The following is a 60948-nucleotide window of genomic DNA, read 5'->3' as shown; positions in this document are numbered from 1 at the left end:
AAAATTAAATGAAATAAACATTTGAATGCATCAGTCTGTGTGCAATGAATAAATATAATGTACAAGTTACACCTTTTGAATGCAATTACTGAAATAAATCAAGTTTTTCAAAATATTCTAATTTACTGGCTTTTACCTGTATAAACACAACTGACTGTAGCAAACTCATAAGCCATGAAAGTTCTGTGTGTATACATTTTTTCCATTTCATCATTTCAGTAGGTAAGAACTCTTGCTGCATGCTTTGAATGGGAAAATCAGTCTAAATTCAAATCAATAATTAAAAATGCTTTGTGTAAAGATAAATGTGAACAGAAATGTGGGGGGACATTTTTGCTGGGGAGGAACCAAAATGCCGCTATTTGTGTAGCTTTGTCATTTTGAAAATGTTTCTTCTAGCAGACTGCACCTGATATTACTGCAATACCCAAAGAGTCAATATTGAATTTGTGTCTCTTTTAATCAGCAATATTTCTATCATCAATCGTCATCTGAGCTGCTGTCATCTTCTCCCTCTGAAAAGTCGGCGATAGGGAAGCGCAAGATGGCTGCCACACCGCTCAGCTGAGTCAGTTCTAATGAAAGGGGCAACAAAAAATGGTATGTTTTAGTATTAGGACAGTATTATATATGTATATATATATATAGCCTCTACATACGTGTACATAGTCTTGATATAATGGATATATAATTGGATTCTAAGAGTATGTGAAAGTTCGACTTCTACCTTGTTTACTTCCGTGACAACCTTCTTAATGTTTTGTAATCATTCAGAAATAGCAAGCAGCTAAAATGTTCCAAACATGGATAAGTGTGGAGAGTGTTTTGCATTTTCCCCATCATGATTTGTAATTGATTTTAATAGGTGTCATTTTGATTTTTTTTATGGTGAGTGGACGTTTTTTTATTATAATTTCCACAAAGTTCAGTGAGCAGGTTGTGTCATGTGTGACCATGTCTGTTGACATTTTCTGTTGGTTGGATATACACTATATTGCCAAAAGTATTTGGCCACCTGCCTTGACTCACATATGAACTTGAAGTACCATCCCATTCCTAACCCATAGGGTTCAATATGATGTCAGTCCACCTTTTGCAGCTATTACAGCTTCAACTCTTCTGGGAAGGCTGTCCACAAGGTTGCAGAGTGTGTTTATAGGAATTTTCAACCATTCTTCCAAAAGCGCATTGGTGAGGTCACACACTGATGTTGGTCGAGAAGGTCTGGCTCTCAGTCTCCGTTCTAATTCATCCCAAAGGTGTTCTATCGGGTTAAGGTCAGGACTCTGTGCAGGCCAGTCAAGTTCATCCACGCCAGACTGTCATCCATGTCTTTATGGACCTTGCTTTGTGCACTGGTGCATAGTCATGTTGGAAGAGGAAGGGGCCCGCTCCAAACTGTTCCCACAAGGTTGGGAGCATGGAATTGTCCAAAATGTTTTGGTATCCTGAAGCATTCAAAGTTCCTTTCACTGGAACTAAGGGGCCAAGCCCAACTCCTGAAAAACAACCCCACACCATAATTCCTCCTCCACCAAATTTCACACTTGGCACAACGTAGTCCGAAATGTACCGTTCTCCTGGCAACCTCCAAACCCAGACTTGTCCATCAGATTGCCAGATGGAAAAGCGTGATTCGTCGCTCCAGAGAACGCGTCTCCACTCTAGATTCCAGTGGAGACGTGCCTTACACCATTTTGCTTTGGACTTGGTGATGTATGGCTTAGACACAGCTGCTCGGCCATGGAAACCCATTCCATGAAGCTCTCTGCGTACTGTACGTGGGCTAATTGGAAGGTCACATGACGTTTGGAGCTCTGTAGCAACTGACTGCAAAAGTCGGTGACCTCTTTGCACTTTGCGCTTCAGCATCCGCTGACCTCTCTGTCAGATTACGTGGCCTACCACTTGGTTGCTGTTGTTCCCAAACTCTTCCATTTTCTTATAATAAAGCCAACAGTTGACTTTGAAATATTTAGGAGCGAGGAAATTTTACGACTGGATTTGTTGCACAGGTGGCATCCTATGACAGTTCCACGCTGGAAATCACTGAGCTCCTGAGAGCGGACCATTCTTGAACAAATGTTTGTAGAGAGTCTCCATGCCTAAGTGTTTGATTGTATACACCTGTGGCCGGGCCAAGTGATTAGGACACCTGATTCTGATCATTTGGAAGGGTGGCCAAATACTTTGGGCAATATAGTGTATATATATATTTTTTTTAGCATCATGACTAAATAAGATTGTTTACATTGGGTCATAGAGGTATATGCTGCGCACATGGCTCAGTTAAAGATCATTGACCTGAACTACACACATTGTTTACAAGATGGCAACACTATATCAGCATCAAAATAAATGCAATCTCCCTTATTAAAGCCATGATGTCTCACAGGCCAAATGAAAGATGTCAGCGGGCCGTATTTTGGACAACTTTAATCTAAAGCCCCAAGGAAGTTAGCATTCAATTTTGTGCTTTTATCTTGCAAAAAATGCAAATGAGTTATTTGAAAGTAGGCTTGTTGTTCTGTGCGACTTACGTTCACCCGAGACGTGAAGGCTGGAGAATATTCTGCGTGAAGATGAAACAAAAACATTTGCGCCAATCTCATCTTTTATGCTCAGGACAAAATAGACAGTTCTTACCTGACATTGCCGCCGCTGTCTCTTACTTTGTCTACCAAGCGGACATAGCGAGCCCTGGTAGGGACTTCCTGATGCCTACGCAGACCAGACAAATAGTAGCTTGCAGGCGTCCTAGCATGTGAAGACTTCTTCTGCGTGTTCCCTACCTGAACAGCTTATCGCTGATCATTAAAGTGTCGACGGCGAGGGCGTCTGCAGCCTTCTCCACATGAGCCACCCTGTGAGGAAGCAGACAATAGTTGATTATTTGTGTCAGCCTGCATGATCGTGACTTGCCTAACCCATAAAAAGCTCTGTCAGGCTCATGCTGGAGCATCTTGTAGAAGTCTTCCAGGGCTTTCACTTCTCCAGCAGCCTTGGTGTCAGACAGCCTGTTTGTTACTGTGGGGTCCGAGAGGATTTCTGAGGGGGAATTTAAAAAAAAAGTTGTGCTGCAGTTGCTTGGGAAATACATAAAAACAGAATTCAAAGAAATATACAAACAAAAAAGACTTGCATGTAATAATCATATTTCAAGGCCATAATAAATGCATGTCCTAAAAGTTTTATTTGTATCAATAAAACAATATTTTGTATTTATACATTTGTTTTTACATATTTTGTATTCAATCCCCCTAAAGTATTATTTTACATTTGAAAAAAACCCTATGTGTGTGTTTTAAACATACTTAGTTTTATTTTTGCTTTTCTTTTTATCCTAAAAAATCCTACTACACTATTTTAATTGTTTTTTTGTTTTTTTTTAACATTTTTATCATTGGGGGAAAAAAATTAAATATAAATAAACATTTGACACATTTTTCAATGACAAAATAATTTCTTAAGATATGTATACATGTAAAATACTAGATGTGCTGAAAAAAAAATCAATTCACATCCCAGTCGTGATACTTATTTATTCAGATGCTAACTATTTTTTCAAAATCTATTCATAATTTTCAAAAATTGATAAGAAATTATTCAATTAAAACATATGTATTTTTTAGGCCATCTCGATGCTTACTCTCCGCACATATACGTCATAAGCCAAGAAGAAGGTTTTTTAACCCATTTTGAAAAGTTTTATTTAGAGGTGTCCGATAATGGCTTTTTTGCCGATTTCCGATATTGTCCAACTCTTAATTACCGATTCCGATATCAACCAATACTGATGTATACAGTCGTGGATCTAACACATTATTATGCCTAATTTTGTTGTGATGCCCCGCTGGATGCATTAAACAATGTAACAAGGTTTGTGTTGAATCGAGAATTGATTCTGATTCATATTGTTACCCCTAGAATCGGAATCGAATTGAAATGTGAGATCAGTTCAGGTCAGTTTATTTCAATCATGCAGTTGTATGATTCGTCTTTCTATGAAATATGGTCACGTACATTTGAAAAAAATGTTTTATTACAACACTTAATCCGCTGGAAGATTTTCCGATGCATTACTGGCATCTTTAAAAACTGACAATGGTAGATTTGTTTGAATATGTTGGATTAGAGCAGGGGTCCCCAAACTACGGCCCGCGGACCGGGTCCGGCCCCCCAGTATCCAAAATCCGGCCCATAGGAAGTTCCAAGTTAAAAAAAAAGTTTTTTTTTCTTCTTTTTTTTTTTATCTTTCCTTTCTAATCCATTTTCTACTGCTTGTTACTCTTGGTTACTCCTAGCCGCTCAGGCAAATCATATTGTCTAGAAATGAATTTTCCCATCGATAACGTGACAATGTTAAATGTTGATGAACATCAATGTTAACTGATGTTAAATGACAAAACGGATTATAAAGACAATGCATATATACATATATATATATATATATATATATATATATATATATATATATATATATATATATAGAGCCTGGTCCCCGGACACATTTTTTTAACCTAATGCGGCCCCCGAGTTAAAAAGTTTGGGGACCCCTGGATTAGAGCATTTGAACTTGGTTCTATTAAGCACACGAGACTGGCTAATGTAAAGTAATATAATGTACAATGACAACCTTTGAGCGAGTACTTGTGACCGGATGATGCGTGGACCAGCATGAATTTGGGTCGATTCTCCAGCAGCAGCTTGTTGTCTTGTCGCACGGCCTCTTTAAACAGGTACGTCATGAACTGGTCCTTCACAAAGCCAGGACTGGCCACCAGGATGCACTTGACCACTGAGGAAGAAGGCGTTAAATAATAAAGATGACAAGGCGGCAGTCGTATATAAAAAGCGTCTTACCATCAAAATTAATGTGGCGCAGTATAGCCTGCATTACTGCGTCGTAGAACCTCTCCAGAGCCTGCAAAGACACAAGTCACTCTCAAAAATGTAACCATCTCCTAAATGGAAGTCCTATCTAGCTACCTTCTCATGCTGGGTGCAGCTGCCCCTTCTCTTGCGAGGAATGGTGAGCTCCACCTTGGCACGCAGCAGCGTCATGGCGGGCGTCACCAGCACCAGGTTGGCAAGACCCTCCTGCATCACCACCGCCGCCACGTCTGCCTTCTGCGTGGCATCGCACGCTTCGTCTGCGGCAGGACAACGGTCAACTCGCTTTGTGCTGTGACAATTCAAAGTTGATCTTACCCCCCCATTTGGAATTGTGAAGTGAATTCATCCTTCATTAAACGTACAAGCGCTCTTTTAATATAAGTGTAAAAGAAAGTTAGGAATTGTACAAAAAAAACTGAACTACTCAGCTGTTTTCAGTGCTTTAGTCATTAGCCATTCTGCTTTCAGCTACAAGTTGATTATGTTTCCGTCTGCTTCATAAAATTAATTTGTGTACACAATATTATCTAAGGCCCCGTTTACACTGCACACCAAATCTAATTATTCTTCCCTCAAGTGATACAGATCTGATTTTTTTGCTTTAAAGGGGAACATTATCACAATTTCAGAAGGGTTAAAACCATTAAAAATCAGTTCCCAGTGGCTTATTTTATTTTTCGAAGTTTTTTTCTAAATTTTACCCATCACGCAATATCCCTAAAAAAAGCTTTAAAGTGCCTGATTTTAACCATCGTTATATACACCCGTCCATTTACCTGTGACGTCACATAGTGATGCCAACACAAACAAACATGGCGCATAGAACAGCAAGATATAGCGACATTAGCTCGGATTCAGACTCGGATTTCAGCGGCTTAAGCGATTCAACAGATTACGCATGTATTGAAACAGATGGTTGTAGTGTGGAGGCAGGTAGCGAAAACCAAATTGAAGAAGAAACTGAAGCTATTGAGCCATATCGGTTTGAACCGTATGCAAGCGAAAACGACGAAAACGACACGACAGCCAGCGACACGGGAGAAAGCGAGGACGAATTCGGCGATCGCCTTCTAACCAACGATTGGTATGTGTTTGTTTGGCATTAAAGGAAACTAACAACTATGAACTAGGTTTACAGAATATGAAATACATTTGGCAACAACATGCACTTTGAGAGTGCAGACAGCCCAATTTTCATCAATTAATATATTCTGTAGACATACCCTCATCCGCTCTCTTTTCCTGAAAGCTAATCTGTCCAGTTTTGGAGTTGATGTCAGCAGGCCAGGGAAGCGAGGGTCGATATTCTTCTCTTGATCATCTTCGGTGGCATAAGGGACGGTGTGAGCCAAGACATCCATGGGGTTTAGCTCGCTCGTCTGCGGGAACAAACTGCCGCCATTGCTTGCCGTGCTACCGAGGTCCTTTGTCCCTGAATTGCTCACACACTCCGGCAGATTCAATGGGGGTCTGGCGGCAGATTTCTTTGACTTTATCGTTGGAAATGCATCTGCTTTGAGTGTCGCAGGATATCCACACATTCTTGCCATCTCTGTCGTAGCATAGCTTTCGTCGGTAAAGTGTGCGGAACAAACGTCCAATTTCTTGCCACTTTCGCATCTTTGGGCCACTGGTGCAACTTGAATCCGTCCCTGTTGGTGTTGTTACACCCTCCGACAACACACCGACGAGGCATGATGTCTCCAAGGTACGGAAAACAGTCGAAAAACGGAAAATAACAGAGCTGATTTGACTCAGTGTTTGTAATGTGTTTGAGAAAATGGCGGATTGCTTCCCGATGTGACGTCACGAGAGCGAAAAATAGAAAGGCGTTTAATTCGCCAAAATTCATCCATTTAGAGTTCGGAAATCGGTTAAAAATATGGTCTTTTTTCTGCAACATCAAGGTATATATTGACGCTTACATAGGTCTGGTGATAATGTTCCCCTTTAAAGTGCTTCAAATCTTATATTTTCACACCAGATTCAGGCCACATTAAGTTAAAGTTAAACTTAACTTAATGTGGACTTAATGTAACTTAATCAGGAAGTAGTCCAATTCCGATTGGAATCTGATCTTTTTAAACTTCAGTCGAAACAGCAATGCGACCTGAATGTGACTTTTTCGTCAGCTTTCGGCGAGCTTCCTCATTCGTGAGCGCGGGGAAAGACGCAGTCGCCAGCAGAAGTGGACACATCATCACAACATCCGGTTTTGGTGAGCAGGGTATTTTATCAGAGGCCAAATTTTCGGTGCATCACTAAGTAGAGGAGGCACGGACGGACATCAGCATGGATCAACGCTAGCTTTATTTTTCAACTCGCCACAGCGTCAATTCCGGTCCTTCAACAATCGCTATTTCTTCGGAATCAAAATATGTATCCGTATATTGCATATTTTGATTCCAAAGAAATGTGACGTATTTGCTTACATGTAAGTTGAAAAAGGAAGCTGAGGTTGATCCACGCTGATGTATGTGTCTCCTCTACTTAGCAGCCATAAAAAGATTAGAACCCTCCCAAACATATTACACTGTATATATCCATTTATACATTATATTACTTACATTTATTTTCACGTAAAAAACCCCAAAAAAGTTTAATGTGTAAAAATGTACGAGCCAGTCTGCCCCACAAGAGGTTCAAGATAAAGAAAGAACTGACTTCAACTGAATAAAAATGGCGGACTTGCTCGCGCAAAGCTCTTCCGGTAAACCTCTACTATAACTGGTAACTTAGACAAAATACATCACAATTGTCTCAAACTCCTATCGGCTCCTGAATGTTTTATAAATATCTCCACCATATTGTTTGATTTCCCATTTTCACTATTTATGGGGATCCCAACTACATACAAAAGTACCAACAGACAGGAAAAGTGGTTTGCGTGCTTTTGCATAATAGAACTCCTTTAAACGGGAACTGGACTATCTTTGGAATTTTGCCTATCGTTCACAATCATTCTGAAAGACGTGACAATGGACGGATTTTTTTTTGTATGCATTCCAAATATTAAATAAACATAAATAAAAGTCTGCTTAGAGCGGAGTCGATAGCAGCTTAATTATTCCGCACATTAAATGGATAAATAACCATTCAAAAAGCGCCAAAAAACTCCATTTACATTTCTTGGTTTAAATATTAACCAAGTATTAGTGATATTGTTATTATACGCTCTAACGCAGACAAACTATTTATAGCGGCATCGTGATCACTACCGTGTGTCCCAGTGACGTGCAGTCACTAGAGGCAGGTGAGGCCCTGCCATCATGGAAAGAAAAAAAACGTAAAAAGAAAAAAAATGAATTAAATTGTTCAATGTATCCAGTGATTATACTATAAAGTTATTTTCCATTTAACTTCACCAGTTTTAGATTATTTTTATTCAAAATCGCTGAATTTTCACATTTGCCGTTCAAATACTGAGAAGAGACGGTGCGGTGATCAGCAGCCAGTTGAGGCACGTCACTCAGTTGTGCCTCACCATGGATTGCGGACTCGGCTAACTGCTGGCCTGCTGTGCAGTGAGACCGTATTGCTATATGAATTATATTATACATTTCCATAGTTTAGTTAGCTGAGTTATATAATGTAGAGTGTATTTTGTCAACAACTGTATGTGTGTAACGTATTTCTTGTGCTGAGCGATCATAAAACTGCTGCGAAAACGCACTGTGTGAGGCTGGCAGTAATCCCGCCTCCTGGTGGTAGAGAATGCACTCCCACCGTAGAATGCACCCCCTGACGGGAGTGCAACATTGAATCTATTTATATTTCATTCATTCACAACTCCTCCAACACGAACATTATTGTTTTCGCACTTTTTGGCTTCTTATTGAGCTGCTGCATTTTTTGGTTGGGTTGTTTATTTCTATTGAGTAACTTCTACATTTCTAAAAGGGGAGGAATGTAATAGAGTGATCTATGTTTGTCTGTTGCCATCTCCTGGTTAATGTTGGCTATAGCGTACTGTGGTTACTTTTTGGTTGGCCAACGATTTACGTGGTGTTGCCCACCTGACGTCAAGTGTGTTGAGTCTGTTCTGAAGTCTACAGTAAAGAGACGTACTTCATCACCTCGCCTGGTTATTGCCTCCAACCCAATATATTACATAAAGGTAAGACCATAATAAAGTTTTTTTTTTTTTTATTAAATGTGCTTTTTTGTGTGCTACAGTTTGTGTGTGTAAAGTTAAAGTTAAGTTAAAGTACCAATGATTGTCACACACACGAGGTGTGGTGAAATTTGTCCTCTGCATTTGACCCATCCCTTGATCACCCCCTGGGATGTGAGGGGAGCAGTGAGCAGCAGCGGCGCCGCGCCCGGGAATAATTCTTGGTGATTTAACCCCCAATTCCAACCCTTGATGCTGAGTTCCAAGCAGGGAAGAATGCTGGTATGAGTTTTTAAACATAACCCGTTAACGGCTGCCAATCAAATGGTGAATAAGAAAGTCTTTAGGGTTCATATGTTTGTAAATCTGACTGTGATGAAGTCAGTGCCTCACCAGCCATGAACCTCACCGCACGTCACTGGTGTGTCCCTATGTTTACATCATTGAGTGGTCTGCTTCTTTAAATATTAACCTAGTATTAGTGATATTGTTATTATACGCTCTAACGCAGACAAACTATTTATAGCGGCATCGTGATCACTACCGTGTGTCCCTATGTTTACATCATCGAGTGGTCTGCTTCTTTCTCGCTTCCTTAAGCTCCCTATAAGTTTATTGTAGATCATAAATCGTGCTTCTCACCAGAAAAGTAGATGGCTGAGAATATAATCTGACAAGTTGGGACACTTTGACCGCCATTTCAGGACCTGGAACTGCCAAGGGCGACACAAAAAGCGCTTGTCTCCCCGCCCCCCTTGTACAGTAAGTGATGTTTTATTATGTTTGTTGGCTCTCATAAAGTCTGCAGTGAGCAGAAATCAGTGATGAAGAAAAAAAGAAAAAGTTGTGATGCATTTTTTAAATTAATGCTTAAAATGATCAAAATAAGTTAATATTAAATGTTATTATACATGTGCCTGTTGATACATTACATATATACTTACATCATGTATATAAAACCCTAATGGATGTGTTTGGATGTTTTTTTAGGGGCTCTACAGGCAGAATTGAACGGCTCCAATATGCTCCATTGTAATTTGACTTTTGAACAAATTTATTTAACAATTAATATGCATTAAAAAAATAAATTTGTGGTCACGTCTTTGATAATAATTGTGAACGATAAGCAAAATTCCTCAAAAATGTGCAGTTCCCCTTTAACAATTTTAATTACACTACAATGACTTAGCTGAAAGGAATATGGTGCTGTTTGCTTACCAATTCTGGCTAAGACTACGCTGTCCCAGCTCTTTTTAGCCAGGGTGAACTTCCTGTTGAGCTCCAGCTCGATAGTGTGGTACGCCCCCATCTGAGGAGTGAAGGAAGTGTCACTACTTTGGTTATACTGCCGATTGTAGTGGTGTGTAATTGCTCATGCAGCACCAGTCAACCACAACAATAAACATATCGTTCCTCCTGACAGAGCACACTACACCTTTTACAAGCATTCAAGGAACTTTATTGTCATAGCAGGCCACATGTTGTCATAGCAGGCCACGTGAGAAGGCACTAAATAACCTGTTTACATTCTTGTTGTGAGTAGTTTAAATGGGTTTGTGCCTATTTAAGGAAGCAGTTGTGTTTGAACAGACTTATGAAACTAGTCCTCATTATAAGCCAAACACAGACCTTGACATACTGGTTCTCCTCGATGTTGGTCCCCTTTACTCTCAGCCGGCAGGCCTGTGTGTCAAAGTCGATGGTCTCCACGCACAACGTTAAGGTAGTCCGAACTCTGGAGCTGCCCACGCTTCCGGTGTTGGATTCTGTCTGTACTTTTCTGTTGGTAAAGAACGACAACAAAACACAGTAATGAGCATAGTATTATATAAACTCACATTTTAATCATTTTAATGATTTAGGTCAGTGATTGAACTAGTGGTACGCAAACTTCGTCTAGTCGTACGCCAAAGAATCAATTAAATATGCAAACTGTGTGTAATGTTACAGTGGACAAAAAATATTAAATTAACTTTTTAAATAAAACCTCCACTTTGCTTTAAATAAATACTTAGGCCTACTAAGCTACTGTATTTTAATGTTGGTCATTTTGGCGGGACTTGGAGAGCCAAGTGTTTTCTGAGGTGGTACTTGGTGAAAAAAGTTTGAGAATCACTGATTTAGGCTATCCAACTACACTTGGTTTTCGAAGTACATTGTCACCGCAAGTTTGCCTCGGTTTCCGTACACGGTCTTGGTTTTCCTACGTCTAAACATTGTGTGTAAAAACTAGTCAAACTCAGTCTCTGAGCTTTTTTCTTGAATACAAAATTAGCCACTATTGGGCCAAAGAAAGTCCATGTCAACAAGAGCCTTAATTAAGAGTCTGTGTTTCCACAGTGTCACTGAACGCACCACAGTGATTAGATTAGGTCTAGCCATATGTCTTACAAAGTTTGTGAGGGGTCTGTCTTGCACTGGCACCTTCATGGAAGAAATTTAACTTGCTCGTGCGGGGAGGAGGGGCTACCAAGGAAGTTGCGAGAGTCACGACAGTAGGGCTGCACGATTAATCGACATCGAATCATCATCGAAGTTTTAACTAGTGCGATACGGTAACGCAAGAGGCTGAGTTGTTTTTTTTGAGTGACAAGACACGTTCGTCAATCTGAAATTTTGAGCTTCACATTTCTTCGTCTCAGTAGAATTAACTGAAGGCAGTGGGCCTTTGTCTTGGTGGGCGGCCAGCAGTGCGCCAGTTTTACACACACAGGAAACAGACAGAAAGTCTTGCAACTCGCCAGTGTAAAGTGCTGCAAAGTAACACAAATTGGGAAGAAAAAAAATATGATTACAAAGCCAAATATCCCGTTGTGGGAATATTTCAGCTTCAAATTAGATAGGCAATATGAGCCCATCAACGTGGACGAACGAGCGAGAATGCCTTGATCAGTAAAAGCAATAAACAAAAAGACAATGTGAGACCTAGTTTTTCCAACTGTTAAAAAATGCACTTTAAGATTAAGATTTAAGTTCGATTTTGCTTACAGAAATGAGTACCGTATTTTTCGGACTATAAGTCGCAGTTTTTTTTCATAGTTTGGCCGGGCTCCAGTGCAATTTATATATGTTTTTTTCCTTCTTTATTATGCATTTTCAGCAGTTGCGACTTATACTCCGGTGCGACTTATACTCCGAAAAATACGGTACATTGTTTGTTTGTTTATTTAGGGTAACAAAGTTATTTACTTTCCAATACAGTACAAAGGTAAACAATTCTACAGTAATGACAATTAAAAGTTTATATCCTTTTACACGGGTACTTGCATTATTATTATATATTATGATTACATTATATTATAAACACTGTATAGTTTTTATCTATTATTTATTTCGTTTAAGAGCATGATGTAGACAAACGCTCTACGTCTGTCTGCATAAAACAAAAATATTTTTTGAAGTAAATTATTGCATATTATTCTCATGTGTGGTACCTTCAGACAAGAATGTGTTGATTGACAGTCTAAAAGTAACATATCTTCCTTCACCAAACATGTTAGCACCCATTAAAAAATAGAGGAAAACTGACGAAAAAAAGAGGAACATTTCAATTGGCACCAAGTGCTACCACGCCAGCCCCGGAAGAAAATTTGGTAAATCAAGACAACATTACCTGCAATTGGGTGAATTTCTAAACTATATTTTACCTTTAGATTTATTCTCATCTACCAAACTATTTTGGCTGTCTTTTTTACACTTACATGTTCCATGTAATGTACCACAGAATATGTAGTTTTTTTAGTAGATAATTTACCAACATTATTAATATTTAAAATGTAATGTCAAATTTGATAACATTCATGTAAAGAACTTAGAAAACGTTTCCCATTTGGCAACTCTATCCAGTAGTCACGCCCCCTCGGGTAATATACTTCCGGTATTATGACCTCTGTTTACAATCAGTCACGTCAAAAATATATTTTCTCGCTGGCTACTATTAAATACTCTAGAACTACAACTGGTTTGGAACTAACAGTGTTCGGATTGTAATCATCCAAATATGATTATCATCAAAGTAAACAGCCGTCAAGAGTGAATGCAGGCAACAAGAAGTAAGCAAGCTAGATGATGCTAACTATGCAGTGAGGTGGTTTCGGCGCCCTGTCCTTCAATTCAGTGTGGCGTTTTAAGCAAGAGAAACAGCGAGTACCTGCGGGTGAGGCGAGCGTTCACAAATTTTGTTCGGATTCTATTTTTTTGATATCGTGGTGGGTTTACATAATTCACCCACGGAACTTTTGTTATTGTTAGAGAGTTCCGGTCGGACGGGTTTTCACGGGACATATTTCAGGTGTTGTGTGTTGTTGCGCTGAGAAGCCGCGGATGTATAGATACTGAGCAATTGCTGATAAGAAATCAAAGTCTGAATCTCATTGGAATGATTAGCTCCATCTTTGGACACTACTCCTTCGACTCCCGTCCTTACAAGCTACAATATTTCATTTTTAAAAATGCGGAAGTGATATTTTGACACGAAAATTAATTTTTAAAAAGCGGATTTCCGCGTTTTCGCGAATATTTCACATGCCTGCTTCACTAGTTATTTTCGCAGTTTCAGCATTTATATGTACAAAATATTAAATTCACAAATTGAATCGCAATTTTACAGAGAAAAATCGCAATTAGGTTTTTTCTCAAAATCGTGTAGCCCTTCACGACAGTGTGACGTGTTGTGCAGTAAAGCGCTATTGCGCATGCGTGCTAATGCATCCGTTGATGTAAACAAAGTTGTGTGAGCACACAGTCGTTGTCCCTGCGGTCTTGGATATAACAAGAGTGCCAGCACTTTGATAAATAGGTGAGGAAAAAAACACTGCTGAGTTCAAGAAAGAGATGGCGTAGTGAAGCATGGAGGTGCTTTCCTTACTTTCTTGCCACTCACCGCCGTCTTTGCCAACAAGAGTGTTCAATAAAAGGTAAAAGTGATATTAAATGTTTGCATCTACATGTTAAACTATAATAGCTCCATATAAATCTGCTTTGAGTTAACATTTTAGTGTATAGAATGTATAATTTGGGAAAAATTGGGTTGGTTTTCGACAGATCCTTTGGAACGGATTGATAAGGAACACTGTATATTTTAAGGGACATCATATTTAATAAAGTTTCTGCCACAACTTCCCCAAATGGGTAACATAGTCATAAAAAGCCCACTGAAAATATGTCAAACATCCTGCATATGAAAAGACCACTGCTGTTTTTCAAGGACCCACGGCAAAATAAACACTTAAGTCAAAGGATCATACATATAAATAACGCTTTGGTGTGTTAAGGAATCTGCTGCAAAAATCTTAAATTGCTCTCAAATAATGAACTGAACTTGCAGACTGGTCTGACATCTTTTGACAGGTTTGACCCCACAGGCTGCCAGTTGAACGGCCCTGCTGTAGGGCATGAAAATAGTCGTATTGTCGTCAGTACCTAATGGTGGAGGCCCTCAAGCTGTCACCCTCTTGCAGCAGGTTATAGGTGTGCCACATGTCCTCTGCTTCCTCTGGCATCAAAGTCACCTGGCTGAGAAAAATGTTGGACAGGTGAGCCATGATGTGTCACAACCAGGGCTGTCAAAATCATACCTTCGTGATTAATCACAAAAATTAACGCATTAATCATGCAATTTATTTGGACCGTACAAGCCGTTTTACTTTAGCTGCTATACACTCAGTGATGAGATCAATGCATACGTCAAAACTAAAATGAGTGAGGAGACGCCGACTGGTGTGCTCGCTGCCAAATTTCACTCCAAAATACAGCCTTAAAAGAACTTTACTTAAAACTGTCACCAAGTGGCGTGCAAATAAAAGACATGCATTCGAGTAAAACGTTTAAAAACATTCCTGGATGACAATATGATAATACAATTGCTTTTGTGTACAAATATTAGGGTCCTTTCTTAAGCAAATGTGTAATATGCAAGTGAGTAACCATCTGTGATTATTCGTGGTTAACCCAAATTCCAAAATGTGATTAAACTGATTAAAAAAATAATAATTTGACACCCAATTTGTCCAGGGTGTACCCCGCCTTCTGCTCGTGTGCAGTTGGGATAGGCTCCAGCACTCCCCGCGACCCGTTGTGGCTAGAGTGTCCGCCCTGAGATCGGTAGGTATACTTGCCAACCCTCCCGATTTTCCCGGGAGACTCCCGAATTTCAGTGCCCCTCCCGAAAATCTCCCGGGGCAAACATTCTACCGAATTTCTCCCGATTTCCACCCGGACAACAATATTGGGGGCGTGCCTTAAAGGCACTGCCTTCAGCGTCCTCCCTCACCTGAAACTTTCACCCCTTAACAGCCGCATGCTGTCCAGGCGTCCGCTTTTCCTCCATATAAACAGCGTGTCGGCTCAGTCACATAATAATGTAGCGTTGGACGGGTTTAACAATGGTCTTTACTCGAAGATGTCAAGAAATGCTGACACGTTGTATGATCTTTAACTGGTTTAATGATAATGTTGATTTCAAACACCCACACACACACACACACACGTGAATGCAATAGTCAACAGCCATACATGTCACACTGACGGTGGCCGTATAAACAACTTTAACACTGTTACCAATATGCGCCACACTGTCAACCCACACCAAACAAGAATGACAAACACATTTCGGGAGAACATCTGCACCGTAACACAACAGAACAAATACCCAGAACCCCTTGCAGCACTAACTCTTCCTGGACGCTACAATAACATCTACGGCTTTTGGAGCTCAGTGCACAACTGCACACACAACAAGAAGGAGACGAAGCAGAAGAACGAAGAAGAGACATGGCGACGACGCGTAAGAAGAAGAAATACGCGGTATAGCTCAGTTGGTAGAGCGGCCGTGCCAGCAACTTGTGGGTTGCAGGTTCCATCCCCGCTTCCGCCATCCTAGTCACTGCTGCTGTGTCCTTGGGCAAGACACTTTACCCACCTGCTCCCAGTGCCACCCACACTGGTTTAAATGTAACTTAGATATTGGGTTTCACTATGTAAAGCGCTTTGAGTCACTAGAGAAAGGCGCTATATAAATATAATTCACTTCACTTCACACTTGCAAGTTCCAAAATGATTGGAAAAAATAATTTCATTTCATCCAGGACAGCTCGAAGGGGAAGGGGTATGCTGTCTACACCTCAACCCCTCCCACCCCCCCATCTCCCGAATTCGGAGGTCTCGAGGTTGGCAAGTATGTCGGTAGGTCGTGAGTTCAAACCCCGGCCGAGTCATACCAAAGACTATAAAAATGGGACCCATTACCTCCCTGCTTGGCACTCAGCATCAAGGGTTGGAATTGGGGCTTAAATCACCAAAAATGATTCCCGAGCGCGGCCACCGCTGCTGCTCACTGCTCCCCTCACCTCCAAGGGGGTGAACATGGGGATGGGTCAAATGCGGAGGTAAATTGTACCACACATAGTGTTGGTGTGACAATCATTGGTACGTTAACTTTTAAGGACAAGCAGTAGAAAATGGATGCATGGCATTTGACACCCCTCGTCACAACATGTTATGCCATCCTTCGAAAGTTTGCAGTTCGGTATTATTTGTACTATTAGTTGACACTGACGTCTTTTTTGCATAAATACGCGTGTTACCGGTTATTACACGTAGATTACGTGCTCGCGTTGAATGTCAACAAACTTTACGTGGCACGTGGGGGAATCAGCTGTTAAAAAATAGCACGCAGGCTAGCTACGTTACGTTAGCCACATCATGCTAGCTCCTCGGCTAACTTCGGCTACTCACCCGGTGTTGTCTTTTTCAATATCCCTGTGAAGTAGCTTCATTGTTGGTTATGTTATACACGTGCAAATATACGATGTACACACGCTAATCCGTGTTCAGCGTCATCATTAAAAACAAGCTTTTAAATCATCCCTTAACTTGAAAATGAATGGACGCTTTGTCCAAACATGCTCACGCGCAAGCCTCAATTGTATTCAATGGATGGCGTAAGTAAACATCCGGGTATTTCGGTATATTTTTTTTTTGTTGCCTTTCAAACTTTATTGACAAGAACAATTTATACGCCCTTTGAAGCGGCTGTGGATGACGTTACACTCGTTCACATGTACGGACAAGTGCACATGTTTTTATTTTTTTGTTTTTATTTTATTTTTTATTTTTTATTGAACAACAAACCTGCATTTATAATTCACACAAAAGTCAAGGCATTTTCAACATCAAGGAAATACAACAAAAGGCAAATACACATAGAGAAATAAATAATAATAATTAAAAAAAAGAAAAAAGACAAAAAGGGCTACCTAAATCACTTTAAATGTTTTTAACAGAGATATCAATTTAAGGGCGTTTGTACTATTAATCATTCTCCAAAATTTGATTGATAATTGTAAACCATTAAGCCAATTATCTATCAATCTGGTTGACTGGTGCAGAACCAACAACCTGGTCCTGAATGTGGACAATTAAGACCAAGGAGATCATCGTTGACTTCAGGAAGCACATGTCCAGCCACGCTCCACTCTTCATCAACGGCACAGCGGTGGAGATAGTAAGCAGCACCAAGTTCCTGGGGGTGCAGATAACTGACAATATAACCTGGTCCCTACACACCGGAGCTCTTGTAAAAAGAGCTCAGCAGCGCATGCACTTTTTGCGTCGGATGAAAAGAGCACAGCTAGCTCCCTCCCCCGATTCTCACCACATTCTACAGAGGCACTATAGAGAGCCTGTTGACCAACAGCATCTCTGTCTGGACTGGAGCCTTCAATGCCTCAGACTGGAAGTCTCTTCAGAGAGTGGTGAGGACGGCGGAAAAGATCATCAGGACTCCTCTTCCTCCTATCCAGGTGATCGCAAAAAGCCGCTGCCTGACCAGGGCTCTGAAAATTTGCAAAGACTCCTCCCACCCCCACCAAGGACTGTTTTCACTTCTGGACTCTAGAAAGAGGTTCCACAGCCTCCGAAACAGAACCTCCAGGTTCTATAACAGCTTCTTCCCTCAGGCCGTAAGACTCTTAACGCATCATAATTATCCCCTCAACTCCCCCCAAAATGGATTAACTCGCTGGAATAAAAAAGACAATATAACATACATCCATAAACGTGGACGCATGTGAAAAAGTGCAATATATTTATCTGTACAGTAACCTATTTATTTATTTATATATGCACCTTATTGCTTTTTTATCCTGCACTACCATGAGCTAATGTAACGAAATTCCGTTCTTATTTGTGCTGTAAAGTTCAAATTTGAATGACAATAAAAAGGAAGTCTAAGTCTAAGTCTAGTTTTACTTTCATAAATCGACATAGATAGATAGATAGATAGATAGATAGAGATAGATAGATAGATAGATAGATAGATAGATAGATAGATAGATAGATAGATAGATAGATAGATAGTGCTTTATTGATTCCTTCAGGAGAGTTCCCTCAGGAAAATTTAAATTCCAGCAGCAGTGTACAGAGTTGAGCTCGAATTTAAAAAATAAAAAGTAAATAATGGTGGTATAAATGGAAATAAAATAGAAAATATAACAACAAGAATAAAAATAAAAAGCAACAACAAGAATAAAAATATACAGTAAAAATAAGAATATAACAGGAGATACTATGCAGTAGTGACCATGTTATGAAAATGTATTGCACTGTTAATTGCACAGTTTTTTGTTGCAGTTTATTTCAGTCTTGTTAAATAAGCATAATAATGTTGACACACATTTCTATGTTTCAATCGTTTATAAAAATGTTTCAGTCGTTTATAAAAATACCAAATTTGATCTCTTCTATAGAGAATGGGGACATCTCCACACCCTTGTTTCTCAGCCAATCTCTGATCTCCTCCCAAAACACATGTACACTCTCACATTCCACAAACAGATGATTGAAATCCTCTACATACGGACAAGTGCATATGTATTAGGAAAGGTTCGGTGTTTGCGTCATAACAACGTAGGTCATCAATTATTTCCGTTCCTTCGGTCCTTCATTCTTCTTCTGTGGGTGTTGCTTTTCAAGCACAACAAACAAACCCGCGATAGAAACGGGGCAGTGTTCACGAAGAAGGGACGTGCGTGTTTTTTAAATACTAATACTGGCAGTGTGAAACCAACAAAGAAGAGGGTGGTTCGGCAAATGTTTGTGATTTTAAATCGCAATTTTCTTCATGTGAGTAAATGCCGACAGACGTTGGAAACAACGAATATTGAATCCCGCTAATCCCGCCTCCTCCTAAAACCGACCAATAAGAAGGCGCGATCTGGCGCTACCACTTCCGCCCATCCTCCTTTCAAGCTAGCGTTCATTCAGTCTTCTTTTTTTTGTCGATGGCATGGTGCTAAGTTACGGCAGGAACAACGACAATCATCGACAATTCACATTGAATTCGGATATCGCTTGGGAAATCGTTGGCTGGAGTGGATTTTTTTAAAGCAAATTTCAACTGTTACGTATTGAGCAACGCAAGTAGACGGCCATTTGCGTTGCCCATTATTTCCCAAGGTTAGCTAGCTAGCTGATAGCCGATTAAGTGCTATCGCTAAACTAGTTGAGCTAACTCTTACTCAGGAGCCCGCTATCGCTTACTCCGCTTTTGGCTCGTAGCGATTTGAAACAAAAAAAACGACGAAAGTTGGGGGATAACATGGCAGAAGCCGACAAACTGAACATCGACTCCATCATTCAGCGCCTGCTGGAAGGTAAGACTCGATATTTCGCTCGATACTCTACCGAGGTAGCCATTTTAGCTAAGTTCGCTACTCCAGGCAACGATGGAAGGCACCCAGCTACTTGTTTTACTATTTAACATTTATTCTTAACTCGCAACGATTTAACACTGTTTTAGTAACACATAAAGCTAATAATTAGTGAATACGTACAGAGTAAGCTCAGCGAGAGGAGTCAGTGTATGTTTAATGTAATTTAAGCCGCATTATTTCTCCCTCCATTTACATGCAAGTTCTAACGTATTTTAAGTATGAGTAATAATTCTAGTAATGCGAAGTGCACAACTATAAAGCAGTCTTTTGACCAAACAATTATCACTTGACCAAGCATTTTTTTCCCCCTGTATTGAGAATTGTTCTTAACTCTAAGGGGTTTGGCTATGCAACGTTCTGAATGACTCGATCAGTTGTTTCTTGTTTCAAAACTTCTCACGCCCGCTCCTTTTTTTGTCTCTCGGTTGCAGTGAAAGGCTCCAGACCAGGCAAAAATGTCCAATTAACAGAGAATGAAATTCGGGGTCTCTGTCTCAAATCCAGGGAGATCTTTCTCAGCCAGCCAATCCTGCTCGAACTCGAGGCGCCTCTTAAGATTTGTGGTGAGACTTGTTTTTTTATGGTTTTAGGCCGTTTTTGGAATGTCGGACAGTCTCAATTTTAAGTCAACACTCATTGTTACTTACTAACCATAGCTTCATTTGTTTACCTGATGTGGAGATGTTAGGAATACGTCCTATATGAATTAGGGTCATAAGAATGTTTGACTGTGCCCTGTGAATACGATAATGCAGCATTTGGTTACTCTGCAGTGAGCCTCTCCCGTCACATTTCGTAACATTACTACTGGGTGATTTCTAAAGATAAGCATTTTTCACTACCCATTGCTGGTTGCTGATTAAATTATCTTGAATGGGTTCAACTTCCCACATTGGAAACTCCCAAGATGAACACAACCTGTTCCAAAACTCACATATTCTAATTTTAGAACAAATTCCCACAAGAAATAATGGTAATCATTTGGTTACAATAGTCAAATGCTTGTCATTAGATAACCTTAAATTACTAAAGCCACTGAATATTACAACTACAAAAAAGTATACTTAAGCCTGTATTTCGATCCTGCGTCGTCCCTTCTTATTGAACTTTTTGCTTGGTTTGAGTGTGGTGATGAAATCTTAAACCGTATTAATGATAACCGCGGTATAAGTTCAGACAGTTGGTATTACCGCCTTAAACCACAGTTATTGAAAAAGCAAAACTGCAGTTTGATAAATTAATGGACTGACTCGCACCAGCTCGTTAGCTTAAGTGCTAAAATGAAAACAAGAGACATTGGCTTTCCCCATTAAGAAACCCCAATCTAAACGTATATAATTACATTGCTGTGTTGTTCTTACTAACCATAGCTTCATTTGTTTACCTGATGTGGAGGATATGTTAGGAATAAGTCATGTATGAATAATAGGGTCATAAAAATGTTTGACTCTGCCCTTTGAATACGATAATGTAGCATTTGGTCACTCTGCAGTGAGCCTCTCCCATCATATTTCATAACAATACTACTGTGTGATTTCTACGGATAAACATTTTTCACTACCCGTTGCTGGTTAAATTAGCTTGAATGGGTTCAACTTCCCACATTGGAAACTCCCAAGATGAACACAACCTGTTCCAAAATGTTGGTTGACTTTCAGATTCTAATTTTAGAACAAATTCCCTCAAGAAAATAATGGTAATCATTTGATTACAACTGTCAAACACTTGTCGTTATGAAACCTTAAATTACTATAGCCACTGAATAATACAACTACTAAAGAGTAAACTTAAGCCTGGATTTTGATCCTGCGTCGTCACGATGCCGTCATCCCTTCTTATTGAGCTTTTTGTTTGGTTGGAGTGTGGGATGTAACCATAAACTGTATTAATGATAACCACGGTAAAACTTCAGACGGTTAGTATTACCGCCTTAAACCATAGTTATTGAAAAGCCATGATTGATAACTGCACTTTGATAAACTCATGGACTGACTAGCGCCCGCTCGTTAGCTTAAGTGCTAAAATGAAAACAAGAGACATTGGGTTTCCCCATTAAGAAACACCAAACGTATATAAACACATTGCTGTCACAGCAACTAATATATTAAATTGTACACTTTGAACTTACAAGCTTTACTCTTAGCACAGAGTGATCGTTCTATACTCAGGAATACACGACAGATGTGTATTTACTGTGTTCAAGGACTGCTGCCCGGATGCCCGCCAGAAATAATAATCACTTTGATTTTTTTAGTATGTACTTTTCATTTATTTATTTTTTTATAAGTGCTACAGTACAAACCAATATTTAAAGCAATAAAAGCTTATTCATTAAAACAGACAAAATCCCAAGACTAAATCACTATCAGTGAAGAACAAGAAACACAAAACAAGCAAAATAGTGGGTTTTCTCACAGTTTTACAATTTATTTACTTATTTATAACTTGGTCATACGTTTTCAGTGTGTATAAGTACTTTTTGAGCACTTTTATAGAGTTACAACCCTAGTTGAGCATTTGAGCATATGATGTGCAATTCTCCGCTGAAACGGTAGGGATAGTGTTTTCTGGATAGCAGCCATGGAATTCGTAGACCAGGGGTGCCCACATTTTTTCAGCAGACGAGCTACTTTTCAAATGATCATGTCTAGGTGATCTATCTAATCTCGTGTGTGTGTTTGTGTGTGCGTGCGTGTATTTATATTTATGAAACATACGTTTTTTGTTAACATGTTGAAGTTGTTTAACAAAAATACAGGCATGTTGAACACATGTATCATGTTGTAATTGTATGCATGTTCAAAATAAACTCAAACCATAACACAGATTCCTTTCTTTCATGGGGACAAGAATATAAGTTGGTATATCACCTGATTCTGATGACTTTCATTGTTTGGAATCAGACAGGATTCAGAGTAGTGCTGCTAACTTTAAAATTGTTTAATTTATATAGTGGAGGAGAAAAAAAAGTCCTCCTTTCTGTCCAATACCACATGAAAGTGGTTGGTTTTTGGCATCTTATGTGTCCAGCTTTCATATTTAGTTTTTATACACTTTACAAGAAATACATTGACTGCAAACTCCGTTGCTTGCTAGCTTGTGCGCGCTTGCTTTCTGAGACTCTTATTTTGCGCAGGCAGGATAGAGCAGCACTTTTATTGTGAAGACTTGAACTGTGCGGTAGGTTTTTAGGGTTTTGACAGCAGGTGCGGCGCAAGAGTCTGTTGACATGAAAAGTGTCTCTCACCTTCCTGTCAGTCGTTTTTTTTAATACTGAGCTCTCTGCAACCAGCGTCATCTCACAAGATCCTCGGGTGCCGTGAATGTTGCATGTTGAACAGAATAGTAATTTGAATTCTTCAATGATATCAATTAAATTATAACTTGGTAAACAAATCACCAATATGAAATAAAATCCACAACAAATTATAGTAATTACTAGGGATGTTAATCTTTCAGCAAAGGCTAGGCGATATGGCAAGAAAAATGATCACATTTAATGTTTTAATATCACCCGATCTCAATTAATGTTAATATTTTTTATTATTATTCAAGGTGGATTATCCGTGCAGGATTACACAGAGTACTGTTGCATTCCTACTGTTTACTACTGCAGTATCTTGTTACAGATATTTCCACCATGTTTGATCAGTTATATATGCTAACAACTATCAGTTTGTTCATATCGCTGATTGTGTTTACTAGAAGTGCAATGGTACAAGTAACCCACACTGCAGTCCGTTCCTCGGTTTTAGAGCCACAGTTTTGCTTATTTTTTGGTGCGTTTTGTGGGGTTACAGAGAACAACCTTTTCCCCTCAAAGTTGTTTTGTTATTTTGCTTGTCATCACAAACTTCATTCTGCAGTAAACAAAGTATCAGTGGTGTACTGAATATGATAATGCTTATTTCTGGTTGACATTTACTAAACACTCAAATGGTAAATTAATATTTGTATTCCTTAATTACTTGTATACATCAGTGCCTCTTACCTGTTTGACAAGCGGTGATCCAGATTGTGGAGTTTTTAAAAACTCATACTGTAGCTTTTCAGTGTGCAGTTTGAAATTTGAGGTACCGGTACTGTAAAATAATGTGTACCAACACATAAAACATGTTTAATGATTATTTCAGAAACAAAATGTTTTCATCCACAAATTCAAAAAGGATTTGAACAAGTGTCTGCAGAGTTTTAGTACATGTTGAATCAGAGCAAACACACACAAATTACGATTCATAATATTTAGATATATAAAAAAATATTTTGTTCCTTATTAAAGTAGTAGATGTGTTTATTCTTTAAGTTGGGATTAATAGCCTACAGTATTTCAGTCACAAAGACATTCTGTGCCTGCCTGCTCGTCTGCATTCAGGGCAGGATTACTCGTGAGCTGCAGTAGTCCGTGAGACTAAAGTCTGTCACTGAAGTTGCTGCTCCTTCTAAATGTTGACGCATCTTTTGTGCTAGTGTTAGCCATATTTTTTAAATTATATTCTTCTGGGCTGTACTTCCAGCTGTGTAAAGTAGAAGAGGTACAGCGCTGACTGAACATTATTATGACATGACGAGTCTGACTTGCGACGGACAGTGATGGCCGTGCGCACAAACACACATGCACACGTACACAAACTCATTCAGAGACAATAAAGGTGGATTGTTCTGTGTGGGATTGTACCAAGCATCGTTGTTTCCCTACTGTCATTAAGTCTGTTTGCCAGTCTGTAGTGTCATCAAAACATGGCAGATACCTACAACGATCAAGAAAGGTCATAACGCCGCAGGACAATATCATAAATTACAACACAAACTTTCAGCTACAGCACGATTACAAAAGCCACAACAAAGACAAACGACAACACAATAATATAAAGCAACTTCAAGCCACAAAAGATGCGACCGATAAAACGGAAGAGACAGCGCAGCAAGTTACAGGAACGTGCTGACTTTCAGAACACAACAAGCAGCCAAAAAAAAAAGATTTAATCAGCAACAAAAAATAGAAAAGGTGGATGAAGGAGACTATGGAAATTAGAAAGCAAGGGGCCAACATCATCAACAAGGATGAGAGGGCATACTTACGCACGCATGGGATGCTGTCCTTCATTGGCATGGCGCAGAACATACACTGTATGGCCAGGTAGGGGAACTTTATTTAGCAGGTGGTAATTTTATTGAAAATTGCTTGAATATTTAAAATGAGAGCAACAGGGGTTTCCTCCTATTAAATCAACTTAAAGTGTTGGTTGCACTTTATTCAAATTAGATGTGAATGCATTGGCCATTAATTGTTGTTTACTTGCTTGTTTGCATTCATAATAATGTATATCTGATTTCCTTATGAGATATAACTACAGGAATATAGGAAACTTCACCTGCAGTGACTGTATACAGTACCGGTATATATTTCACAGGCACACTGGTTGACTTTTGTTTACTAACAAGTTACTGAATTGATTTCAACTCACTGAATCGTTTCGGATCATATAGTTAAAAAATAATATCGTCCCTGAATCATATTGGCAACCACAAATTTTGAATCAAATCATTGTTAAAACGAATCGTTACACCCCTAATATGATTTTTTTTCGAGAGATTTCTCCAATCCTGTTAGTCACTCTTTATTAAAAACGACTAGCAACAAATCTAGCATCTATTTCTGGTGTTATTGGAGACTGTACTCGTCGACAGTTTAGAGACTCTTTACTCCTGTCGCTCCATGTCGACGACGAAAAGCGAGCTGCAGAGACCCTAACGTCACACTTGCTTCGCGTTGCTGCAAGCTTTTCTCTCTTTAAAAGCCGCCACTGTCATCTTAAATTTTGAAGATAGCTGTCCCCGGGTACAACTGGAATGGGTTATACTTGTATAGCGCTTTTCTACCTTCAAGGTACTCAAAGCGCTTTGACAGTATTTCCACATTCACCCATTCACACACACATTCACACACTGATGGCGGGAGCTGCCATGCAAGGCGCTAACCAGCACCCATCAGGAGCAAGGGTGAAGTGTCTTGCCCAAGGACACAACGGACGTGACTAGGATGGTAGAAGGTGGGGATTGAACCCCAGTAACCAGCAACCCTCCGATTGCTGGCACGGCCACTCTACCAACTTCGCCACGCCGTCCCCAAATGCATTAAAGTACGTTCACAGCGCGGGCATGCTGCCTCTGCTCCAGGCAACCCGGTGCATATACAGTAGCTTACGTCATCACAACATCAGGTTTTGAAGGACGTGGAAGAAATAATTGTTGGAATTAGGCCTGTTGTTAGCATAAGATTGGCAATAAAAACTAAATATATACCGGTATATGTATGTATTAGGGCTGTCAAACGATTAAAATGTTTATCGCGATTAATCGCATTGTTCATAGTTAACTCAAAATTAATTGCATATCGGTCAAATTTTTCATCATTAATAAGTGTACCCTAGACAGATAATGTCATCTATCCTTCATGTCTTTCATAATGATTGTCAACGATAGGCAAAATAAAATAAAAAAGTGCAGTTCGCCTTTAAAGGTAAATGGTTCATATTTTTATAAGGCTTTATTGTTCCTGGAATGATACTCAAAGCGCTTTACATTGTATATCATATTGACCCATTCACAGACTGATGGCGGAAGCTGTCATTCAAGGCGCTAACCACAACACGTCGGGAGAAGTTAGGGATTCGGTGTCTTGCTCAGGGACACCTCGACATGAGCTCTCTCGTCCGGGATCGACCTGACAACCCTCCAGTTACAAGATGGACACTCTACCCACATTTATGTTAGCAGCTGTTTGATAATATTACATTGTATGTTATTTATATTATTACTTAATTGTATTACTTTTTGTACAAACAGCTACACCCTTTATGTTGTGATAAATTCAATATGTTGTTCAAGCAAGTCTAGTTATGGCTCTCATAACACCTTTCTTCTTTGCCATCACTTGTGCACTTGAGGGTTGGAACTACCATGTTTTTGTTAGATTTTTTCCCCCAGGAAATTTAGATCGCACTCAAATTTTGCCGTTTAACTTAAAAAGTCCTGTTGTATTAGTTGTTCGTGTCATCTTTTTTCGTGCAGCAAACTAGTTGAGATCAAATCAACAGTGCCTCTGAAGGTTGCAGCCAAGTAGTGCACACAATTTCGCTTTATTTGCGATAATACGCACTTAATCATCAGTCAATTCCAAACAAGAAACATAATTATGATCCAGTAAGGATTTATAAAGCCCATTCCCAGGGAATATTATGTTTTGCTTTAACATCCACATCAATGTAATCACACCATCATTGCCAGCGTGCCACTAACGTTGTTTCCTTCACCAGGGGATGTTCACGGACAATACTATGACCTGCTGAGGCTCTTTGAATATGGCGGCTTCCCACCAGAGAGCAACTACCTGTTCCTGGGGGACTATGTGGACAGAGGCAAGCAATCGCTGGAGACTATCTGCCTGTTGCTGGCGTACAAGATAAAATACCCCGAGAACTTCTTTCTGCTAAGGGGGAACCACGAGTGTGCCTCCATTAACAGGATATACGGCTTCTACGACGAGTGTGAGTCATGATTCCTTTTCAACCGTTCATGCTGTTCTCACTGTGTAGCGTAATGATGTAAGGGCTGCTTTAATTGTGACACAGGTTCTGAAGTAATAAAGTAGCAATGGAGTTGAACAAGTACAGAAAACAGTGACGTTAACAAACTGCAACATGTCAACCAGTGAAGTACCTTCTGTGGATATGTCATTTTGTATGGCATGCTCAGGTGTTGGCTTTCTAATTAAAGGTTGTATTTTAATTGTAGGCTCTAAATGTGCTGTTAAATGTCACAAAGTAGCAATAACAATATTAATGGTGGAAGTTATTTAAGGTCTGTCATTGTATATAATGCTTTCTCACTAGCATAGCACTATAATAAAATTGCCTTAATACTATTGTCAAGCTAGCAGAAATACAGAACCAGCTGAGCATATATTGTCCACTACAAGCGGTCATATTTTGTGCAATACTGATCCCAAACTAAAAACAATCTGCATAATAGTCCTGAAAATGGGCACCACATGAACACACTTTAACTTGAATACAGAGCACATTTTCCTCTTAAGACTGTGTGCTTGTTCATTCTTGCCTTCTGGGTTTAAAGTAATTCGTTATTAGTGGTGTCACGGTACACTGACAACCTCAAGCTACATGTGCTGTCAGGCTCGATAGCATGATCAAGCCGCACAGGAAGCAATAAAGCACACCCTGTGTACCGGCTTCTATTGTGTAAAAGGCTGTGCTAATAATGTGATGCAACAAGCAGAGCCTTTTAGAGATTTTATAGTTTTCCAGATAAGCGCAATCAAGTTTTGTTTTTCTGCAGGTAAGAGGCGATACAACATAAAGCTGTGGAAGACCTTCACTGACTGTTTCAACTGTTTGCCTGTCGCTGCCATTGTTGATGAGAAGATCTTCTGTTGCCATGGAGGTAGTAGCCACATAAAAACAACAAACACACTCCAGCTTGTCTCTGCTCCATGTTTACTGTCAACATAGTTGTCTTTGACCTTAGACACTTTTATAGAACAAAATATATATTTGAAAAGTGTTTGATGCCTGTGGTTATTTTAACAGTAAAATCATAGTAGACCTCAACAGAGACCAAAATTTGGCCCTTTTTTTTTTTTAATTATGTAATCATTATCTAATAGACTAGCACAAGCAGCTTTCTCATACATGTCTCAACCATCAACACACACTTTGCTGAATATGCAAACAGGCAGTAATAATCCTGAGGATAAGCACGTCTCCCTGTCTGATCATGTGATGTTCCACTGGATGGGAAACAAAACATACACAGTGTATTTGCCAGAGTTATTCATTTGTGGCCACCTTTGCACTTATAGCCCCATAAATGTGTTAGCACTGGTTTGGTAATCTGTAAACAAGAACAAAGTACTTGACGTTCCCGCCATGTTCCTCTTTTCCAGGCTTATCTCCAGATCTGCAGTCTATGGAGCAGGTGCGAAGGGTCATGCGACCCACAGATGTGCCTGACCAGGGCCTCCTATGCGACTTGCTGTGGGCCGACCCCGACAAGGACGTGCTGGGCTGGGGCGAGAACGACCGCGGCGTCTCTTTCACATTTGGCGCTGACGTGGTTACCAAGTTCCTTCACAAACACGACATGGACCTCATCTGCCGGGCACATCAGGTCAGAGTCAGGTTTCGATAGAAGATTTAACGATTCCTTCCGGTACTGTTTTTCAACAAATTTAAGTCAGTCTCAGTGGTCCATCGATAACCTCTCAGAAGCATGTTTAGAATTGTTTTTAGGTAAATAAATAATAAATAAATGGGTTGTACTTGTATAGCGCTTTTCTACCTTCAAGGTACTCAAAGCGCTTTGACACTACTTCCACATTTACCCATTCACACACACATTCACACACTGATGGCGGGAGCTGCCATGCAAGGCGCTAACCAGCAGCCATCAGGTAGAGTTACTATTTTGTGTATTTGTCCACACCTATCCCAGACAGTATATGGCTCCGGGAAGCACTTGTCCAAGGTAAAAGATGTCATACATACACAACATAACAGTAGTGCGTGAGACAGGAGGACACAAACGTTAGCAACACTAGCATAGCTCTGTGAGCTACATAAAGTTAAAGTACCAATGATTGTCACACACGCACACACTAGGTGTGGTAGATTATCCTCTGCATTTGACCCATCACCATCACCCCCTGAGAGGTGAGGTGAGCAGTGAGCAGCAGCTGTGGCTGCTCCCGGGAATAATTTCTGGTGATTTAACTCCCAATTCCAACCCTTGATGCTAAGTGCCAAGCAGGGAGGTAATGGGTCCCATTTTTATAGTCTTTGGTATGACTTGGCTCAAGACCTATCGATCTCAGGGCGGACATTCTAACCACTAGGCCACTGAGCAGGTGCTAACATGCTAACATTACATTTTAACAGCAACATCATGCTAGCAAAATCAAAATGACCAAACATACAGCTCTCACATCTGTAGCTTATGACAGAATGTTGGCAAATATTAATTTTAAGATGTGTAGCAAAGCTTTACTCCATGAATTTGTTGGTGTATACGAGGGATATAACAATATAAACATTTCTTATGACATTTATCGTGACCAAAATGTTCACAGTTATCATTATCGCAATATCGTTGAATGGGCTGCACGATTATGGCCAAAATAATAATCAGAATGATTTTTATCAATATTGAAATCACGATTATTAATCACAATTATTTACTGTTAACTAAAACTGCACATTCCATTTTAAACAGTGTGTGAACATAGCTTTAATTTCTAAATGAAACTATAAAAATGATTTATTATTTATAAAATAAAATGGACAAAGGAGTAACTAAAATTAATAAGCCATTGCAGAGTGTGATCATAAAGTGCAAACAAGTGGAAAAAATAAGACCTATGCACAAAAGGCACATAGCTACAAAAACACATTCATTGAACTGCTCACAGTATATATAGGACATGTCTTCGACCAAATAAAACGTAATTACATGTGTTATTTTGACATGTCTTTGAAATGTGGATGTATACGGGGTACCTCTGTGCATGGTTGATTTAACCCTCAGCTGTATTATGGGAACCCCCGCTTTTGTAGTTGTCCTTCGGGGCTTTGTGCCGATCGCGCGGCCCGCTCTGTTAGCAACAAGCTTACAGCGCCGGCAAACGATGGCGGTTGAGAAAAGAAGGGATAACACATCTCTGCAACTTTATAATTTGTTTAAATGTGCACACCAACACAGAATTGCAGTGTAATTCATTGTGGTGGTGGTTGTTGTTGGATCACCCGCTAGGGAGCATTTCCGAGTTTTGGCAAACGAGCGAAAGTGTCTGCAAAACAAGGAGGCGTGTGATCGTGTTTCGGGATTAAAATGTGCACCCTGTGTTGGTACCCTGTGGTAACCTTGCGGCCGGGGAGGACACCGATTTAATGCATTTATTTTTCATAATATTTTTGAGAGCTACTGGCTGATCTACCTTCAATCTCTGTTGTCAATAACTTTTACTCGCCCTCAAAAGTACACCGTCTATCGGTCGCCCCCTGGTGGTTGGCTGACTGTTGGTTATGAACGTGCTTGGTTTGAAATGCAGCGGAGACTGTTTGTAAATGTTATCGCCGACGATCAACCTCATTTAATCGTGGCAGCCAAAATCGTGATCATGATTAAAATTTGATTTATTGTGTGGCCCTTAGTGCTCAAAAGGTACTTGCACAATCAAATCTTTTGACAAAAATAGACACAATGTTAGAAAACTATTATGAATGTTTTCTGTTTGTTATGCTTTACTAATAGTATTTTTTATTTTCAGTATTTTATTTGTTTTAATGGCTTTTTGATTTAGTTCAGTTGCAGTTTATTTAAATATCGGTTTATACTCACACACTATAAGATATCATTAAACGAAAAGTAGGTAAAAAAAATATATAATTTATTATTTCTAGTAGACCTTGTGGCATGCTACCATGTTCAGCGGCCCTTAAAACGGCACAATACCAACATCTCCGTCTTGTATTCCACTGAGTATAGAACGATCAAGCCAGGAGAGCACAAATTGTAAGATCAATGTGCACAATTGAATGTTTATAAAACTGTAGATTGGGGTGTGTTGTTTTTTAAATGGGAAAGATGTTAATGTCTCTTGTTTTCATGTTAGCACTCAAGCTGGCGCCAGTCAGTCCTTTAGTCTATCAAAGTGCAGTTATCAGTCACGGTTTTTCAATCATTTTAATTTAAAACGTAATACTAACCGTCGAGAGTTTTAAGCAGTCATCAATAATTTTCCTGAGGGAACTCTCCTGAAGGAATCAATAAAGTACTATCTATCTATCCATCTATCTATCTCTATCTATCTATCAATCAATCACCGTTTATCGTTACATCCCTAGCGTCTACACAGGGTAGATTTGTCCATCGAGGAGCAGGTCAGTTGTGGTGTCATGTCAATGCGAATTCACTTTATTATTTCATGAAGTCACAACTTCGAAAGTGACACTTATTTCAAAGAGTTCAAGCAGACAAGTAAGGGAGATACATTTTTCTTACACTTGGTTCTCATAAACCAACTCTGTGTAGTGCCACATATTACTTGGATTACACCATTTACAAAGTCAATTTTGAAAAGGACACATTTGAAATAATCTGTCCCCATAAAGCAATAAAAAATAGTTATTAATCGGGGTGGATATTGAATTCAGTACCATACATTTAGAAGTACCGATCAAATTTTGTCGGTGCTACTGAGTTCTGATTCACGCAAAATAAAACCCTACCATATTTTAATACTTTTGGTGCACGTGATCTCATGTCCGGTTGCACTTGGCAGGCAAATAGGCGTATTTGTAGTGGACTCTCTCTATCTAATGTTATAATTGTCCATGCCAACAAAGCAAACAACATGCCTGATAAGAGCACTTAAAAGTAAGGCTTCCTTTTCAAAATACGCTAGCACAATGCTAATTTATATTGGCTATGCCATATACATGCTACTGGTTAGCCGTAGTGATTTTACGTGGTGATTTCAACTCCTCCAAATTTGGTATTCAAAGCAACAGGTAAGATCCAGGTTACAATCAAAGTGTTAGTGTGTAATAAGTAAAAAAAAACTTACAGTATATACCCATTGTAGGGCTCAGCAAAAAACAAGACTGGCAAAGACTTCTTCCTGACCCCAGGCATCACACTAAAGACAAATTCAAATGAATGCATCCTTGCAAATGAGAGAAAGAAGTGTAAGAAAACAAATATTACTATACTTTTATCAAGCTCAGTGTTAAATGTTAAGATCAGTTGAATTATATCATCAAACAAATTAACATTTATTACTACATGAACATACAAATGTAGTTAACATTGGTATTGATACCCAACTATTATATGGGTTCAAATGTGGAAGTCATCATTGCTAACAATCTGCCAGCAGGTGGCAGCAGACTTCTTTCTTATTGCCACTTTTGTGTCTTCCGCTGTCAGTCACAGAAGCTGAGCAGCCAATCAGATGGCATATTGCTTCTATTAGGACAGGCTGTTTGAATTGGCAACATATGTAGAGCATTCTGGTCATGACAGAGGTGCATTTTTTTATATACAAGCTGCTCACCAGTCATCTGTTTCAGGTGGTCGAGGACGGCTATGAGTTCTTTGCAAAGAGGCAGCTGGTCACGCTGTTTTCTGCTCCAAACTATTGCGGGGAGTTTGACAATGCGGGCGCAATGATGAGCGTAGATGAAACCCTCATGTGCTCATTCCAGGTGAGCAAGTCGAATCAATATACAGATAATACGTTGACATTTTTTCCCTGATTCTTCATTTTCTTTTTCTTTTTCAGATTCTCAAACCTGCAGAAAAGAAGCTGTTCTACGGCGGGGGAGGTGGCATGGGCTCCGGCCGTCCAGTCACCCCCCCAAGAAAAGCTAAGAAATGACAGCAGTAGTCTGCCCTTAACCTCTGACCCATCCTTTCTGCCCTCTCTACCTCTCTTAATCCTTTCTTTCACCAAACAGCCAGAAATCAAACCTTTACCCAGGGCTTTTTTTCCCTTTTTTATCTGTACTTCTTAAAACATATGATGTTACAAAATTGTCGAATGAGTGTGAGTGCGCGCATGTGCAGGCAACACATGTGCCCCGTCTGCCAGTGAGCGTTAAAAAGGTGTTCACATGTACGTTTGCTATGAGAGTATTAGCGATTTCTACTTTCCCCTCTCTTCTCTGTTGCCACTCTTCCTGTGGAAAGGTTAAAACCACAGTCTGTACAGTAATTTGACTGAAAAATCTGGCAAGCGTTTGCCTGACGTGAGGAAATATTAGGCAGCAGACCCCTGCCAGTAGGTGGCGTGTGTGTCCTTGTGGAGGGAGGGGGAGGGTTTTTGTTTTCCCAGTCCTCTGTACTGTAAAATCTCCACATGTGTGCGCGCGTGCGTTTCTGCGGCATCTCGCTGACCCGCACGACATCACATTCTCTCTCGCACGCGCGCACACATGCACAACTCTTCAGATTCATATGAGCCAGAGCTGTTGAACCCCCATGCAGTTTAGGTTTGTACAGATTTGATTACTTGAAAGAGATTTTTTTTGTGAATTCGTTTTGTAGTCTTTCATCAAGTTGACCAATAAAGCGAGAATCTGAACTACATCTTCCAACGACCTTTTTACTTCATGCTCAAATCCCAACACTTGTTTAAAATTATTTGATGTGTTATTCACTAGGGTTGTTGAGTGTCTATCTAACTCGGTGTTGTCTAAAGTGGGGCACATTCTAAAAACAAATGTACAAGGTGGCTAAAAAATTACAACAATTGGGGGGGGGGAAAGCAAAAAGATGAAATGCTAATTGTAATAATACGCCTTTGTCACATTTTCTTTAAATATGTAACCTTTTTAAGCCTTTTAACAAAATCAAAAAAATATTAAAATGGCTTCCGAATTTGCTCTTTCCACATATGCAGCTCTCACTAGAAAGTAGGAACACCCCGAATTTAATGTAGCTATCCCTTGCCACATCACACTTCAAATACTGAGACTACGTAGAAGATTTTAAAGATATTTTTAGAGCATATTCTACGTCATGAACTAATCATTTTCAAGCATAAAAAGCAAAATAGATAAAGCATAAATACTACTGTAGTAGTGGCCACTAGGGGAGACTACCGGTAATCCAATCAGAGTGTGTTGTTCAGTATTGTGGCCACTGATTGGCTCAGCATTTCTATATTTGATTGAGAGCGGAAATTTGACTATAAAGGGTGTTATTTCATATCTGGAGGGCGCTCATAATGTTGAAAAACATATTTAAAAGGCTGTAAACAGGTTTTCTATGCTGTAGCTATGAAAATTATTAACATTTAATGATTCCATCTTCAAGGAAGTTCATTTATTGTGGTCATGTCCGTGACAAATTAACAGGTATAAGCAAGGGACAACTCCTAATAGCTGTTGTAAAATGTATCACCTTTTTTATTTGGAACTTTTTGTTGAATATTGTGCTACAATACTTTATATTCAAGAAAACACCACCCCTCAACCCCATCTTGATTTGTAGGGGGTGTATGATGAAAAGTGTATTGAGTGTCCCACATTCTATATTTATAAAAAAAAAAAGTATCCCATTTCCTTCTTGGGCGTATCTCCGGCTCTTTTTGCATTCATTCATCTTGCTGTCATCGACACCCTTTTCCAAGATGCTGTGTCCATCACTTGGCCTTCCAAAATTGACCAATAAGGTGTGAAGAAGGGAGGTGGGTGGGTGGATGTTCAGTATTTTATATGTACAATTGATTTAAAATTAGCTTTTCATTATGAATCATTTTTAAATGGCCTTTTATGTACACCTGCACACAATCGTATTTCCCCTCACTGACAGCTCCTTCACTAGATTTAATTAGTAAGCGTGTGTACCTAATGAAGTGTCCAGTGACCGTTAAACACTCATCCCCGCGATAGTAATACCGTCCATATGTTGCGGTATGTGGCCTTCCAGTTTACGAGTGAAACTCTAGTGGGATTTTGTTTATGCTCGCACAATCCCGCTTGCTTTTTGCAACCAGATATTTCCATCTATATATAATATGACGTGTTCACATAGTGAAATGTAATGGTTTAACAGAGGGGAGGGTAAAGAGAATTAGATGTTGCTAGGTGCACCAATTATTTCTGGCAGGATGTTGTTGCGTCAGTAAGGTCCTTCAAGTTGCTGTGTTTCCCGGCGTCTCCCTTGCGTCTTCTGTGTTGCAGCCTCAAGTGTGAGGAATGGTGTGAACAACCTGTAGCGGTGGCAGGGGCACCCTTGGGCCCAATGCAGGGTACGCATTACACTAGTGGAGTCAAGCATGACTACCTCCTAACTTGTCTCCAACAAGTTCCACTTTGTAAAATGTGAAAAAGCTGCCGAGGTGCCATGTCCAACAGCAGCAGTGTCACCTGCTCTATTTATATCCGCTTAGGAATCCTGGATTCACAGACTCAGCTGCCACTTCTATTATTACTATTAGCTAATGCTGTCAAAAGTACCAAGCGAACACTGACGCTGTAGCTCCTTTATCCATTGCCTTATTGCCTGCTACTAATTATGTCCTCACTGTCAATACCACCAGTGTTTTTCAAATCAACATTGTTTTTGCAATGTCCGCTCTGGGATTTATATTTTTTTGTGATTGCAAAAGTGCCTACCAGTTCTCAACCCACCGTAATCATTTCTTACAAGGTCAATATGTCTTCTTATGCAACTACAATTATGTTAGGATTTTCCCTTCCAGCAGTACCTATAAAACTCCCCTAGGTGACAGTATCGCTCTGGAAGCACATTCTTCTTCTCATCTTTAAAGGGTGACTTTTTTTAAAACTTTGCTTTGGTCTTCTTACACTTGATAAATAATACTTCTCTTTTGACAGTTAAGAATGTTAACATTGTACTATTTTTTAAATTTGTGTTCGCTATACCATTTCTTTTTGGGGGCTTAAAATGAGCATTGTTAGTAGCATAGTTAATATTAATTAGACTGAAGGAAGTAAATATGTTAATATCTATGATAATTGTATTTTTATAGAAGCAATTTTTTACATGTATGAATGCAATACAAAATTTGCAGAGTAAACTGAAATCCTTTATTGGCCCTTAAAATTAATAAATTAAATACATAAAATTTAAGAAAAATATATTTTGTGTATTTTTTAAATATATTTTACGTGGATATAGTTTATTTTTTATTAATTTCCCCTGGAGGGCTAAGTGCCCCATACAAAATGTTTCTTAGCTGTGGTACGTATGGGCTGCAGTGCTACTCAGTTGTATTACACTTTTCCACCACTTGTGGCAGTAATGACAATCTCAAACAAACAGAAGAAGTCTGGAGCTAAAGTTACAGAGAATTTTCTTTAGTGCAACAATTATGACTAAAGTGGCAAAGCTGTATTTTAATTTTATTCACCGTTAAGTTAAACATATTTTTTTAAATAAATTTAGTTTAATTTAGCACAACATAATTGTAAGTTATTTTTTGCCAGTTATTTCAGTCCTTTTCTAATCAGCCTGACCTAAGACTAAGGTTTATGTGGTAAATAATGATCTTTGTGATTAACAGATGCTTTCATATCATTTGACAAGATTGTAATTAGGTTAGATATAATTATTTAATCTGATTTAAAATGTTTATTAGAAAAGTTGAGCCCTGAGGTAAAACCTGTTAAGAAGCAAAAATAATATGGGAATTTATTGTAACTGACATTTTTTTATGGTTTTTATTTTTCATTGAAAATCCAAGTGGCGAACACTGACCAGTTGGTATCAATGAGATTTTTGCGGCTTCCATACTTATGGTAAAACCTTCTTGAAGATTTTGGTGTGTGTCTGTAGGAATATTTTTTAACAGTAGTGGGGCAGAGGTCACTAATATATCACAAATATGCCCTGCTGGTAGGCTATTTGTTGTTGCCCAACCCAAACTGTTGCCACATAATGTATTGTTTTAGAATATGCAATTTTTCATATTGTGTCCATTGGTCTTAAAAGTCAGCGTAGATACGCTCTTCCGTTGCATAACCGCCATGCATTCATAGAGCAGCAGCCCCCCTCCGCCCACCACATTAATAAGCACTTGTTCAAAACTGGCAACACGTATAGTGTAAGAGTGGGGGCTCAGCGGCTGGCTTTAGGTGGCACACGGTGATCCTTCAAACCTGGCATGTTAGCTCCCCATGGAGGTGTAGGGACAGAGGCAACGGGGGGGCGTCCGTTTAGCGGCTTTGACACAGGCGAAGGATAGAAGGGGAACAGGGTGGTTGGAGAGGGTGCTTGGGGAAACACTATCCTTCTGGGATATTGAGTTAAATGTCAATGCACTACCCTGAGGGAGACACTGACAGGCCGACCCCGATCGCAGAGCCCCCACCCTCCTAAAATCTCAGAGGTCAGAACGCTTGTACAACAGCTGAAGACCAACCCAAGAACATACATGACCCAAAAATGTCACATAATGCTCATTTCACTTTTAATCATATTGAACATTTAAAATGGTGTTTTCTTCCAATGAGCATCAAATCAGTGTGTCATCAGGAGCTTATGCCAAACAGGAACGCTTCCCCAAAAATGACTTCATATTTTTAGTCACGCAGGAGGAAATACTACTTTGTACTAGATATAATTACTACGTCTGTCTATTTTGTGTTGTAATGTATGCAATGCAAAATTACGCTACAGAGTGAATCTCAATGGGTATATAGTTAAGGAAAATTATTTTTAGGCTGAAAGTTGTACATTTATATACATTCATCTGTATATTTTTTAATCTATATGTTTAAAATCTTAGTTTAACAAATCCGAAGTGTTGCATTGGCACCTTTTCAAAATTGTAAGAAATAGTTGTATACTAAGCATGTGATGCTCCTTGAATTTGTAATTAAACTCACCTGTAACAGGTAACAGGTGCTGGCAATATAGAAATCACACTTGCAGCCAGTTAAAATGGAGAACATTTTACTCAACCTTTGTGTTGTGTGTACCACACTGAGCATGGAGAAAAGAATGAAGAACAAAGAACTCTCAGAAGATTTGAGAGCCAAGATTGTGGAAAAGCATGGAGAATCTCAAGGCTACGAGTCCATCTCCAGAGATCTAAATGTTCCTGTGTCTACTGTGTGCAATGTCATCAAGAAGTTTAAAGCCCATGACACTGTAGCTAACCTCCCTGGACGTGGACGGAAGAAAAAAATTGGTGAAAGATTGTTAGAATTGTGGATAAAGAACCTTGATCCATTTCCAAACAAATTCAAGCTGACCTGCAGACACAGAGTACAACAGTTTCCGCTCTCACTATCCGTCGCCATCTCAATGAAAAGGGACGCTATGGTAGGAGACCCAGGAGGACCCCGCTGCTGACACGGAGACATAAAAAAGCAAGACTGGAGTTTGCAAAAACTTACCTGAGGAAGCCAAAATCCTTCTGGGAGAACGTCCTGTGGACAGATGAGACTAAGGTGGAGCTTTTTGGTAAAGCTCATCATCACACTGTTTACAGAAAACAAAATGAGGCCTTCAAAGAAAAGAACAACCATCCCTACAGTCAAACATGGTGGAGGTTCACTGATGTTTTGGGGTAGCTTTGCTGCTTCTGGTACCGGATGCCTTGACTGCGTGCACGGCATCATGCAATCTGAGGACTACCAAAGAATTTTGGGGCATAATGGTCATGGGTCTTCCAGCAGGACAACGACCCAAAGTATATTTCAAAAAGCACACAAAAATGGCTGAAGACGAAACGCTGGAGAGTTCTGAAGTGGCCATCAATGAGTCCAGATCTAAATCCTATAGAACATCTGTGGAGAGATGTAAAAAGAGCAGTTGGGAGAAGGCACCCTTCAAATCTGAGAGACCTGAATCAGTTTGCAAAAGAAGAGTGGTCCAAAATTCCAATAGCAAAGTGTAAGAAACTCGATGGTTACAGAAAGTGATTTATTTTCTGTTATTTATTCCAAAGGGTGTGCTACCAAATATTAAGTTGAGGGTGCCAATGGAGTTCTGTGTAAAAATAATATCAGAGTTGGCTTTTTGGTTGTTCCAATGCAAACAAAATAAATAAACATGTGAATACCAAAGCATTTGTAATTTCTACGTGTGTGTGAGTGATATGAAATGACACAGCAGAGTGACAAGTCCAGTGAGAGTAGTAAATAACAAATACAATGGTTAAGGATTGTATAGGACAATAATTTTTTGATATATTTTTATTTTAAATGCATGCATTTATTAGCAAATCCAATAGGTAGTTGTGTTGTATATTGCACACAATACAAAATGATAATAGAATGAAAATTCCAATAGGTGCAGTAAATACATTAAAAGCATGGATGAAATAGGTGAATTTATATGAATTTATCAACATAATTTTTAATATGTACATTTTTTTAATTAGTTCTACCGCTTCACGTTACATAATGTTTCCAATTGTAATTAAGGGCTTACGTTGGTGCTTATTGACATGGCAACAAATGCCACAATGGTATCTTTTAAAAAAAATGTTTAAAGCAAATGATGTACAATGTCAATAGCTCACATAGCTTGAATGACATGTCAAAATAAGACCGGTGTAGAATTCAAGGCTACACACGGGGAGAGGGAGAGAGAGAGGCTTTATCGTTCTTAAAGCGGACATCGAGGGCCTTCACTCTGTCATTCATCACTCGCTAAAGTTTTCTTAAAAATGTGTACAGTGAAATAAGACTAAAATAAGAATGGAAGTATTTTGTGTTAAGAACTGTGTGCAGGTTAATAAAATAATTTTTAATTGGATTTACTTTCTCCATAAGTCATGCTAAAACCCCCTATTATACGAATAGTACTAATCATAGTATTACTAGGTTAAATACATTTATAAAATACTCCCGTAAAACTTTGCTGGGCTTCCTGGCAAATTGTACACTCAAATAACATGCACCACATTAACCCTTGAGGACCTTTTTATAAATGAAGTTACACTTTTAACTTTTAGGTCTCAAAATGATTCCTCTCGTGAGCGTATTGAACACTTTTTTTGCACTTTCACCTCAGCAAATCTTTTCAACGACTTTTAGATCAAACCTTTAAAAGTCTTTAATTTTAATAAAACTTTTTTTTTTTAAAAGCCCCATTGTCAGAAGAACACTTGATGTATCTTATCAATGGACAAACTACAACATGAGCAATGTTGTACCTTTTGGAAAATGTTGCATATATTTTATTTTGTCAAAATTAGGGGCATAATTGTTATGGGGTTATTGTATTATATTTTTTTAAAGTTTTTTTTTAATATATGTTTTTTATGAGGTTATTTAAGTCTTGTAGCCAAATAGGGCCTACTCTCTTTACCAATCGATACATCTGCTTAGGCATGCTTCAAACGTCAAACTAATTACACGCAAACTGCAATGATAATGCTTTGAAATTTTACATGTATTTAGTAACAAATCTTGATCCAAACACAGGCGTTATTGTATATGTAGAGACGCAAATAGCTCCCTAATGAAAGGAGCTGGTTTAGTGTCACTACTTGGCTTCCGGACAGTGTATGTAATATAAGACAGTGTATGGATACTTTTCATGAGCTAATGCTAAAGCAGTGCTTGTCTTACTTGTATGTCAATAATACAGGGTTGGAAAAAAAAGACTTGCTTGTGACACCTGTTGCCTTTTATTGATTAGCAGCAGCACCTTTATGCACGCAACCCTCCCGCCCAGACACACACACACACACCCCTCCACTGCGACTGAAAACCCCCGCTGCCCCCACCGTCTTGTTTATGAAACTTTACTGCTGTTTAAACAAATAGTAAATCAAGAGCAGGGCTTCACACTTCTTACCAACATAAAGGATAATTATTTAGGCACACTTGAACCATAATGCTTAGTCATGACTGACAATACCATCCATTTTCTACCGCTTGTCACATTCGGGGTCGCGGGGGGTGCTGGAGCCTATCTCAGCTGCATTCGTGTTGAAGGCGGGGTACAAGTCGCCATCTCATCGTAGGGCCAACACATAGACAACTTTCAAACTCACATTTCACACCAATTTAGTGTTGCCAATCAACTTATCCCCAGGTGCATGTCTTTGAGGTGGGAGGAAGCCGGAGTACCCGCAGGGATCCCACGCAGTCACGGGGAGAACATGCAAACTCCACACAGAAAGATCCCGAGGACCTTCGTATTTAACTCCTGTTTTACCGGAGAGGACTTAGTTTGATTGATTGTAGTTTTTTTGTGTCCTACCATACTGATAACTAGGACAGAAAAGGATAGCACTGTATTTGTCATTGCACTTAAACAGTACAACAAAAGAGCATTGTATAGGGTGACAGAACAGCAACGCGAAAGTGGTGGGAGGAGGGGGGGGGGGGGGGTACGCTCAGTCTGGAGCCGGGAAAAAAATGTTTTTCCAATGTTTCGAAAAGCAACATTTTAATAGGTGTTTAAACATGGAGGAAGGTGTAACAAAGATTGTAGTTTGAGTAGCTGCCCTGCACACTGCAAAAACTGAAATCTAAGTAAGATTAAAATATCTCAAATAAGGGTGATATTTGCTTATTTTCTGTCTGATAAGATAATTCTTCTCACTGAGCAGATTTTATGTTAGTGTTTTACTTGTTTTGAGTGTTTTGGTCCTAAATGATCTCAGTAAGATATTACAGCTTGTTGTTGAGATTTTATGACCTATATTGAGTAGAACATGCTTGAAAGTAGAATATCAAGTGTTGCAAAGCTGTGTCATCAACACTCACAAGTATAAAACTACTTTTTTTAAAGTAATCATTTCTTATTGTAAGCATGTAAAAAAAAAAAAATCATGACTTTGACACAATTGTGTCTCATATTAAAACAGATGACAGCCAAATGGACTTTGCTGTTTTATTTTCAATGAAACAAGAGAAAATACGTCTTTTCTATATAGTAGTCCAGTTGTTATTAGTGAGAATATACTTATTTTAAGGTATTTTTGTGTTCATTGAGGTTAGCTAATTTGACTTGTTTTGGAAAGTCTTGACAAGCCAAATTTTCTTGTTCTATTGGCAGATAATTTTGCTTAGTTCAAATAAAATACCCCAAATTTATTTGTATTTTTTTCTTGTTTTTGAACACTGACTTTTTGCAGTGCACAACTTACCAATGCCTACATTTTTCTTTCCGCAAGTGGGGTCTAAAATGTTTGCTATACGCTGGTTTGTTGTTCTGAAAAATCTTAAACGAAGAGTTGTAATAGTTTCATATTCCAGGTATTCCTCATATCCAACCATTTTCTATCGCTTTGCCCGACTGCAACCAGAATCCGCTCTAGCACCCTGCGACCCCGAGAGGGACAAGCGGTAGAAATTGGATGGATGGATAGCGGGGTACACCCTGGACAAGTCCCCACCTCATCGCAGGGCCAACACAGATAGATGGACAACATTCACACTCACATTCACACACCAGGGCCGATTTAGTGTTGTCAATCAATCTATCCCCAGGTGCATGTCTTTGGAGACGGGAGGAAGCCGAAGTCCCCGGAGGGAACCCACGCAGTCACGGGGGAGAACATGCAAGGTCCACACAGAAAGACCCCCAAGCCCGGGGATCGAACACAGGACCTTCTTATTGTGAGGCACACACACTAAACCCACTTTTTGTATCCCTACCCACTCTTCCACAAGTGGGGTCCAAAATGACCCCAAGCAGTTCTTTGGAATCTTCTATGAAAATTTAAATCAGAGCAACTCTGACTATCCCACTTACACATTTGATGTCATCGCTCACTTCTGATGCAACTTAGACTGTCGGTACTGTTCCACAGCAGTCTCACCACCCATGAGGTCATTTTTACTCGGCAACATACATGTACTGTAAGTAGAGGTTTGTGCATGTCAGCACTTCTTTTCTTGTATTATCAGACATGAACAGCTTCTATGCATCTATTGGTGAGACAGTACTAAACCCAGACAATGTTTGAAATGCACACATCTGTAAGTTACAGTATATAACAAAAATTGTTAATACAACAGCATATATGTGTGTGTGTGTATATATATATATATATATATATATATATATGTGTATATATATATATATATGTATATGTATATACAGTATATGTATATATGTATATATGTATATATGTATGTATGTATGTATGTATACGTATGTATGTATGTATATATATATATATATATGTATGTATATATATATATATGTATGTATATATGTATATATATATGTATGTATATATATATGTATATATATATATATATATATATATGTGTGTATGTATATATATGTATATGTATATATATATGTATATATGTGTGTATATATATATATATATATATATATATATATATTTATGTGTGTCTATATGTATATGTATATGTATATATGTATATATATATTTATATGTGTACCGTATATACCGGTATATGTGTTTATGTATATATCTGTGTATGTATACATACATACATATATATACATACATATATATATATATATATATACAGGTAAAAGCCAGTAAATTAGAATATTTTGAAAAACTTGATTTATTTCAGTAATTGCATTCAAAAGGTGTAACTTGTACATTATATTTATTCATTGCACACAGACTGATGCATTCAAATGTTTATTTCATTTAATTTTGATGATTTGAAGTGGCAACAAATGAAAATCCAAAATTCCGTGTGTCACAAAATTAGAATATTACTTAAGGCTAATACAAAAAAGGGATTTTTAGAAATGTTGGCCAACTGAAAAGTATGAAAATGAAAAATATGAGCATGTACAATACTCAATACTTGGTTGGAGCTACTTTTGCCTCAATTACTGCGTTAATGCGGCGTGGCATGGAGTCGATGAGTTTCTGGCACTGCTCAGGTGTTATGAGAGCCCAGGTTGCTCTGATAGTGGCCTTCAACTCTTCTGCGTTTTTGGGTCTGGCATTCTGCATCTTCCTTTTCACAATACCCCACAGATTTTCTATGGGGCTAAGGTCAGGGGAGTTGGCGGGCCAATTTAGAACAGAAATACCATGGTCCGTAAACCAGGCACGGGTAGATTTTGCGCTGTGTGCAGGCGCCAAGTCCTGTTGGAACTTGAAATCTCCATCTCCATAGAGCAGGTCAGCAGCAGGAAGCATGAAGTGCTCTAAAACTTGCTGGTAGACGGCTGCGTTGACCCTGGATCTCAGGAAACAGAGTGGACCGACACCAGCAGATGACATGGCACCCCAAACCATCACTGATGGTGGAAACTTTACACTAGACTTCAGGCAACGTGGATCCTGTGCCTCTCCTGTCTTCCTCCAGACTCTGGGACCTCGATTTCCAAAGGAAATGCAAAATTTGCTTTCGTCAGAAAACATGACTTTGGACCACTCAGCAGCAGTCCAGCTGGTGTCGGTCCACTCTGTTTCCTGAGATCCAGGGTCAACGCAGCCGTCTACCAGCAAGTTTTAGAGCACTTCATGCTTCCTGCTGCTGACCTGCTCTATGGAGATGGAGATTTCAAGTTCCAACAGGACTTGGCGCCTGCACACAGCGCAAAATCTACCCGTGCCTGGTTTACGGACCATGGTATTTCTGTTCTAAATTGGCCCGCCAACTCCCCTGACCTTAGCCCCATAGAAAATCTGTGGGGTATTGTGAAAAGGAAGATGCAGAATGCCAGACTCAAAAACGCAGAAGAGTTGAAGGCCACTATCAGAGCAACCTGGGCTCTCATAACACCTGAGCAGTGCCAGAAACTCATCGACTCCATGCCACGCCGCATTAACGCAGTAATTGAGGCAAAAGGAGCTCCAACCAAGTATTGAGTATTGTACATGCCCATATTTTTCATTTTCATACTTTTCAGTTGGCCAACATTTCTAAAACTCCCTTTTTTGTATTAGCCTTAAGTAATATTCTAATTTTGTGACACACGGAATTTTTGATTTTCATTTGTTGCCACTTCAAATCATCAAAATTAAATGAAATAAACATTTGAATGCATCAGTCTGTGTGCAATGAATAAATATAATGTACAAGTTACACCTTTTGAATGCAATTACTGAAATAAATCAAGATTTTCAAAATATTCTAATTTACTGGCTTTTACCTGTATATGTGTATATGTGTATATATATATATATATATATATATATATATATATATATATATATATATATATATGGTGATAAAATAGGAAGTCCTCCTTTAGCTGCCCCCTTGTTTTAGCATAGATTACTGCCTTTGCGCATCTAAGGTTCAAAAGTTAAATTTCAAATATAAGAAGAGTCAAAATTGGGCTCACTCTCTCTTTTAAATACTTTTCTAAATGTTTTTTTGTTGGAAAAAAAAGAAACACCACAAGTATTGGAGTAATTTAGAAAAAGAAAACAAATAATACATCAGGATATCTCAATTAAAAAATAATATATATATACACTTATAGGAGAATAAATTACTTGCTGACAGTAACTAAAATATGGTATGACAACAATAATAAAAATATGACACCCTTTTATTGCACTTTTTTTTTAACTTATGCCAACTTTGATGTATATATATGAAATATTTTTCAGTTGAGAATCAGTGGCACAGTTTATTTGCGTGCACCGAATGTGACCAACAGTGCTTCTGTAACACCTGTGAGTCAATGCAAGATTTGTGTGTCCGGCTCATGTGTTGCACACTCTGTATCTTCTCTCACTCCTCATAACAAAAAAGAGAGGAGTAATATTTCACCCCCCCCCCCCCCCCCCCCCCTCCCCCCTTATCTGGGCTTCTCCTTTGCGGTGCGATTATGTGTCATGCTGGCTTTAGTCTCCACATTCCTTCTTTTACATGCTCGTTTTATTCTCTCTGATGTAGTTTAAATCTCGGGGACAAAATACTATTACGACTGTAGACAATTGTGTGCCCCCACCCCCCTTTTGGGCACCGACCCCAAGTGGTGGTGGTGAAAAGTGATGACGACTCTAAGGCCCCATGGGGCCTGACCAGGGGTCCTAGAAAAATAGTAATAAAAAAACGGTGTGGCACCCAAGTTTGGAAACCCCGGTCTAAATCTGGGTCTCCCTATTTGCTCGGTAGATTAACGGGAGACTGGACACTTTTTGTCCTTAACACTGTCCCCAACATCCTCAGCAGAAACCAGTTGAGCTGTCAGTCACTCAATGACGCCACCCAATAACCTCCTGCTCCACGATCCTTCTGTCTCGCTCTCTCACCTTCTCTCTTCGTCTTATTTCCACTGACCATGCATGTTCCAAAAACAGATCTCATTTTCATTCACGGCGGTGGTCACCCCACCCCCCACCCTCGTCAATTTTTCTCCTTTACCCCACCACTTCTTCACCTCCTTTTCCAAGTGTCCCTGTCACCTCCTCGTTGCTCCACCTCAAGCCACGCCCCCCCGGACCACTCCCCGCCGCCGTGCGCCCCCCACACTCCATGCTGGAATTTGAAGGCGTGTGTCAGCGGGGGTGTCCACCAATCCGGGGACCCTTTATGTGGTATAAAACGCTGGGCAAGTATGCACTTATTCGCTCTTTCTGTCAGACCAGCACTCCTGAATCGCAGGGTGCCACACTTGAAGGGCGAGGGTGGTGGATCAAGGGTGCACATCATCACTTGTTGACAACAGCAGAGACGCAAAAAGAGCGCGGGTATAGGCACCGTCACACGGACCGGCCCTTGTATATCCAATCAGGATGGAGAACGCACACATGAAGGCGCCGGCAGAATGCCTGGCAAACTTCGGGGTCAACGAGAACACCGGCCTGACCCCGGACCAGTTCAAGAAGAACCTGGACAAGTTCGGCTTCAACGGTAAGAAAGGGCCGGGGTAGTGCAATGGCGGGATCCGCATGTCGATGCTTTTTTAGCGAGGCCTTGCAGCAACAGCTGGTTTGACATGCAGAGAGACATTGAGAAGCAGAGATCTTTGAGGGCTTTGAAGGGCTATTTAAAGATAGCCAAAGAAGATGGCTGGAGAGCGAGAGAGACAGGTGACGGCTCAAGAAGCTTCCTGGCTTGACATATCAAGGGGAGGGGGGATCAGATAAATTTAGGCAAGGGCCCTTGGATGGCTTATGGGTTAAATGATATGTATCGATACTAATAAAACACTGAATCTGCTTTCTTCTCGGTGGATCCTTCCAGAGCTGCCAGCTGAGGAGGGTAAGTTTCTGAATTGGACACACGAGGTTAATGTCCGCCATGCAATGTTGATGCATTACGTTGACTTTTTTTTTTTTTTTGCACAGGCAAGAGCATCTGGGAGCTGATTGTTGAGCAGTTTGAAGACTTGCTGGTCCGAATCCTGCTGCTGGCCGCCTGCATCTCTTTTGTAAGGAACTCTATAAGACTGAGGTCAAGACTTCTCAGATACCCCCTCCCCCCTCCCTCTTGCAAGACGTCCGAGTATGACAACTTGAGACAAATTGCAAGTGCTGGGTGTATTAATTCCTGCAGCCGGCTTTCAACCCCTCCAGCTGTCATGATGGCCTTAGAAGGCGAATATTGAGGGTCTAGGGAGGGAGGGTGTTGGTGGTGGTGTTAGTGGGGGGTGGGACTGAAGGGGGGGGGGGGGGGGGGGGATCAGGATGGTATAGGGTGGGGGTGGAGGGGGGTTTATTTTAAGGTTGGGCCAGAAGCTGAGGAGGGAAACTGAATCCTTGGGGAAAAGGTCAGGACTCAAGGAAGGAACGACGGGAACTAAGTCGCAAGAATATCCAATTATTGGAATAACAATGGCGTCATCTAATTATAATCATATTCAATGTACTCATTTATTATGTTCCACTTTGATGCCCTCCTATTATATGCTGATTCCCTCTTTGTTCTTCAGGTGCTGGCTTGGTTTGAGGAAGGTGAGGAGACCGTCACCGCCTTCGTGGAGCCCTTCGTCATCCTCCTGATCCTCATCGCCAATGCCGTGGTGGGAGTGTGGCAGGTCAGTCACTCTAGGCCTGGCCTGACCTAGCATAGCATAGCATGGCCTAGCCTGGCACATTGGGCAATAACACGTATCCCATTACAGCGCTCATGTCGGAGAGTACACAAGCTCCAGTTACTGGCTGTTTGTGCCGCTCAACTATCACTTTTTGCAGCTGCGAGGGCTCAAAATAGTTGTTTTGACCGCTGCGATTGTTGTTGATGGTGTTTCACCCTTTAGCACGTCCAATGTAAACATGTCACCCTACACACACAGAAGGACAACACTGCATTGTATTTGACACACACACACAAGTACTAAGTACATACCAAGTACAAAGCTACCATTATTTACTAATTTACCATTTTAAAATGTACCCATATTTTATTACACCAATGTTATTGTACTTATGTTGTATTCAATTAATAATTATTTTTTTACCACCTTATTTCTTATTTCTCATTCAATTTTATGTACGTCTGCACAATCCAGTGTATTAAGAACCAAAAAAGTAGTAACTGCAACAGCTCTCAAATATTTTTCCTCAAGTTTCACCTCCAAAATATTTAGCATTGCAAGTGCAACCTCAAAGAAAAATGTTGATTTTAATTCTATTTAGGCAAATCTTTGGTTAATACCGCAATACTGAAGTTGTAAATGTCTATAATATCATTTTACTGTAATTCCTTTTTTTTTTATGATGAATTCTTCACTAATATTACTAGATGAAGCCTGTGTTTGATAATCAATACGTTGTGACATTAGTAGTATTACTTAACTGGTACGTTTGTTTATTATGCATATTGCAGCAGTGTATATGAATATATATATATATTTTTTTTAAAGTTATAAAATGTCAAAATCTTTAAAAAAATATGTAAGTAATTAAAAAATTGTCGTAAATATTTTGAATTAGAAATATAATTTGTGTATCCTCCTTATTGAATTATGCAGAATGTGTTGATGCCAGATGTTATGCAGCAGCAGCATTACTGCTATGCAATGCAAACACCTCTGCAGGCACGCTGTTAAGTGCTTGGCACCACTGTTAGGCATTTGTCAGTGCGGCAACATTAGTACATCCCCTTGCCAAGTGTTTGTCAAGTGTTGTGGGCTTTTTTTTTCTGAATGAAAGCCTCGCAGCATTTATCATTCCTTATTGTCAGCTTGAACACAATGCATCACTAAGGTATGCAATAAGCCTCGTTTATATCCAACTTAGCCCTGTTGACATCCTGGTGGCTGACCTCCTTTTTTCGTATTTTACTGATATGAGTGTGTGTGTGTGTGTGTTACTTTTGCAGGAGCGTAATGCTGAAGATGCCATCGAGGCTCTCAAGGAGTACGAGCCTGAGATGGGCAAAGTCTACCGTTCTGACAGAAAGAGTGTGCAGATGATCAAGGCGAGAGAAATTGTCCCTGGAGACATCGTGGAGGTGTCTGGTAAGACATGTTAAGATTGTTTTGAGCTCAGTTAATTTCAAATATGCTTAACAAAGACACAGTGAAGTACATCACAAGTCATATAAAAAAGGAGTAGGAAGAAGCAGAGCTTAATTAATTAAATACTCTGGCTGCACCAAGTTACCATTTCCTTGAAGGAAAAAAATGTGTCAAATTGAGTAAGAATAATTGTAGAAGTCAGGTAACTTAGAGAAAGAACCTGTTTACTTGCACAGGAAACCTCTTAAAGTGTTACTGGACACATCACTAGGTACACCTGCATCCTAAATCCCTTCATATAATATAATGCTCACTTCACACCAAGAGTGCCTTTTAATGCAAGGACCTTTAACAAAATGCTGTACTGTTATCACAAGTGAGTAGCAAGTCCGCATTAGATTGTGCCTAATAGAGCGGTCAGCCTGGTAAAAGCCACATGTCTTTTAAAGGCAACACAAAGCAAGCCGCTGGGCTGTGAAAACATGCTGACTGGAGCAAAACACAATTCACAAAATATAAATACCCTGGCTAGCACCTGCCGCACCTCTTCTAGCCTCCCACCCGCCTGCCCGCTCCTTCCTGCCATTGCACCCACTTTTGTCCACCTGTTGCCCCCCTCTAACTGACAACTCAACCCTGCAGGCCCTCTCCCCCCGGCGGCATCGGTTTACGCTCCGCACCCTTACGAAATCCACGGATCAAGTATAGAAGTGTTGCAAGGGGTTCTCCCTTACAGTCACTTGATTATTATGAGGTGTGAGAAATATTAATGTTCTTGGAGAAGGTCATCGCATTTGTCAGTGTAGGCGCACCGTATAATAAGTACAACATTTGCCTTTACAAAGATAGTAATGCAAAATTGATTGACGCCAAGGCAAACTATCTCTCCATTTATAGTAATAAAACACCCTAGATGGAGTAAATAGTGCTATTTTGTAAGATTCATGCATTATTCAGAGTAATTGACAGAAAAAAATTGTGTGTATGTGCATATATATATATATATATATATTATTTATTTATTTATTTTTTAATGTTTGTATTTATTTATTTATTTTTAATCTTGCAGTGTTACAAATTGGGAAGCTAAATTCCCATAAACAACAAAATTGTATATATAGAAATAATTACTGTAGTAAAATTATTTGAATTGTTTTATTTACTAAATGATTTTAAATAATAATCAACTTTTTTCATTAATTTATTCTGACCACAACAAACCAAAAATAATCTCTATTTAGACAATTCAAATAAAATAGCATTTCCAATGCAATATCAAAACCAGTGTAAAAACACAAAACATGGTGTGCAGGAAGAGCCAAATCTTATAATATTCTTCCCCATCAATCAGATATAATAATCTGACTCTTTAGCAACAATACAATACATAATGACCTTTTCTAACAACATCAAGCATATGATTACAGAATATATTTATATATAAATTGTTTTTTACAAATACTGACAACTATAAGACCACTTATCATTTCATCAAATGTTGTATGTATAAATACAATACACCTTTAAGATGTTTTATGTTTCCTCCTCCTTGTTGGACCTGTAAAATATATATTTTTTGTATCTATTTTGGAATCGAATGTTTTTGCTTTTGGATTTTCTCATTCAACAGACACCACATAGTCACCCCACAATCTGCATTAAATTGAAATTACCCTTAAAATTAAACATTTTCCATTTCCGTCGTTGAACATTAACATAACCATTTTGGAACAAACTGCTAATACTGTAGTAAGAATATGAATGCCAATACTAATACTACTATGACTAATAATCAATTATATTAGATTATGACTGCATTTTTTCAAGAACACCATACATATGAAAGTAATCCTAATCTTACAAACTATCAAACAAACATCTCATTGGCAGACATTTGTACAGTATTTAATACCTGTCCGGCATGAATAATAATAATAAAAAGTGAGCATAATTGTTGTGAAAGTAGACCAATCCATATATATATATACTATAAAAATGGGACCCATTACCTCCCTGCTTGACACTCAGCATCAAGGGTTGGAATTTGGGGTTAAATCACCAAAAGGAATCCCGAGCGCGGCCACCACTGCTCCCCTCACCTCCCAGGGGGTGGAACAAGGGGATGGGTCACATACAGAGGATAATTTCACCACACCTAGTGTGTGTTTGTGACTATCAGTGGTACTTTAACTTTAACTTTTTTTTAAAGACAGGAGTATTTGGAGATGGATAATAACAAGTTTTCATGTGTAATTCCCAGTTGGTGACAAAGTCCCCGCTGACATCAGGCTTGTTTCCATCAAGTCCACCACCCTGCGTGTTGACCAGTCCATCCTCACTGGTGAGCCGACAGCAAAGACAGGCTAATATGGCACCTTTATTGGCAGTTTTTTTAAGCTACATTTCCTCCCCAGGTGAGTCCGTCAGTGTGATCAAGCACACAGAGAGCGTGCCCGATCCCCGGGCTGTCAACCAGGACAAGAAGAACATGCTTTTCTCTGTATGCATTTCCCCTTAATCATCAAGACCTGTGCTCGGACCTTCTGTTATAGCCTCCTCTCCTCTCCACTGCAGGGCACCAACATCGCTGCCGGCAAGGCCATCGGTGTGGCCATTGCCACCGGAGTCTCCACCGAGATCGGCAAGATCCGTGACCAGATGGCCGCCACCGAGCAAGAGAAGACCCCTCTGCAGGCCAAGCTGGATGAGTTCGGCGAGCAGCTGTCCAAGGTCATCTCTTTGATCTGCGTCGCTGTGTGGGCGATCAACATCGGCCACTTCAACGACCCTGTCCACGGGGGCTCATGGATCCGCGGTGCTGTCTACTACTTCAAGATTGCTGTCGCCCTGGCTGTGGCCGCCATCCCTGAGGGTAAGACGGAAGACATTTTGCACAGAACCCCCCTGTGTGGTTTCTGACGAGTTTGTCCGTCTCAGGCTTGCCCGCTGTCATCACCACCTGCCTTGCCCTTGGAACCCGCCGTATGGCCAAGAAGAACGCTATTGTCAGAAGCCTGCCCTCTGTGGAGACCCTGGGCTGCACCTCTGTCATCTGCTCCGACAAAACCGGCACCCTCACCACCAACCAGATGTGTGTGACCAAGGTGAGTCTTCCTTAACTTAAAAAGTCGCTGAACTTGACATAACGACACCTGACCATTTCCTGCTCCACAGATGTTCGTTGTCAAGAACGTCGATGGCAGCCATGTTGAGCTTGATGCCTTCGATATCTCTGGCTCCAAGTACACCCCCGAGGGCGAGGTGTAAGTGAACCATTCCAAAAGCAAAACGCTACTCCCGGTACTAATTTCTCTATAGAACCATCTCTAATTTCCTTTCAATCCTTCTCGTGCAGTTCCCAAGGTGGCGCAAAGACCAACTGCAGTGCCTACGATGGCCTTGTTGAGCTCTCCACCATCTGCGCTCTGTGCAACGACTCCTCTCTAGACTACAACGAGGTAGAGTCTACTACTAAAGCTTACGTGACGCGGAACTGTTGAGCCACATCACCGACTTATGTGCCCCCCCTCCTGCAGTCTAAGAAGATTTATGAGAAGGTTGGTGAGGCGACTGAGACCGCCCTTTGCTGCCTGGTTGAGAAGATGAACGTGTTCAACACCAACGTGAAGAACCTGTCCAGAATTGAAAGAGCCAATGCTTGCTGCTCCGTAAGATAACTCTTCTTTTATCATCAGTTTTCTTGTCATCGATACCTAAGGCTTAATACTCAGCTGATGTTGTCAGACGGTCAGTTTTGGACACTTCACTCGCATAGACATACCTTGTTGGTCTGAGAAACACCAACAAATCCTGTGGGAGTACCTTAGTATAGAGTGGTCTCTTTCCCCCAAATATCCAAACCAAGGGTCACATGAAGGGGCTTTGCACCAAATTCTGGGCCCTCATACACAAGACTCCTGAAGGAGCCCCCATCCTGCCTTCAACCCAAAGTCGCTACCCCACACACACACACTTAACATATGTTCAATGCACTAAAAAAACTAATTATTACATTAATTCGGTCGAAACCATCTTTTTAAAACACATGTAAAAACCTGAATTAGGTTTTTGACTTTTTAAAAATGGAACAAACATAACTAGAACATATATACACATACCCCCCAAATATGTAGTTTTACAAACAAGTGCCAACAAATTCAATATCAAATGGCCAGAATATGAATTTAAACCTGTCATAATTCACTTAATAATGATTATAAATGTTTGTAAAGTAGAGATTAGCTGGCACACATAGGATTATCATCAGTGGGTAATCTGAATCATAATAAAACATCATTATTATTATGATTATATTTCATTAGTGCATCTACTGGGGGTTAAGTCTCCCCTGTCTTTAAAAACTAGTGGAGCCTCTGTTTCGAGCTTTAATCTAGGGTCTTTGAACGCACTACAGTTATGAACAATGAGATGCAACAGTGAAACTTGTACATACATTTCTCTTATGCTGCCACAAATAGATGAATTGTATTTTGACCTTTCTTCTATCACCTCATCTTTGTTCCAAAATGCTGGTGCTGTGTGTGAATGCTTAAAGGTGAGCTTTGATGGCGTTATGAGATCTTTGTTAGATGAAGTGTTCGAAAATGTTTTGCCTCTATCCAAGTGGTACGAACGTTTTTTGCATTTTTGATAGAGGGGTGTAGGTACTCTTAGACATCTTAAAATTAAAAACCTTATTATTGAACTTGCATGGCTATATTATTTTAGTTCAAACCCCGACCGAGTCATACCAAAGACTATCAAAATGGGACCCATTACCTCCCTGCTTGGCACTCATCATCAAGGGTTGGAATTGGGGGTTAAATCACCAAAAATGATTCCTGGGCACGGCCACTGCTGCTGCTCACTGTTCCCCTCACCTCCCATGGGGTGAACAAGGGGATGGGTCAAATGCAGAGGTTAATTTCAACACACCTAGTGTGTGTGTGACAATCATTGGTACTTATATTAACATTTAGGTTTTTTTACAACTTACATATTCAAATGGCATAAAAAAGTCTTCAAACTTTACAAAAGTCCTGTACTTGGGGCTACAGTACAGCATCCCCACTTAGCCCTCCACTTTGCGTCACTTTTGGTGTCTTTATACTGCACCCCTGTTTTTGACCGTGTATCTACTGGCCTGTCTTTGTTCCAACAGGTTGTCAAGCAGCTGATGAGGAAGAACTTCACCCTTGAGTTCTCCCGTGACAGGAAATCCATGTCCGTGTACTGCACTCCCAGCAAGGGTGACGGTGGCGCCAAGATGTTTGTGAAGGTTTGGCCCGCTTCTCTTAGACACTTGCCTTTGCTGCCTCAGCAGAGGATTTTAATCGACCTACCTCCACAGGGCGCCCCCGAGGGTGTGATTGAAAGGTGCGCCTACGTTCGCGTGGGCACCACCCGCGTCCCCCTGACTAACGCCATCAGGGAGAAGATCATGGCCGTCATCAGGGACTGGGGTACCGGCCGCGACACTCTGCGTTGTCTGGCTTTGGCCACCCGCGACACCCCTCTGAAGCCAGAGGAGATGGTCCTGGAGGACTCCACCAAGTTTGCCGATTACGAGGTGAGCGCTTGACCTTCAATGCATTCAATGTGGTGCGACCGTGACCTTTTACGCCCCCTCTCTTTTCAGACTGACCTAACCTTTGTTGGCTGCGTGGGCATGCTGGATCCCCCTCGTAAGGAGGTGTCTATCTCCATCGAGTTGTGCAGAGATGCCGGAATCCGTGTCATTATGATCACTGGTTAGTATTATGTGTTAGAAGTGGATCCTCTCTGTGGGTATATGTATGCAATATAGTGGAACCTATTTTCATGGACCCATATTCAAACCTGTTGGTTCTTCAACAGGGTTTGTGAATCGAAAAGTTCGTATATTGAAGCAAATTTATCCAGAAACAATGTAAACATGAATAATATGCTCCAGCCTATTCACTAATCTACTCAGTAGCCTAGTGGTTAGAGTGTCCGCCCTGATATCGGTAGGTCGTGAGTTCAAACCCCGGCCGAGTCATACGAAAGACTATAAAATTGGGACCCATTACCTCCCTGCTTGACACTCAGCATCAAGGGTTGGAATTGGGGGTTAAATCACCAAAATGATTCCCGGGCGCGGCCACCGCTGCTGCTCACTGCTCCCCTCACCTCCCAGGGGGTGATCAAGGGTGATGGGTCAAATGCAGAGAATAATTTCACCCACATTTAGTGTATGTGTGACAATCATTGGTACTTTAACTTTAACTTTACTTTAGTACCGTATTTTTCGGAGTATAAGTCGCTCCGGAGTATAAGTCGCACGGGCCGAAAATGCATAATAAAGAAGGAAAAAAACATATATAAGTCACACTGGAGTATAAGTTGCATTTTTGGGGGAAATTTATTTGATAAAACCCAACACCAAGAATAGAGATTTGAAAGGCGATTTAAAATAAATAAAGAATAGTGAACAACAGGCTGAATAAGTGTATGTTATATGAGGCATGAATAACCAACTGGTATGTTAACGTAACATATTATGGTAAGAGTCATTCAAATAACTAGAACATATAGAACATGCTATACGTTTACCAAACAATCTGTCACTCCTAATCGCTAAATCCCATGAAATCTTATACGTCTAGTCTCTTACGTGAATGAGATCAATAATATTATTTGATATTTTACGGTACTGTGTTAATAATTTCACACATAAGTCGCTCCTGAGTATAAGTCGCACCCCCGCCCAAACTATGAAAAAAACTGCGACTTGTAGTCCAAAAAATACGGTAAACGTTTTTGAACACAATATACATCGCTGTATAGTACTCTATATCTAACAAACATAACCAGGGGTTGATGGATCAACTTTCTATTTAATAACAAAACCAAAACAACAACTAACTAAACTGTCCTCCTTACTGCTGGAATGTTACTACCGTCACGTTCGGCTCACGTCCTGCCCAATGAATACTGGTGGTGGTCAAGCTAAGCTCTGTTCTCGATGGGTAGTAGGCGCCATTTAGCCTTTCTCGAAGACAAAATGCCCTATGCTTGTGTTGTTTTCGGCTGTACGAACCGTTCAAATCCCGGAAAGAGGAAACGTTTCTTTAGAGTTCCTTGACAGGTTAATAAAAAGGGCGGTAAAGTACAAGATTTTACGAGTTGACGACGAGAAAAGCATGCACCTCACACTCCAGTCCAAGGGAGCAGAGTTTGCATGAGTTTGCAGTGATCACTTCATTAATGTTTGTTTGTAATACTTTTAACGGTTATTATCTTGATATTATTTATATTTCTTAAACACATTCGAGGGTTTTGTAAACCACCAACTCGGCGAGTCTTAATAAAAGAAAGCAAATGTTAGCACAACCTAAAAGAGATAAGCTTTCACCAAAGGCAGCAATCATAAACTAATCTTTCAGCACATACACAATGTTGACATCTATCGTTATATTTTGATAAACACTGGAAAAACACGCTACTTGTAAACGGCGCATGCAACAGCAACAAACATCAGTAGATGTAAAGTTAAATCATGATATTCAACCTTAAACGATGCATACTTATTCTGAAGAGTCTTGATGCCAATTTCCTTGACCCAGCCACACACAAAGAAGTTGTAGATCTCCACTCTTTTCCAATCCAAATCCACTTGTTGAGGGGGAAGGCAGTGTCGACAATGCTGTGGATACTTCCTGAATATTTTAAACTACATATTGCTTGTCCATTGCTTTCTTGATATTGTTGGGTTACATATGACGTCACGCCCGCTTTGCTTCGTCACGGTATAATTCACATGATGGTCGACAAGTTTGAGCGCAGTGTGAATGCAAGTAAGAGACGTGTTAGTAAATGAAGAGTTTGAGCTTGCTGTGCTGTTCCAATTGTTCAAATAGAGAGATGGGAAATACCTTTTAATAGAGTCACGACAAAAGTGGTTCATAAACCGATTAAAAGTCAGATACATTTTATAAGTGCATTGAGGGAATTGGCACTCAAAAATGTCACTTTCATCATCAAGTGGAATACAGTCGTACCAGTCAAAGGTTTGTTTTAACACTTGATTTGTTTGTGAAACTTTCTGTGATGCAAGCAAGTTTATTCTTTGTTTGAGAGCAGAACTAAGCGTAAAGAAAGGTCAAGAGATTGCATTAGTTTGTTTGGGTTCTTTTAAGTTGTGTTTTAGTTGCTATGCCTGAATATAGCTACAAAGCCTTGATTGTGGACATAAACTAACTATAATTTTAAGTCCTAGTAATAAATATTGTGATCGTTGGTCCAATCTCATTGTTGATTTTCATAACCGAAACTAAAAGCTTAGTTGTTGAGCAGGAAAGTCAAGTGCTTTATTCAACACATCATAGCTTCTTTGGTGCTATTTGTTAGCATGAACAAAAAAATCCTTAATAGTATCAATAAACTGGATGAAGAAATCTCTCGTAGGCTCAATAGCATACAGAATCTTGATACCGCTAAATATTGTTGGAAAATAAACATGGCTGAACAACAAGGAAATCTATAGCTAAATAAATAAGACAAAATATGAACTTCACACCATAAAAACAACTGCAGACATGAATTGTAAATGAGACGAATATTTGTAGCAGGAAATCAACTGCAAAAACTAAACTTTTTCTGATTGGCGTCACAATCACAGCAGCACGGCACTTGTTATGTCAATCAAATACATTACTTGGCGATACAGGAATAAATTGTCTTTCACTGATTAATGCTTAATTTGTGGACACGTCAGAAGTAAAGACATGATGTGCCTCTAATCTTTTCTTCTTTAAATCCTTGCAAGTGACAAGGAATTGCGGTTGAGGCGAGCATTAACGTCTACTTCGATGTCATAAATGGTTGAAATCTTTCAAAAATAATTTTTCATATCCACTTTATCTCATTTTAAATATGTATTAGTGATCGTTTATATACTTTTCGGTTGAGTCTACTTCGATGTCATAAATGGTTGAAATCTTTCAAAAATAATTTTTCAAATCCACTTTATCTCATTTTAAATATGTATTAGTGATCGTTTATATATTTACCTCTAAACTTTTCAAAATGCGCCTAGATTTGCACTGGTGCAGGTAAATAAAACAGTAGCCTAACGGGGCTCCAGACCACCACCTGAACCCCGGAAGTGCCTCTAGGTCAAATGATTGCAACCTGGCAATTGAGCTAGGAAAACGAGAAAAATGTGGTAAAAGGGATAAAAAAAACACTTGAAGTACACAACAAAAGCACTGCCGAGCTGATTGAATGAGCACCGGAGAGCGATCAGCCTGCCCACAATGGTTGTGCTGCCGGGCACAAAATGGCTTCGCCCTGAGGTGGATGAAGCGTTTGTGCACCGAGACAAAGTTCCTACACCAAAGCATATTTTTTTCATGCCTGTGGTTCGTACAATACAACAATGAGGGGTTCGTTAATAGAGGTTTTACTGTATCATGATATTGGTTGCTGGCATAGGCAAAGTATTGCAGTATCACCGTATTGTGGAGTCCTTAACTCTATTCCCTCTGCAGGTGACAACAAGGGAACCGCCATCGCCATCTGCCGCCGTATTGGCATCTTCAAGGAGGATGAGGACGTCACCGACAAGGCCTACACCGGACGCGAGTTTGACGACCTGCCCCTCCACGAGCAGGCCGAGGCTGTCCGCAGAGCTTGCTGCTTCGCCCGTGTGGAGCCATCCCACAAGTCCAAGATTGTTGAATTCCTTCAGGGTTTCGATGACATTACTGCCATGGTATGAACGTCAAACACAGGCGATGATGATGATGAACGGCCACTTGATTCATCATTTGCCTTCCTGCCACCTGCAGACCGGTGATGGTGTGAACGATGCCCCCGCCTTGAAGAAGGCCGAGATCGGCATCGCTATGGGCTCTGGCACTGCCGTTGCCAAGTCTGCCTCTGAGATGGTCCTGGCTGACGACAACTTCTCCTCCATTGTGGCTGCCGTTGAGGAGGGCAGAGCTATCTACAACAACATGAAGCAGTTCATCCGCTACCTCATCTCCTCCAACGTCGGTGAGGTCGTCTGGTAAGGGAAGCCGGCAATTTTCATTTCCCACGGCGTGCCGTTGTGTGACCCGTTCTTGTTGGTCCCGTCCTGCGCAGTATCTTCTTGACCGCCGCTCTAGGCCTGCCCGAGGCTCTGATCCCCGTACAGCTGCTGTGGGTCAACCTGGTGACTGATGGTCTGCCTGCCACCGCTCTGGGCTTCAACCCCCCTGATCTGGACATCATGGGCAAGCCCCCACGTTCCCCCAAGGAGCCCCTGATCTCTGGCTGGCTCTTCTTCAGATACATGGCCATTGGTGGTACGTAGCTTGTAGATCTCCTTGTGGGATCTTGTTCAGTTTTTTACCCACTCTGTGTCTTTTCACAGGATACGTCGGTGCTGCCACCGTCGGTGGAGCTGCCTGGTGGTTCCTGTACGACAGCACCGGTCCACATGTCACCTACCACCAGCTTGTAGGTGTTGTCTCTGGGCCATGCCACAGTCTCACTTTCTCCGATACCCATTTAACCGAAACCTCTCCTCCTCCCTTTAGTCCCACTTCATGCAGTGCCACGACGAAAACGAGGACTTCACCGGCGTGGAATGCGAAATCTTTGAGGCGTCTTGTCCCATGACCATGGCTCTGTCCGTGTTGGTCACCATTGAGATGTGCAACGCTCTCAACAGGTACTACAACAAATACAGCATGGGTGCAAATCAGGACTATTCAACTCACGGCTGAGTTCGGAGACAAACATTTTTGCAGCAATTGGCAGATCCTTGCATTGACATTTTAACTTTGCGAGCAAACAGAACCCTGAGGTCTAAAGTTGTGATTTAAACAACTGAGGTGTTCCTCAAAGTACCTTTTTAAGTCCTCTCATTTTAGGCAGTTACACATTTTTTTCGAAATGTGATTTATGTTACCAAGGTGTTGCTGTGGCTTGTTTTCTTCAGACGCAGTCAGCCGTCATCGGTTCAACTTCTTCAGTTATACTAGTGGTGTTCCTTCAGGTTCCATTTTAGGTCCTCTCTTTGTCATCATTTGGGCTATTCAACTGGTGGCTTGTGAATTCAGTTAAAAAAAACCCTGTGAGATACTCAAATGTTTGCAGCAGATTCTTAAAAACACTAGATGTGATCTTTGACTAGCTTTTTTGCAAAAGGTCCTTAGAAACAACAGAACGCTTCTGTAACAAAATCAATAGACCAAAATCAAGTGTATACGGGAGAGGACGCTGGTTCTTCGGAATATAAAAAATAAAACTAATAGTGAAGGGAGGCGGCCCCCCTGGTCATTAGCTTCCTGGAAATGTGGCCCCAAAAAACTATTTAACCATATATCAACTGCACCG

At 40.1% G+C, this 60948-nt stretch overlaps 3 protein-coding genes across 6 annotated transcripts in view; 2 read left to right on the top strand and 1 right to left on the bottom strand.

Moving 5' to 3' along the window:
- Positions 1-441: 441 nt before the first annotated feature.
- pelo (pelota mRNA surveillance and ribosome rescue factor) lies at positions 442-16927 on the bottom strand. 2 transcript variants are annotated; one of them, XM_061967811.1, is made up of 12 exons: positions 16745-16927; positions 14432-14524; positions 10640-10790; positions 10229-10319; positions 4990-5153; positions 4864-4924; positions 4637-4798; positions 2928-3048; positions 2793-2864; positions 2647-2721; positions 2541-2572; positions 442-575 (listed from the first exon to the last, which is right to left on the bottom strand). In XM_061967811.1, exons 1-12 carry the CDS (start codon positions 16783-16785, stop codon positions 481-483), a joined length of 1158 nt encoding a protein of 385 aa, XP_061823795.1. In that variant the 5' UTR covers positions 16786-16927; the 3' UTR covers positions 442-480. The 2 variants fall into 2 exon arrangements, with proteins under 2 accessions (XP_061823795.1, XP_061823796.1); XM_061967812.2 differs by having other exon boundaries at positions 14432-14520; positions 16745-16912.
- Positions 16928-19160: 2233 nt separating this feature from the next.
- On the top strand, positions 19161-33885 carry ppp1cab (protein phosphatase 1, catalytic subunit, alpha isozyme b). Its single transcript, XM_061967810.2, has 7 exons — positions 19161-19662; positions 20154-20285; positions 27039-27269; positions 28078-28182; positions 28685-28908; positions 32868-33002; positions 33080-33885. The coding sequence occupies exons 1-7, from the start codon at positions 19608-19610 to the stop codon at positions 33173-33175; spliced, it is 978 nt and encodes a 325-aa protein (XP_061823794.1). The 5' UTR covers positions 19161-19607; the 3' UTR covers positions 33176-33885.
- A 12893-nt stretch (positions 33886-46778) lies between these two features.
- atp2a1l (ATPase sarcoplasmic/endoplasmic reticulum Ca2+ transporting 1, like) overlaps positions 46779-60948 on the top strand; it is an 18062-nt gene continuing 3892 nt past the window's right edge. For 2 of the 3 annotated variants that reach the window (XM_061967807.1, XM_061967808.1), the window contains exons 1-19: positions 46779-47048; positions 47382-47399; positions 47486-47568; positions 48070-48174; positions 49461-49599; positions 51860-51940; positions 52014-52099; positions 52174-52471; positions 52537-52703; positions 52774-52862; positions 52955-53057; positions 53136-53267; positions 54761-55168; positions 55238-55349; positions 59112-59335; positions 59412-59632; positions 59710-59912; positions 59981-60066; positions 60147-60280. In XM_061967807.1, the coding sequence (XP_061823791.1) occupies positions 46931-47048; positions 47382-47399; positions 47486-47568; positions 48070-48174; positions 49461-49599; positions 51860-51940; positions 52014-52099; positions 52174-52471; positions 52537-52703; positions 52774-52862; positions 52955-53057; positions 53136-53267; positions 54761-55168; positions 55238-55349; positions 59112-59335; positions 59412-59632; positions 59710-59912; positions 59981-60066; positions 60147-60280 (2807 nt within the window). In that variant the 5' untranslated portion in view covers positions 46779-46930. The remainder of the gene's footprint in view (positions 47049-47381; positions 47400-47485; positions 47569-48069; positions 48175-49460; positions 49600-51859; positions 51941-52013; positions 52100-52173; positions 52472-52536; positions 52704-52773; positions 52863-52954; positions 53058-53135; positions 53268-54760; positions 55169-55237; positions 55350-59111; positions 59336-59411; positions 59633-59709; positions 59913-59980; positions 60067-60146; positions 60281-60948) is intronic. The other variant, XM_061967809.1, reaches the window with a different exon arrangement.

The sequence above is a fragment of the Nerophis lumbriciformis genome, linkage group LG11, assembly GCF_033978685.3.
Source record: "Nerophis lumbriciformis linkage group LG11, RoL_Nlum_v2.1, whole genome shotgun sequence".
NCBI classification, from domain to species: domain Eukaryota; kingdom Metazoa; phylum Chordata; class Actinopteri; order Syngnathiformes; family Syngnathidae; genus Nerophis; species Nerophis lumbriciformis.
Note: the sequence above shows the minus strand (reverse complement) of the source record. Positions and strands in the feature narration are given on the sequence as shown.

Bases quoted from the DNA above. Each gene is read 5' to 3' on its own strand.
- pelo (XM_061967811.1), bottom strand. From the start codon at position 16,785: ATGAAGCTACTTCACAGGGATATTGAAAAAGACAACACCGG. The intron at 10,791-14,431 runs GTACTGACGACA...CTTTACCAACAG, and splicing joins TTGAGGGCCTCCACCATTAG to AAAAGTACAGACAGAATCCA. The intron at 10,320-10,639 runs GTCTGTGTTTGG...TTCACTCCTCAG, and splicing joins AGGAGAACCAGTATGTCAAG to ATGGGGGCGTACCACACTAT.
- ppp1cab (XM_061967810.2), top strand. From the start codon at position 19,608: ATGGCAGAAGCCGACAAACTGAACATCGACTCCATCATTCAGCGCCTG. The intron at 19,663-20,153 runs GTAAGACTCGAT...TCTCGGTTGCAG, and splicing joins CATTCAGCGCCTGCTGGAAG to TGAAAGGCTCCAGACCAGGC. The intron at 20,286-27,038 runs GTGAGACTTGTT...TTCCTTCACCAG, and splicing joins GGCGCCTCTTAAGATTTGTG to GGGATGTTCACGGACAATAC.